The sequence below is a fragment of the Beta vulgaris genome, chromosome 5 (genome assembly GCF_026745355.1).
Source record: "Beta vulgaris subsp. vulgaris cultivar EL10 chromosome 5, EL10.2, whole genome shotgun sequence".
NCBI lineage: Eukaryota > Viridiplantae > Streptophyta > Magnoliopsida > Caryophyllales > Amaranthaceae > Beta > Beta vulgaris.
Genome location: NC_079206.1, coordinates 28,295,782 through 28,367,870, shown reverse-complemented (window position 1 = coordinate 28,367,870; position 72,089 = coordinate 28,295,782). Strand labels below are relative to the sequence as shown.

The following is a 72,089-nucleotide window of genomic DNA, read 5'->3' as shown; positions in this document are numbered from 1 at the left end:
CGAGGAAGGGGGAGATGGGGAGAACCATCTCGCAAGGCAACTACATCGTTGTGTGGTGAAGACGAAACCGTAACACGACCACTAACAACACATTTGTGGGGCTCCAATCAAGAGCTAAGACCATCGGCGACGTGTCAGGCATGGTGGATTGAGAACCCACAAGAGTACGATAAGGAAACTTATGTTCACGAAAAAGAACATGACGACTAGTGAACACGATAACCTTTATAATCCAATGCATATCCAATAAAAACACAGGTTTTAAAGTTAGGTTGTTGTTTGTGATTTTTAGAATTCAGGAACAAAGCGAAGCATTCACAACCAAACTTTTTCAAAAAATGATAGAAAGGGGGGCGATGAAACAATTTTTCAAAAGGAGAAACACCCCCTAGAACCGAGCTGGGAAATCTATTAATGGTGTAGGTGGCAGAGTATGATGCATCAACCCAAAATTCAGCAAGAAAATCAGAATGGATTATCTTAGTACGAGCCATTTCAATAATATGACGATGTTTGTGTTCTGCAACACCGTTCTGTGCTGGAGTATGAGGGCAAGAATTTTGAAAAATCACAGACTGAACAAAAAGCGGTGTCGTATTAATATTTTTTAAGAGTATCACTAGCATAATCAAGATCTCTATAATAGGCAGAAGGTTGTCCGCAAACACAAACAACATGACTAGCATCAGGATGGCCTTCTTTGGCTAAAAGAGTTGCCTCCACCACTGCCTAGATTGCTTCATTATATACAGTGTAATACACTATTGCATAGCCATTTTTACCTTTAACAAAAGCAAAAAGACGTGTGTCCTATCTGTCAATACGTACACTAGAATCCTACAACATTTTACCCTTAATGACTTCCTTGTTATCAATTCCTCCTTCTATGGGATTCAACTCCATACCAAGGTGCACGTTGACATAGATAATACCAGCCTTATATGCACGCTATGCGTGCGAAACCCCTATCAAAATTAATTTAGTTGTCAAATTTCATCTAGTATTATTTATAGAAAAATTATTTACAAAATTTTCCTTATAAAGAAGAACATATCCATAGTCCAACAGTGTAATAATGCATACAATTTAGCAATGTAGTTTATTTCTCCAAAATTTTCACATTCGAATGTGAAGGTCGATTAAAATACATCATTAATTTTTACATGAACGTAATTCTAATATATAGTAATTTATAATCCTTATTAATATGTATGTTGATAACTTCATTTCTATATTTATTTATAAAATCACTCCATCCAGTTTTACTTGTCACTTGGTTAAAAAAACGAACCAACAATAGTCGCATTAAAGAATGAGCAAGAGATAAGTTTGATGTTGAGCAAAATGGTAACAATTTTTTTTTTTGAAATGAAAACGGGTATTAGATGAATTTTTAATTTCCCGCAAAGATTGATTTTTTTTAAAAATGAATTGTGATTCCCGTTGTTTCACTATTTTGATAATGACAAATAATTAACTTTATTTAATTTAGTTTCTTTTCTTTCGTGTGTTATTAGTTTAATTTTTTGTTATTAGATTTAGTCGTTCTTGTTTAAACTTAGTTTATAATCAAGATTTATTCTTTTTAGTTTATTATCTTTTAGATATCACAAATAATATGTTAAATAACTTATGGATAATTGATTAGGAGATTAATCAAAAATTAAGTTGTTAAACTTTATTTGTGTTTGTGACAAACCGTTACCGTTTATATTATGGCTATAAAAATTGTGATATTTTGTGATTCCATAATATTCTGTGAAGTTAGTTTGTGCGCATCTTTTTGGATAGAATCCTTGAAGAAGAGCCGTCAAAAACAAACCTAACAAGCGCCTAATGAGGATGAGTTGAGGTAGTTCCTAGATTTTAGGAACCACAACAACCCACCTACTTATAAGGCGTGGGATAATGGATATGCGTGTGTTAATGGCTGAAGTTGTGAAAACTAACCGCCTAACTCCCAATGGTATTTTGCAACGGCTAGATCATGGAAGGAGTGTGGCTGAAAACAAGCTCCACTATGATCGTGGAGAAGATAATGGGAAGATTGTCATCTACAAATAGATTTGTGTAACAATCTTTTAATGAATGCTTTCAGAATTTTCTGTGTAATATTTTAGTGAAAGTATATTTGGTTTTCCTCTTCTTTCATTATCATTTAGTGTATTATAGATTGGCTTGAGTGAATCTAAATCTGTAATCATTTTGAGAGAAAAAGAGAAAGAGAAAGAGAAGAGAGAAAGAGAAAAGACTTCGAGTAAAGTCAAGAGAGAAAGTCAACTGTTCAGGGGAACAAGTTGACTGGGAACCAGTTCCTAGAGGAACAGAGTAGGTCCGAGTTTAGGTTGTACAAAAGAGAGTCTTTTGGCCTAAAGTTATTAAAGAGAATTGAGTCAAAATCCCTCGTGGTCAAGGTTTTTCTTCCTATTGGGCCTAGGAAGTTTTCCTTGTAAAAATCCGTGTTCTTATTTCTTTCTTTTATGCTTTATCTTTTTCTTACAATCATTCTTTTATTTCCGAAAAAGTTAGAAAATCTCTCCCAACTACAATTCACCCCCCTCTTGTAGTTGCTTAAGTGTTTGTACTCGACTAACAATTGGTATCAAGCCTGGTTCCTCCAAAATCAGTTACACTGAGGAGCTAGTTCCTGGAAATGATGAACACATCGAGAGAATGATTGGAAGAAGGTTACTCAACTCAGCGTTCACCTATGTTTAATGGCAAGTATTATCCATACTGGAAGAATCGTATGGAAATTTTCATTAAGGCTGAAAATTATCAAGTTTGGAGAGTGATAGAATTGGTGACTTCGAAGTCACAGAGAAAAATGAAAAAGGTGAAGACATCCCCAAACCTCTCTCCAAATATGATAAAGATGGCTTCGAAAAATGGAGATGAACAATCTGGCCAAAAAGATTCTCCACTGTGGCCTTGGTCCCCATGAACACAATCGAATCATGGGATGCAAATCAGCCAAGCAAATGTGGGAACTTCTTCAAGTTACTCACGAAGGAACAAACGAAGTAAAAAGATCAAAAATTGACATGTTCATGCACAAATATGAGCTATTTCAAATGAAGCCTAGGAGTCTTCAAGAAATGCTCACAAGGTTCTCCAACATATAATAAATGAGCTTGAATCCTAGGAAGTCATCACTCCAGAGGAACAAGTACAAAAGTCTAGAAGCTACTTAGGATGAAAATGGATGGCAAAGGTCACTCTTTGCTTGAAACAAAAGATTTCACCACATTCAATATCGAGCAACTTTCGGTTCCTTGTTGACTCATGAAATCATCTAGGAACTCATGAAGTTGACTCTAGTAGACCTAAAGCTTTGGCTCTCAAGTCCGATGACAGAGGATTCAGAAACTGATGATGAAGAGGAAGCATTGATCGTGAAAAGATTCAAGAAGTTCTTCAACAAGAATTACAAAGGAAAGAACTTGAAAAAGCCAGGGAAGCTGTCACAAATGTGGAAGTCTTGACCACTTCATAAAGGAATGTCCACTCCGGGAAAATGACAAGGAAAGGAAAATACAAGGAGAAGGGAAAGGAACAACAAAAACCGTTCTCAAAAGTTGATATGAGAAGGGCCATGGTTGCTGCCTGGGAAGAATCGGATTCAGACGAGGAGCAGGAACAACCTGAAGAGGAAACAGCTCATTTGTGTCTCATGGAAAGACAGACGAGGAAGAAGACTTGCCAAACAAAAGGTACGCATTAATGTTATTGAAGAAGAGTTAAAAGAACTTTCAAAGAATCAATTAATAAAACTCTTTTGGAAACTTTGGATGACTACAAGGCCATTTGCGTTAGAGAAGAAAATTTAGAAAAAGCCTTAGAAGTCACTAAAGTACATTCAAATTGGTTGAAAACAGTAATGCAAATATTGAGGAAAGATTCTTTGAAGTTTTGATGAAAACCGACGTATTCGAGAAGCTTTTGAAAATGCAAAAATGAAAATTATTTCTTGAATATGGAATGGCTGAATTGAAACTATTTGTTCCTGAAGGAACCATTCCTCTATAAATACCAGATCCGAGTTCGAAAATTAAAATTCGAACATGAAAAGTTTTAAATGATATCTGGTACTTAAAGGAAAATGGAATCTTCAAGAACAAAACTTCCTGATCCAGTGAGTTGGATACAAAATATAAAAATGAAGGAAGAGTGGGTTAGGTTTCAATCACAAGAAGAAAAACAAAATGAAAAAATATGTTGATCTTCCAAGCAGCCAAGTATGCTCGTACTGTGGGAACAGTGGACACTTAGTGTCTGACTGTTCCTCCAGAGAAGAACATATTGAGATGAACACTCGCTTAATTAAGCAAGTATGGAAAGTTAAAAAGAACTCAAGCCAGACAGAGGAACCCAAGTCAGACTGGGTTCCTACCACTGACTATTGTTTGATACAGGCTAAAGTGAGGGGGAACAACCTGTGGTACCTCGATAGCGGTTGTTCTAAACACATGACGGAGAAAAAAAAATTTTCTCGCTTTCAGCCTATGATGGAGGAACTGTGACTTTGGAGACAATCTTACGGTAAATAGTAAGTAGGTAAGGTAGGAAAGTCTAAGTCACATTCCATAGATAATGTATTTTTGGTCGAGGGTTTGAAACAAATCTACTTAGTATTTCTCAATTTTGTGACAAAGGGAACAAGTGAATTTACTATGATGTTGTGTAGTAAGTAATGTAGGAACAGGTACCAAGATTCTGGAAGGAACTAGGAAAGGGAAACACTTTGTTGTTGACTCAACCTTGTTCCTAGGAACAATTAACTGTTTAAGTGCGTCGACAATGAACCACTTCTTTGGCATAAAAGTGTGGTCACGCAAGTAGACTTGCTCCAGAAGCTAAGTGGTAAGGACTTAGTTGTTGGTCACCAACAATCAAAGTCTCAAATCATGAAGTTTGTGGACCATGTGCAAAAGGAAACAAGTTAGATCCTCGTTCAAACAAAGAAATGGTAAGCACACAAAGTCCCTTGAATTGATTCATATGGACTTATGTGGCCCTGTTCGAATCCAAAGCGATCTGGTAAGAGATATGTACTTGTTATAGTTGATGATTTTTCAAGATACACTTGGGTTATTTTTCTTCATAGCAAAGATGAGACATTTGATGAATTTGTAACTTTGCTAAAAGAACTCAAAGAATAAGTGGTTTTAAAATTAAGCACTTGCGTTCTGATCATGGTAAGGAGTTTGAAAACTCCAAATTTGATGAGTTTTGCAGAAATGAAGGACTTGATCACAACTTCTCAGCTCCTAGGACTCCACAACAAAATGGCGGGTGGAGAGGAAGAATTGCACATTGGAGGACATGGCAAGAACAATGATAATAGCAGCAATCTTCCGAAGAATTTCTGGGCTGAAGCAGTGAACACGACATGCTACATCATCAATAGAGTCATGCTAAGACCCATTGTCCTGAAGACCCCTTATGAGCTACTCAAAGGAAGAAAACCCAATATCTCATACTTTAGAATCTTTGGTTGTAAATGCTTTGTACATAACAATGGTAAAGACAATTTAGGAAAGTTTGATGCTAGAAGTGATGAGGCTGTTTTTATTGGATATGCTTTAAATAGTAAAGCATATAGAGTTTACAACAAAAGAACAATGTGTGTTGAGGAAAGTGTCCATATTATTTTCGATGAAACTAACTCCTGCAGGAACTAAGTCATGAAAATGACTTTGAAATGGACTGACTCGTTCTGAGGAGTCAGTGAACTTGATGAGGAACTAACACCTGCAGGAACCGACAAAAAGCATATTCCTGAAGAAGAGATAGTTGTTCCTGATCCTGTCATACAGGAGGAACAGGCAGCAGAAATTCATCCAAAAAATGAAACGAATGAAGATCCTCAACTGGAGGAGCAGAGACAAGGAGATTTGAACCAAGACCATGGAAACACCTGAAATCCCATCCTTGGATTTAATGTAAGTGATATTGAAAAGGGAACTCAAACGAGATCCCAACTGAAAAATTTTGTGCTTTCCAAGCCTTTTTGTCTATGACAGAACCACGAGATCACAATGATTCCCTTCTGGAGTCTGACTGGATAAATGCCATGCAAGAGGAACTGAATGAGTTCCAGAGGAACAAGGTCTGGCATCTTGAGACCAAGCCTAAAAACCAAAAGGTGATTGGGCTGAAATGGGTCTTCAGGAACAAGCTGGGACGAACATGGAACAGTCATAAGGAACAAAGCCAGACTCGTAGCAAAGGGTATAATCAACAAGAAGGTATTGACTTCGATGAAACCTTTGCTCCTGTAGCTAGAATAGAAGCAATAAGAATTTTGATTGCCTTTGCTGCATTCATGGGTTTTAGGTTGTACCAAATGGACGTCAAATGTGCCTTTTTAAATGGTATTTAATAGAAGACGTCTATGTGGAACAACCTCCTGGATTTGAAAACCCTGATCTTCCAACCATGTCTATAAGCTAGATAAAGCTCTTTATGGGCTTAAGCAAGCTCCTAGATCATGGTATGAAAGACTCTTCAAAATTCTTACTTTCAATGATTTTAACGAGGAAAGTTGATAGAACCCTGTTCCTTAGATCAAAGGAACAACATCTAGTGGTTCAGATTTATGTGGATGATATAATTTTTGGTGCAACTAACGAATCTCTTTGTAAGAATTTGCTGATTAATGCGTAGTGAATTTGAAATGAGCATGATGGGAGAATTAAACTTCTTTCTCGGCTTGCAAATCAAGCAAACTGAAAGAGGAACAATGATCCATCACAAAAATATGTAAGGAGTTATTGAAAAAATATGGACTGGATCAAGCAAAAACAACCATACTCCAATAGGAACAGGAACAAGGTTAGATGAGGACCAAAGTGGTAAGTCCGTAGATAGATCAGAAACTTATAAAGGTATGATTGGTTCCTTACTTTATCTAACTGCTAGTAGGCCTGATATTCCTTTAGTGTTGGTTTATGTGCTAGATTCCAATCAAATCCTAAGGAATCTCATTTGACAGCTGTCAAAAGGATCCTTAGATATTTGAAAGGAAGTGATGATCTTTGTTTGTTCTATCCTCGAAGTGACATCTTTGATCTAGTAGCTATCTGATGCTGACTATGCTGGAGATTGGTGAATCGAAAAGCACCTCAGGTATTGCCCAGTTCCTAGGATCAAGCTTAGTTTCTTGGAGTTCAAAGAAACAGAACACTGTTGCACTTTCAACAGCCGAAGCTGAATACGTGGCAGCTGCTGCATGCTGCTCTCAGGTATTATGGATCAAGCAACAGGTACGTGACTTTGGCATAAAATTTAAGTGTGTTCCTATACTCTGTGGTAATACTAGTGCCATATGCATTTCCAAGGATCCAGTTCATCACTCTAGAGTCAAGCATATTCACATTCGTCATCATTTCCTAAAAGACAATGTAGAAAAGGGATTAGTTAAAGTTGATTTTTGTCCAACTGAAAATCAAATAGCTGACATATTGACTAAACCTCTATCTAGGGACAGGTTTGAAAAGATACGCTTGGAACTAGGAATGATAAGAATTGTTTAAATGTACAAATGATGTTAATTCCCCAAGAATTGTTTCTTACTGAGTATGCCCTGCAACTTTCATGAAATAAATTTCATACACCTAGGGCCAAGTATAAGGACTCACATTTGTCTTTGAATACTACCCTTATTGTCCTTGCACATATTTGGTACATATGTAGTTTGTACATTATGGACATCATATGCAAGAGTATTTTTATTTTTTTTATTTTTCCCTCCAAATTTCCTTGCTTATTTTTCTTTTCACATCTCATTTCCATAAATAAATGCGTTAACATGTATTATTGCCACAATTACACGTTCGGTTAATCTGAGTTAAATGAAGAAACTTCATTAAATTCTTCCAAAACCCAATAAACCGTTTCATTAAACCTAACCCTCTACTTCTCTTTCACACGGTATCATCATTACTTCTATAACCCAACCCATCACATCACTGACCCCTCACAACTTCCAACTCTCTCATCAATTCACCTCTCTCTCTTTCTCTCTCTTATCGCTCATCTTCAACCTCCCTCCAAAACCCCTTTCACCATGTCTTCTCACAGTAAAATACCGATGATCACGAAAATTTTCCCAGAGAGAAAACACCATCCTTTGATGAAATTAGCGCTCAAGAATCATCCAAGACCAAAGGAGATTCCACTGGGTCAAAATCAGAATCCTCTGCTTTCTAAAATACAAAAGGAATGTCAAAATCAAAATCGGCACTCAAAGAAAACTACCGAAAATTATTTTACAACACTCACTCACAAATCACTTAAAAGAAGAAACTTTACAAATCACTCATACAATTGAGAAAATCACGTTATAAAAATAACGCAAATCATACAAATAATCAGAAAACTTTATTAAAACTTAAAATTAACATACAAACTAAAACTAATAACCTAGAACGTCAATACATACAAAAACATTTACAAAAATTCACTTATAAATCACTATTCTCAAGAACCCTTCACAATTAATGGTGGGTCATAATAAAAAATAGAGGTGTATTTATAGTGAAATCAGAATTTAGAAGTTAGACAAGGAAAAAAATTATTTACTTTTTTTATAGTGTTTCCGATATATAATGAAACTTTTACCTATATTTGGACCTATCTTTTTCTATTATATAATAGCGATTAATTATCAATGTAAAAAGGTTTATGTAAAATATTATTCAAGAATTAAAGTACAACATATCTCTATTATATAAGGGAAGGGGGAGCTATGGTGTCCCCGATTGAAGAGACTATGTTACCCCTTTCCCATTCTAAATTACAATTCACTTACAAATCAAAAGGGGTTTCAAACAAATATACCAAAAATATAATTATAACAATCACTCACAAGTCAACTAAAATCATAAAATTGCATAATTTACGTTATGCAAATCACTAAAATGAGAAAACTTTACAAAAACTTAAAAATTCACTTACAAACTGCAATTTATGTAATACTGTACTTAATTAAAAAATCAACTAAAAAAATTTATAATATTAGAAATCATAAATAAATTCAATAAAATTTCTATTTTGTTTATAGAATTTAACTTTGAAAAGTAAAAAAAAAACAAAAAGAATGATGAGAGACTTAAGTGACAAAAACTAAACCAATTAAATTTGCAACTAAAAACAATTATACTTCGTATGTCTAATGTTCAAATTTAGACTCCTATGCCAAAAAAAAAAAATCGAGATTCTGTTTCAAAAAAAATTCAAGCACGCATCGCGTGCAAAAAGTTCTAGTATAAATATATTAAAAGGCGTGCATAAACAAGAAATTGTGCCACGTGACGCTCTTCCTAGGGAATTTTAGTTCATTTAACCATGTACAATAAAAATATTTAGAAATTGTGTAGTATAGGGTTTGATCTCGAGACCTCAATATTTGGATGATCATCTGGAAATTTTTCACTAGCAGCTTTCATGATACTAGCTAGCAGGCCTAACGTGCGACTTAATCATATTGCGAGCGAAAACCTTAGCCGTCGGACTAAGGCCACTCATGTGGGTCGGCCCCCCTCACGGTAATGAATGAACTCATGATTGTGCATGACACTTATCCCTGGATCTGCTTTGATCACCCATCCCGTTCAATCTAGGTCATCCAAAAACATTATATTAACTCTCGCTCTACATCCACATGATTTTCTTTTCGGAGCTACACATTCTGCTAGGCTAATATCCTTGCCTTCACCCTAATATCTTTCACCCTGATTACATCGCATATAAACATACTCTCGACCACTAGACTCGAGTCTATGATTTGACGAAATTATCATAACAAACCTAATTCACGTGCCCTTATGTTAACCCAAGCTTGTACTGCTTTCATTATAAAACATGTGACTATAATCTATATAATCACCCGAAAAATCCGACAAATAAACCTTACTTTTTAATATTACTATTTAGACAATATATAATTACTATTGACATGTAATAATCACTACTAATTATTTAATTTATCACAACTATAAATATTAAATAAATATTCAATAAATATCCATTAACAAAATAACAAATTTTTGCACGACAATTATTTGCTAACAACTAATTACAAAAAAAATTAGTTCCAATAGTACGCAAACATATTTATTTTGAACTTATAATTACACAACCTAATAACAAATGTTCATTAATAAAATTAATAGATTTTCGCAACAACTATGCTAATTAGAAAATTACTACAATTATCAAAATATTTTAAATAAATAATGTACGAACTAATAGACACGGTAACAATTTGTTTTTTGTTTCCTCGGTGGAGGAAATGAAATAGATCTCTATTTCCTCCATGGAGAAAACGAAACATATCTTCGTTTCCTTCATGGAGGAAAAGCGTAAGGAATTTTCGTTTCCTCCACCGAGTAAACAGAGATCTGAAACGGAAACGAAAAAATTGTTACCATGCGTTGGTGGCGGTTTTTTTTTTTAAAACTTACCACATTCCGTTTCAGTGATGCTGGCGTCATTGACGGTTCTTCGCCGGACATTGTGGTGCTCTGGTGGTGCTGTGAGAGTGGTGGTCCACGATAGTGAAATGGTGCTTTGGTAGTGGTGTGTGGTTGGATGAGAGGTGAGACAATAACAAGGAGGATCCACTTGTATGGGGTGAGTAAAGTAGGAGAGAGAAAGGGGATAAGATAAATAAATAAATGAAAAGGGGTTAAAGTAGGAGAGAGAAAGGGAGTAAAATTGAATTAATAATGTAATGGTGAACCATATGATAGGGACATGAGAGGGTAAGAAGCGAAAAAAAATTCCAAATAAGGAATAAAGTAAAAGAGGGAAGATCTTTTGGAAACGCACTTAAACGGAAAGAGGGAAGATCTTTAGGAAACGGAGGGAATATTGTATTGTATTGTATTGTATTGTATTGTATTGTACTGTATTGTATTGTACTGTATTGTATTGTACTGTACTGTATTGTACTGTACTGTATTGTACTGTATTGTATTGTATTGTATTGTATTGTATTGTATTGTATTGTATTGTATTGTATTGTATTGTATTGTATTGTATTGTATTGTATTGTATGTATTGTATTGTATTGTATTGTATTGTATTGTATTGTATTGTATTGTATTGTATTGTATTGTATTGTATTGTATTGTTTTGTATTGTATTGTATTGTATTGTATTGTATTGTATTGTATTGTATTGTATTGTATTGTATTGTATTGTATTGTGTTGTGTTGTATTGTATTGTATTGTATTGTATTGTATTGTATTGTATTGTATTGTATTGTATTGTATTATAGGGAAATTTCCTCACGTACCCCTGAGGTTTGACGTAATTCCCAAATTACCCCTCACATTTGGGGAATTCCTCAGATACCCCTGAGGTTTGGGTTTGGGCTCAAGATACCCTTACTATGGACGGAACCCTAACGCCGTTAGGTTTTCTCCCTCTCTCTCCCTAATTTTCTCTCTCCTCCCATTCCCCCACCCACTGCCAACACCCTTCCCCCAGCCGGCGACCAGCAGCAGGCGACCACCACCCACTCCGGCGCCGACGACCCTACCCCCTCCCTTCGCCGGCCAGAACAGCAGCACCCCCAGCGACCCTACCCATTTCATTCGCCGGCCTAAACAGCAACACCCCTGGCGACCCTTCCCTCTCCATTTCCCCCACCCTCCTCACCCTAGCCCTCCCTTCGCCGGCCAGAACAACAACACCCTGACACGACACCACGCCCTCCTCCTTCCCCCTATCGGAAATGTCCCCCCTTCCCTGTCTCCCACAGTGAGTCGACCCCCTTCCCTTCGCCACCCAGATACGCCGCCCACAAACCCTTAAATCTGCCCTCAAAACCACCCTAGGCTGTCGTTCTGCTGTTCTGGCCGGCGCCAACGCCGAGGGTGAGGGAATCGGGAATAGGGAAGGGAGGGGTAGGTTCGCCGACGCTGGAGTAGGGGAGGGGGGTTTGGCAGTGGGTGGGAGAATGGGAGGAGAGAGAAAATGGGGGAGAGAGAGGGGGGAAAACCTAACGGCGTTAGGGTTCCGTCCATAGTAAGGGTATCTTGAGCCCAAACACAAACTTCAGGGGTATTTGAGGAATTCCCCAAATGTGGGGGGTAATTTGGGAATTACGTCAAACCTCAGGGGTACCTGAGGAAATTTCCCTATATTATATTATATTATATTATATTATATATATTATATTATATTATATTATATTATATTATATATTTATATTATATTATTATATTGTATATATTATTATATTATATTATATGTATTATATTTATTTATATTATATTATATTATATTATATTATATTATATTATATTATATTATATTATATTATATTATATTATATTATATTATATTATTTTATATTATATTATATTATATTATATTATATTATATTATATTATATTATATTATATTATATTATTATATTATATTATATTATATATTTATATTATATTATATTATATTATATTATATTATATTATATTATATTATATTATATTATATTATATTATACTTCCTCCGTTTCTAAATAAGTGCAATATTTGCATAGTGTTTACTATTCACAGTTTAAACTTTAATTAGCTTTGGTGATTTACATTTTAGGAAAAACATAGTCATGTGGGATCTTGTTAGATTCGTCTGAATGTGAATTTTTTTAATATCAACTTTTTATAATTTTTACTTATTGATAATTGAAGATATTAATGGTTAAAATAATGCATTGGCAAACGTGCAAACAAGAAATGTTGCACTTATTTAGAAAAGGAGGAAGTATTATACTCCCTCTGTTTTTTTTTATCTTTCTCATTTGGAATCTTGGCACTATTCATATTTAGAGAGAATCTTCTCAATTGTTTTCAATCTATAAGAAAAAATATAGTCATGTGGGATCTTGTTTGATTTGTCTCAATTAGTACATTATTAATATTCAATCATTATAATTTTTACAAATATATAATGAAAGATATCTAAGTTCAAAGAAGTGCATTGGGAGACGTGCATAGGAAAGTGAGAAGGATAAAAAAAAACAGAGGGAGTATTATATTATATTATATTATATTATATTATATTATATTATATTATATTATATTATATTATATTATATATATATTATATTATATATATTATATTATATTATAATATTATATTATATTATATTATATTATATTATATTATATTATATTATATTATATTAATATATTATATTATATTATATTATATTATATTATATTATATTATATTATATTATATTATATTATATTATATTATATTATATTATATTATATTAGGCCTAACAAGAAGAAACAACCTCGACCATTAGGAATTTTAAAATCAACTTTTTCACTATGATTGGCTAAAACACCTTTGTTACAAAGCTATTATCTCTTAGCCACTCCTTGAGTTCCTCTACAAACTCAAAGTCCCAACAAGAGTTCCCACTAACTGTTGTTCCTCTCGAAGTTCCTTTTTCTTCCTTTGCTTCACTCAAAGCCGTACACTTTACGGGATTTCACTCAAACCGCTTCCCCAAACTCAAACTATAAGAGTTCTTCTCAATTCAAAATACTGATTAATAGAATGATACAAAGTAGTAATGAAACAATGAACTCATATGATAATGAAACTTGGAACTTTGAACTTTGGTTGTACTGACTCAATAAACGTGATACTCAAAGTAATACATTTGTAGATTAATTATCTTTGTCAGACACACTTGGAACTCAATTAAGTGCTTGTCTTAAATAGCAGTAAGCTTAATGAATGTGGTTTAGTTCATTTGTTAGTGGACAAACCATTTTCCTATGACGTTACTCAACTAAAGGAACACGTTCCTTTTGTTACCCATGGTCTCTATGATCTTAGTGAATGTGTGTTATGGAATTATATTGCTTCCTTAATTTTAGCAATCACTTATGCAACAATCCTAAATCTGATACTTAATCAAACATTATTTTGATTAATAAAACCAAAATTAAATCCTTGTAACAAAATAATATCTTTTAAAATATTTTTCTCTAAAAACGGAAAAGGATTCTATTTCCAATAAAGATAAAATCTTTCCTTTAAAAATATTTTTCTTAAAATCAGATTTTTAACAAACAAAAAACAGTTTCCTAAATTTTAGCCTTTAACAATTCAACTGACACATTATAACTGTTGAACCATATAATACTCGTCTAGTTCCGTTAATTTCGTTAGTTTCTTAACAGTGCCAGCTCATCAGTTCCTTATAAAGGAATAGATAAACACTATCTTATAATTTTGTAGGTACTCCTTACCAATGTTTACTCAATTCCTCGTTTTAGACACATGATTCCTATACTAGTTCCACTAACATAGTTCATAGGAAGAGTTCCTTTATTCAAAGGAACAACTCTATAGTTTCAATTCTTACCGTATGATGATCTTTGTTTCTTACATAAGAAAGCTAATTACACCCCTATGTAACTAAGCTCTTCTTCTCTTGGAGTTCCAACTCAAGAACTTCATTCTTCTCTTGGAGTTCCAACTTAAGAACTTCACTTATTATCTTTATAAAGCACCATTATTAATTCATGAACCTTGCACACATAAAACTTATAAACCTTGTTAGTTACTACTTTAATTTGTCATCATCAAAACCATATGGTCTCAACACGCCCTGTGCGCCAGGTGCAGGCTCACGTGTCAGGCGCAGATCTTTGTGTCAGGCACACATTGATGCGCCTGACACGGAAAGCCCAATATGAATTGTACACGTGGTACGCTAATCTTAAAAAATATAGAAAAGAAAAGATGTGTTTCACATAGATAAGTGTGCTAGGCGCAGGACTCTATGTGAGTCACAAATCCACGTGTCAGATGCAAGTCGTGACACAACTCGGTCAATGTGATGGGCGCACGTGGCGTGCTTAGCACACCTCCTGTGTGTAGCTCATTTGCTAGCCTTTTTTCCTTACACGTGTTTTAGAAAATATTTTTTTATCCCTTAAAATCTAAAGATTGAGTTTTGCGGAATAAAAGACTGATTTACATTTATTTGAAAATATATATTGAAAATAATAAATTAATAATTAGGCTTTTAAATGGGCTCAAAATGTTTTATGGGTTTAAAATACAATGTGGTCAATAATAAATTCTCTATCAATAAGTTGTACGAGAGCCTAAACGGAGATGTTACTAAGGTTTCTTAGAGAATAATTCTGTGCAAGAGTTAAACTACACCAAAAGCTATCTTCATTACTTGGATTATGTTGCATGGAAGACTTGCCACCAAATTAAGATTAGTTCAATGAGGTAAATGTGTAGATCAGACCTGTGTTTTTTGCAGTACTAATAGAGAAACTCAAGAGCATCCATTCTTCCAACGCAGCTATAGCGCTACTATGTGCACAGTTTGTCTATGGCTGCTTTGTTCAACAAGGTTTAGCTGCAAAGGAGTGAGATTGAAATGGCTGCAAAATTTAGTAGAAATACTGGAGAGAAGTTTCAATTACACAACATGTTCTTCATAGAGAGTGTGCATCATATATGGCTTTAAAGAAACAGGAATTTTTTTTATAATACTCTCTTCATCGCTCAACAGTTAGTAAAAAATATTATATTTAATGTTGCTAGGGTTCATCAGTCCTTAGTTCATATGCTTCTTATGTAATTTTGGTTTGTCTTGTTGTGGTGTTTATTGTTAACTCCTAGTCTTTGGGGTGTATTACTCTGAGCCTGTTCAGAGTATTTGTTGAAGGTGCTGGTCCTCGAAGCTGTTATCCTCAAACCCTTCCTAAAAGGTGGGGGGACTTGACTCTTGTGGGCTTTTACCTTAGGTGTTAGGATGTATTTTATCCTTCTACTTTTTGGATTTCAATAAGAATTTTGAATTGCCAAAAAAAAAATTTGGATGCCTATATTGTAGAGCTTCCCAAAAGTTTCAATACCTAAGTATTTGAGATGGTTCTTGTATGCAGACAAGACATTGGCAATGGAAATGCGAACTAGCTCATTCTTGGGAGGCTTGGGAACCATGAGCGTGGCCCTTTCTCTCAACTGGTGGAGGTAGGGGTGAATCCTTCCTTATTGTCTTGATTAAGGACTTCCAATTCCCTTAGAAAGGTTTGGATTACATTATTGTGTTCATATTGTTTCATGAACTCTCTAGTGATATCACCCCAAGTTGCAATGTCTAGTGAATAGAACCAACTCTAACAGATTGCTTCTAATGACATCGGGAATACCGCTGGATAAAGTTTTGGGTCCACTTTTTTAATGATCATGGTGGCCCTAAAATTCATCAAGTGGTACTGGGATTGTCAGTAGGTCTGAATTGGGAAAGTAAGTCGTAGAGAACTTTTCAGGCAACTTTGTTGCTCTTGTCCACCTCAAAGTAGGAATCCTTGTCGGTGACCTTGCGAACAACATTTTCCATTTGTTTATTAAGTCCAGTAGATTCACAAGTTTCAACTTGATGCAAGTGAAGAGTGACCACTTCCAAGTGCTTAGTCAGTCGCTCAATCATCCTAGTCAGTTCCACCACCTTTTCGTCACTCATTTTTGTTTCAAGAATGACCCTTGCTTCAGTTACGTTATATCAACATAACAAGGTTTTCTTGCACGACCACGAGCCCTCGAGTATGTCTTCTCAATTCTCCTATTTGACAATGACACATCGACTTAGGACTCTCCAAAAGATGGACATATATTAAGAAAGAAGTGAAATGGAAAAGGGGATGTTTTGAAAATGGCAGAATGACTAACATTATGTCAAAACTAACAATAGTATGGGGCGAATAAGGTTGCGTGTCACACGACTACTCTGCCCATAGTGCGAATTTATGAATTTGTGATGTAGGGATATGGGATAAGTTTATGATTAGGGGTTAATGAATTTGTTATTTTGTGAAAATAACTTTTATGGTGAGGATATGGGATGTATTTTGTGGTGGTAATAAGGATATGAGATATATTTTGTGGTGCGAATAAGATATCAGATTGACTTATGGGGTGTTATATTAATTTGCGGAGATATGGGATAGAGATTTGGCAAAAATAAAAATTACAAATCAAAGATGGATTTACGAAAAAGGATGGAAAATAAGGGGAAATTGTTGAAAAAAAGAAAATAGGGAAAATTGTTGAAAAAAGGAAAAAAGGGGGGGGGGGATTTATGGAATAAGTTTGTTGCGAGGATAGAAACATCCGACTTTCCAAAAAAAGAGATAAATAAAATAAAATAAAAAGGAAGATTATCCTAAGTATGATCGTTCACCTAAATGAGACTCTATAATGATACTAATTCAAAAAAAAAAAAGGAAAATCCTTGATTTTATCTTCCAGAATTAGGTGAAATTCGTTTTAGACAAAAGGACTCTAAGAACGTTCATGACGCTACATGAATGTAGACGGAAAAACAAATACAAAATTGACCATTACGACAACTAAATCGACAAATACATGAGACACATAAGATGCGTGCCTAGCAACAAAGTTGTGCGTGGCCCGCAACCTTTGCGTCAAGTGGCCCGCAGCCTTTGCGTCAAGCGCAACTTATTAGGTTTGGCGCACTGCTCCTCATATTGATATTTGGCGATTTAGGCGAGGCTTTGGTTAATTCTTTATGGTTTTGGAATGCGGAACATACATGACTCATATGAAGGAATTTTGACAGACATAATTGACGTAAACGATTGTCGAATTGGCAATAACATGAGACGTAAAGATTGCGCGCCACACAACAGCATGCGCTTGGTGCATTTGGCGCACTGCCTTCGGGCATGCAATTTGTCAATTTGACGAAGGTTAGGTCAATTTTGATAATCTTTTTAGACGCAATTTTAGGTGCAATACACAACAATGTTTTGACAAACTATAAACATGCAAAAAATCGCAATCACAAACAAATGTCATATGACATGGAAGCAAAAAATCTCAACCTAAAAATCTAGTTTTACGTTTCAACTATGGTTAGGTTTAGTTTAAGGCTGAAAAGGGTCCATGACTAAGAGATTATCCCACGCTTCGTACCTTTAATTAAAAAGGTGGCAACATGTAATATGCACTCCAGTTCTCAAGTCAGGAATAAGAGAACAATGCCATGGTTGGGTGAGTTTTCTTATGAATCACATCCAACACTATCTCTCAAGTGGCTTTTGGAAGTACAAAACACAAACACCCCATGGGTCGCGTCACACATAAACATGCGCTAATGAGGCAAGGAAGATTGTTCTTATAGTGGCTTCAAACAGTAGCCATGTATATGCAAATCAATACGTCATTCTAAAGCATAAAAAGAGAATGAATAATATTTTTCAAGTTTTACCCACTCATTTATAAAAAATAATTTTTTAAAATCCTCCCCCACTGAATTGCCCAAATAGTAGGTGATTTTTATTTGCCTACGTTGTATGACCGCGTATTTGACTACTGCATTGTTCAGGTTTTACTTAAAAACGTTTTCGAAGTCGCCAACAAGTCTTTATAGGAAATCATAAACCTAATTTGATATTTTGAAACTTAGAGACATCTTAGCGAATTATCCAATGAAGATTTCTCCGTCATAGCTTCATTCACTAGTGGAAAAAAGCTCAACCGCTCTGGTCAAAATAGGTCTTAGCGATCCGATTTTTGGTCTGGAGCGGTTGACAAAAGTCAACAGCTCTGGTCGAAAACCAGATCAAATTCCCCATTATTTAATCCGGGTTTCATGAAAATCGGATCAGTTAATGGGGTATCTGGTCCAGTTTCACCCAAAACCCGAAGGCCCCTCAGATATTAAAAAAAATTGCATTTTTTAATTCTTAATCGATACAAAAACAATAGTATATATCAATACTGATTTTATTACGCTTAATTGACAACATTCCAAATTTCAACATTCAAAGCTAACAATTAACAGCAAAACTTAATGAAATAACATTAAAAAACAGAATATACAAAATTACAAAATATAATTACCAACAAAATTACAAAAAAAAAAAAAAACATCAAAGAAATGAAATTCAGGAGATTACAAAAAATAAAAATATTACAATTACAAACTAAAAATAATACCTATAAGCGAAAATCAACAAAAAAATTGTCAAACTGAAACTCAAAAGAATTCATAATAAAATAAAAGTATAAACGAAATTACACGAAATAAAAATTTAAAGGAAAATATAAATAAATAATATCAAGAAGAAAATCATAACATTATTTTAATCAAACCCAAATCTGAAGAGGCGAGTTTTTTAAAACGAACAAACCCTAAAAAAACCAAGTACATCGAACGTCGTCATCACCACAAGAAACAGAAGAAGCATGTGGGGCAAAGTGGTTGGAAGTTTGTGGGTGTAGATGTGGATCTTAAAAACTCCAGATCTACAACAACCAACACAATGAAACCAGATTTCCCTACACAAAAAACCACCTCCCATTTTCATCTTCCTTCCTAGATGAAGTCCTCGAACATGTCCTCTCCTTCATTGAGTCACACTCAGACCTCAACCTAGTCTAACTCGTTTGCAAAACTAGGTATGAGACTGAAAGATGGTGTCGTCGTGGGATCTTCACCAGAAATTACTACGCCGTGAGCCCTCCGAATGTGATCAGGCGATTCAGAGACCTTCGATCGGTTACTATAAAAGGAAAGCCTCATTTTGCTGACTCTGATCTTGTTCCTGATATTGAGGGGCCATGCTTTGCCATGATCGCTGATTTTTCTACCATGTTCCTGCTTTAATGGAGCTTAAGATGAAGAGGATGGTTGTTACTGATGAAGCTCTTGAATTGATTTCTAAAAAATGGAGGAATTTTAAGGTTTTGGTTTTGAGTTCTTATGATGGGTTCATCGATCTAGCAAAAATTCCGACCACTTCGCCCAACCTGCATTTTCACGTTTTCGATTGAGAGGATAAACGAATATGGATCTTTGTTTTCACGTTTTTAATTGAGGGTTATCCTTTGGATTCGGGGATTTTTTAGGTGATGGAAGTGTGAGGGGGCTGATGAGAGAGGGAAGAGGAGATGGGGGTAGATGAGAGAAGGAAGAAAAGAGGGGGCAGATGAGGGAGGTGAGATGAGAGGGTGGTTTAGGGTTTGGGAGAGGAGAGGCTGATGAAAGAGGTGAGATGAGGGGGGATTTAGGGTTTGGGAGACTGAGGGTCGTTTTATATGAGATGCGGACATGCAGTAGAGGGTTTTAAAATTTGGGCCTTGTAAACTGCTCCGGTTAAAGGAGAACTGGATCAGTTTTAAACTAATTCGGTTCTCCTCCAAACCAAATAGGTTAATGGCCCAAAACTTTTGCGTTCCAAAAATTTGAATTTACTAATCCGTTTTTGTGAGAACAAGATCAGTTAGCTTGTGACACTTGAGGTTTTTTGCACTAGTGATAAATGCTCATGAACCAAAAATTGAGTTCGGAGGTAAGGGTACGAACACGGTCATGGACCATGTTCACTCATTGCTGGCATTTACTAGATATCGTTTCATATCAATGTTTATGCAAAAGAACAAATCGATAATATTTTCAAACACCCTAAAAATATTAGTCTGAGTTGGTTGATTAAACACATAAAAAGACTACTTTTTTAGTGGCATGTTCTTAAGCAATCAAAATTACTGCGTTTCGAATAGATTGTCCAGATTATCTGATTAATATTAGAACATTTCTTAGGTCTTGATTAGCAATGATAACATGTCGATGATGAAAGTATAAGCATAACAATCATGAAAACATGTAAAGAAAACATAAGGAAGGAGTAGATTAGAATGTACAAAAGAAATATATTTTTTTATTTAAGATCTACACTATGAAAAGATCGTTAGTAACTTCACTAGAATAAATTAGAAAGAAATATTTAAGTACCCTCAGGAATATATCGATATAACATGGGTCTGAGGGAATCAACCTTTGGGAGGAGCAATCGTAAAGCCTTTCAACGAAAACTTAGAAGATTAATCAAAGCAAAAGTATGTGTGTTTTATGTTTGAGTAGAAACATATGAAAGTGTAAGAGTATTTTCACCTTGAAGGATCGTAGGTATTCGGTGTATGAAAAGTGTTTCTAGATCCAGAAATCCTTAGCATATTTATAGAGAAATATTAAAAAAAGATAAGAAATAAAACTTCACATAGCCGCTCACGGCTTTGCGTGACGCGCAATGGCACATGTCAGACGTATATTGGTTCATCCAACGCATTCCAGCCAATGCGATAAGCGCACGACTTGCGCCAGACGCGACATTAATCTGGCTAGCCTTTTTTGTTCAATGCGGTTTGCTACTATTCTTTTCTATCTTTATTAAATAATATCTTTAAATCTAGGAATCAACTATTTACGAGATAAAATCTTATTTCTTTATTATATCCTTGAAAATATTTACTTATTTTTGAAAATATTAAAATAATAAATAAATATAATTAATTATCATGAATAATTAATTGGGCGTTTCAAAGGATTTTGCTCAAAATATTTAATTTGTGGGTTCAAAATACAATTAATTATCAAGAATAATCAACTGAGCTTTAAAATAGGGATTTTGGATCTACAATGCAAATAAATAGGCTTTATGCTTTAAAAACAGTTTTGGGCCTGACTCTCCGAACTGCTCTCCCGTTGGGTCGGACCAATTAAGACCGCAATATGTTTCATCATTTGGTTGTTAAATGGAGAGACACATTTATTTGTCTGCAAATATAAATATAATATGTAAAATATACAATAAAAAGAGTAATAGAGATTAGAATATACAAGAACGCGTTAATTCCTTTAATGATCTACATCATGAAAAGTAAATTGTTAGTACATAAATAATTATATTGGAATTGATCCTCATGAATTATCCCTTCATTGCCCAAGTCTTGTGTTATATTCTACAGGAGGAGCAATCTTGAAGCTCTAAATGTGAAATTCAAAGGTTAGATGAGTTTGAGTGTGTATGAATATGCAGTTGTATGTGTTAATAATGTATTCTACCAGTTCATAAAGTCTCCCCAACCTTCGAACAAAATAGAGTTATTTATAGGCAATGGAAACCGAACACGACGCAAACCAGATAAGCTGAAGTTGTGCGTCTAGTGCAGAGATCATGTAATAAGCGCATAGCCACACGCTAGGCGCATAGCCTGCACAAGTTATTCACTAGCCACATGGCATGTGCGTCTCGTGCACTAGCTTTGCGTTTTTAAAAATTGCTTACAACATCGTTTCTGCGTGTGCGCAATTGATTGCGTCAGATGCAATGCGAATTGATGCGGGTTTTTCATCGCTTTTTAAGATTCTTTTTTGTCTTTGATGAAATCTCATCTTTTGAAATCCAAAATCAGCTATATTTATGAATAAAAAACAGATTTTTGAATTATCCTTTAAAAATTAATGATCGGAAATAATTAATAATAATATATTAAAAATATAATTAGTATTAGAAATAATTAGTTAGGCGTTTGAAATTTGGATTGTATAAATAGATTTTATATTTTCGAAACGCTTTTGGGATTAGCTTGTTTGATTGCTCGTCTTTGGACCAGACCAACTAGGACGATGTTATGTTTCATCATTGAGTACTCGATAAGGAAACACGATTGTGTGTGTACACCTTGGTGCTTAACGGTATGACCGAGTTGCTAAAACCATTATAAATGATTAGAAGGTCTTCAGTTGGATGCCCTCCAAATTGGTTCTACTCGATCATATGGATTAAGTTTGTGGTGATCTCAAAGTCTGTTTCAGCTATAGTAGGCATAGCAGGGCCAATAGGAAAGCCATCAAGGGAAGTTACCCCGTAAGATTTCAATGACTTAGGCATGCTTAATTTTGAAGGGCCTTCCTTGGATTTTCCATCTTTTGTTGCTTTTTTGAGTTGCATGATGGTTTTTGCAAGATTAGCATCAGTTGGAACTGAAGAACTTGTTCTTTTGGGCCTAGGCATAAAAGTAACAAAGAAGCAGTAAGATCGCCTCAATTGGAACTTGAAGTTCCAATGAGAACGTAGAAGTAGTTTAAATAATTAAACAAAAGTTATGGAAACTAGCCGTCTCCCAGGCAATGACGGCAAAAATTTGATGACTTCAAAAGTAATACTGCAAGTGCACGGTGTCTGTTGTGAATAGAGACTTAGGAAATACAGTCGACCGACATGGAGAGGATTTCTATAAATTGATGTTCAACTAACTATTTCAGGAAAAAGATTGTTATATGAATGATAACTAAGATAAAATAAACTAGATCAAATATGGATGTAAATCAAATAATTAAAAATCGTGGACATTCGTTCGGTCCACCATACTTATACAAATTCAATCAATACAATACATTTCAACAATACTTGGATTAAGGGATGAGTAATTAGAGTCTTTTTCTAATTCTACGATCGGGTCTTAACACTCTTAGATCAACAACATATGCAACACAGTCACTAACATAATCAAATCTACCAATTGTAATAAGCCTCTAATGAGTACGATCTTCCAATTCTCACTCTTGTTATCTACTTGCTCTGTTATTTATTAGTTTATCTGTTTCTTTTGCACATAATTTCTGGAGAAATAATGTTGTGGGACGTAGAAAGAAACAGAATAGATTAATTTATATCAAAGTTGAATATGTGTGTCATGAAAACTTAGTGGTCCCATTCCAAAAATAGAAACTAAAGAAATGGGTAAACTAATAAGAAACATCCAAAAAAAGAACACGGGGAAACTAATAAAGACCAGAGGGAGTAAATAATACTCCCTCTGTTTTTTTTATCATTCTCACTTAGAATCTTGACACTATTCATACTTAAAGAGAATCTTCTCAATTATTTTCAATTTTAAAGAAAAAAATATAGTAATGTGGGGTCTTGTTTGATTCGTCTCAATAAGTAAATTATTAATATTCAATCGTTATAATTTTTACTAATATATAATGAAATTTAATTTAAGCATTTGGAAGATGTGTACAGGAAAGTGAGAAAGATAAAAAAACAGAGGGAGTAACTCATGATATTACACAATTACATGGAAATAAATAATAGTAATAAATCAATTGGAATTACTCTAATCTTGATCCAAATATTGAAGAACTTTAAATCATAAACAAAAAGGTAAAAATACAATGATCATAATCAAACTAAAGGAATTCATAAAATTAAACTAAGTAAGAAATAATATCGAATAAACAAAAGAACAACGGAAGGAGAAATCAACTACCTTTTATAATCTTCAAAGTCAAAAGTGCATGAAAGGCTAGAGAGCAAATTAAAGTATTTTACCTAATAAACGAGTACTCAATCCCCCCCCCCCCAATCGAGTTTACTAAATAAACTATATATATTGTTTAATAAAAATACGAGAAAACAATAAAATATGATGTTGCGAGATTTTTCCTCATTCTTCACAGAGTCTTTTGCCTAGTCAACCGAGTGAGTTTCGCTCCACTGGGCAGTTTTCGTTCCACCATGTAGTTTCATTTTAGCCCCGCCCGGTTTTTTTGGCCCACCAAGCGGTGACATTTTCTCTATTCCGACTTCAATTTTTATGTCCGGAGAAGTTGTTTTACTTTTTTGGACTGTCTGTGGGCGTTAAGTAATCATTGGACTTGCCTTATATAGCTAGATTGAGGCCTTGCATGCCTAATTTGCACAATAATGACAAGAACTAAAACAAGTCCAACCGAATCAAATCGCACAAATAATAGCTCAAGACATTACTTAATTGCTAAAGTAATGGGGCTAAACACTCGATATACAATACACACATCGATACCGAAGCCTTATAGGATAATTAATTGAAAACGGATGGAGTACTTTTATCATAAATGTTGCCCTAAGAATTTTATCCTTTGTCTCCTAGTGGACAACCATACCGCTAAAGCCACGTGGCAACTTTATCATGATATAAACCACTTTTTGATGTTAGGAATTTTGATTCTTCACTCATAATGCTCCTCTCCTTTGTTTTTTCAATACATACTTATAATACATTGCATCTCAAGTGTAACATGTTACACCATAACTTATGTGTAATAAAATCTCACATTCGAGAACTAATAAAATTATTTCATGTCATTATTAGTGTGTTCCATATCATTTTGGAGTTGTTTCATGTTCATTTTTGAATTTCTTTCATGTCATTTATAAACAACTTTTATATCATCGTTGGTATATTTTATGTCATTAATACTGATTTCTATGTCATTTTTCAGCAAATTTGTATTATTTTCCCCAATTTCATTATTATTTTTCAACTTTTTATATACCTTATCATTACACAAACTGATATTATTAATTACAAAAATTATATCATCATTATTCACTTTTATGTCATTTTTGTAGCAAACTTGTATCATTTTCCCTTATTTCAACTCGCCACCGCCATCTCCGGCGAATTTTCAATCGAAACTCTCTTCTCTCCAACATCCCGGCCACTTTCTCTTCTCTCTCCTATTTCTTTTCTGCACGCATGTATTCACCATTTTTGACATCATTAGAAGTAGAGAGGAGAGAGAAAGGAGAAGTCTTGAAACAAAAACCTAATTCTCGTCTTGCTTCATCGATTGTTTCAGTTGATTTTCGCACTTCAAACGAACGAACCAAATTTGTCGATCATTCAAATTTTCGATTTTGAATCTCCAATCTCGAATTCTAGGCATCTGGCTACTCAAAGTTTATACCTTATTTTGCAATTGTAATGGCAACAGAGGATGTGAAAAAATATCTGAAAATTTCATGAACAAATCTCGAAAAATAATGTTGAAATTCAATCAACAAAAAAGGACGATTTATAGAACGTACACAATCTGTAGAAGATGACGATTTGTCAATGAAGGTAAAGTGATTGTTGTGGTGCAACAGAAGGAGATTAGGAATTTGAGGCTGGTTTTATGGAGAGAGAAATTCGAGATGGAAGTAGAGAGAGAAATTTGAGTTGGAGAGATGAAAATGATGGTGATGCATGTGCCATTGAAATTGCAGGTTAATTTATTGTGAATTTCACACGTATGAATATTTTTTTTTTTTGACATCAAGATAGCGTACAAAGCTAAACAAACAAAAGCAATCTAATCAAAGCTAAACTGAACTTGTCGGCAAAACGTGGCGATATCGTGTGCCTGACTGACTTGAGACCGAGGAACCTTCATGATACAACACCAATTGAGAACCTCTGTGATGGTGCGAATGTCCTTCAATGTATGAGATATCGCAATGTCCCCTGTCCTTGGAGAGGCTAGGAGCCTTACCAGTAATTCGAAATCCGTGAGCATGAGAATGTTTGAGAAATTTGATGTGCGAGCCCACCTAGTCACTTGAAGACAAGCCATTGCCTCGGCTTGTAAGGCAGAAGAAGTATAGAGAAACTTCCCTTGTTGATGAAGTCGACAACGTTGCTGGTAAACCACAAAAGCAGCCCCACCTGATCCGTCTCCTGCCTTCCACGAGCCGTCTATCCGAATAATAATGTCCAGTCTACCCGTCGTTATTCTCCCTAAGTGTGCAGTAACAAAACCTGGTGGTTGACCGTAGTTAGGGGAAGGAGGCGGAGGTGGAGTGTGAACCTCCCCTTCGATAAATCGTGCATGCTGAAGAGCCCCTTCCCGAACCTTATCATCCAGAAGTTGCAAAGTAGCCCGAACCTGTCGGAAGACTTGGTTATTTCGCGTATTCCAAATAGCCCACAAGGTGTTAATAAACGCTGGCAATCTTATGCCCCCATAACCATCTTCTTTACGGAATTTCCCTATCCAAAGTTCTAGCCATGAAGCTAAGGATAAATCCGGGAAATCTAATGGAGGCACATTCAAATTACTACGCTCCCACGCTTCTAAAGCGAGCGGACAGCGTCTGAAAATATGTTGGTCGTCTTCATTATCATGTAGACACATGTAGCATTGGTTCAGAATAGGAATTCCCCGATAATGCAGATTGGATGCCGTGGCTAAGCAATTGTGCCACATTTTCCAAACAAACATTTTCCATTTTGGCATGATGTTCAGACTCCAGAATTGACGAAAAAACGTCGGTTGCGGTGGACCTGTCATGCTATGAATTTCATGTGATTGTTGCTGTACAATGTAACTGTAACCTGATTTTGTAGACTAGGAACCTGATCTTGTGAAAGGCCAATACATCTGATTGTGAACCTCATTCAATAGAGGCAGTTCAATACTCTTTATGAGACGAGCGTCGCGAGGGACAAATAGCTCATTTATCAGTCGCGAGTTCCAACCTTGTTGATTGGGTAAAATAAGGTCGTTGACAAAGGTGGTCGCGGCTCTGCCCAATGAAACACCGTCTCTAAAGGTGGGAATCCGCCCTTGTACCCATGGTTGGTTCCCAGCTCGAATGGAGACTGTTGAACCCTAGTTTTGATGATGACAAAGAAACAAAGATGCAAACTAAGTAGTGAACTAATGAGTTATTTAAGTGTATGATTTTTAAGGTATCAATGAAAGGAACTAGGAGAATACGAAGTCAAGGAAGAAGTCAAGAGAGGATTTCAAAGGCTAAGTAAAGAAGTTTCTATAAGTTGATACTGGAGCAAGCATTGGATCAAGAAGATAATAAGCTAGGCTTTTATTTTCTAGTTCCAATGTAAAGGAACAAAGTAAGAATGGTAAGGAACAGTGGCAGTTTATTTGAGAATGAGAGTTTGTTCCTTTTAAGGAACAAACTAAGTGGCACTAAACGAATTTGTTAAAGGAACTTGTTTATAAAGGAACTAGACTTAGGCGTGCGTAAATTAACGGTACAATAATGAATTGAGTAAGTCATGCCTAAATTATAGGAAATTAGTTTAACTTAATGAAAAATCAGTTTTAAATAGAAAATCTTTTTAAGAAAATATTTGTTTTTTCGAAAAAATAGAAAATAATTATCCGGTTTTTAGAAAAGTTTATTTAAAAGATAATATTTTCTTAAAGATTAAAATTCATTTTAATAATAAAACTGTTTGTATTTAAACTGATTTTCGGATAAAGCTCAAGGAACTCCTAATCTTTAGGATTGTGGCTAAAATATATCCACGTTCAATGAGATCATGGGATCATGGGACATGATGAAACGTGTTCCTTAGGGGAAGGAACATCATGGGTTAATGGATTAACATGAACTCGATTTTAACTCCCACGTTCTTTGTGATTGTCACTATAAATATTGAAGTCTAATAAGTTCCAAATGTGTCTGACTAAGTAATTAAGTGAGTTTAACTAATTAAGTGTCAGTGCCTTCATTCTCTCATAATAGCCATTTGTTCTTTGCTTTCTTACTCTAATTCCACTAAGCTTATTTCGATCAATTGTATTTTGGTTTTTGGGGTAAGGGAACTTTGAGTGAAGTTCTGTAAGAGAGAAGGCTTTGTGTAAGCTTGTATGAGTGAGAAAACTTCGAGTGAAGTTGAGAGGAACTACTGTTAAGGGAACAGTGGCTCAGGAACTTGAGTTTAGGAACTCAAGGTGTGGCTCGAGTTAGAATTAGGTTGTAACAAAGTTGTTTGGCCTAATTAGTGAAAGAGTTGAGTTTAAAATCCCTAGTGGTCGAGGTTGTTTCTTCTTGTTGGGCCCAAGAAGTTTTTCCTCGTAAAAATCCCTTGTGTTCCTCTAGCTTGTTTATTCGTTTAAGTTTTAATTTCCGCAAAAAGTTACGTTTATTTCTACACCTACAATTCACCCCCCTCTTGTAGTGTTCCTAGGGAAATAACAATTGGTATCAGAGCTAGAACTCACGTAAGATAGGAAACCCTATTGAGAAAAAGATCCAAGGAACAATGAATACCACCGAGAAACTTGAAGAAGGTTATTCCACTCAAAGGCCTCCTATGTTCAATGGGAAGTACTACAACTATTGGAAGAACCGCATGGAGATATTCATCAAAGCTGAAAACTATCAGGTATGGAGAGTCATTGAAGTTGGTGATTTCGAAGTCACAACTACAAATGACAAAAATGAGGTAACTCTAAAACCCCTCTCTGATTATGACAAATCTGATTTTGAAAAAATGGAAGTAAATGCCATGGCTATTAAACTGTTGCATTGTGGACTTGGACCCCATGAACATAATAGGATCATGGGATGCAAATCCGCAAAGCAAATATGGGATTTACTAGAAGTAACCCATGAAGGAACTAATGAAGTTAAAAGATCAAAATTGATTTACTTATGAATCAATATGAACTGTTCTGCATGAAATCTAAGGAAAGCATCCGAGACATGTTTACTCGTTTTACTAACATTATTAATGAGTTGGCTTCTCTTGGAAAGTTTATTTCATCTGAGGAACAGGTTCGAAAGGTTCTTAGGAGTCTTCCTAAGGACAGATGGATGGCAAAGTCACTGCTCTTCAAGAAACAAAAGACTTCACTAAGTTCAACTTAGAACAGCTGGCAGGGTCACTTATGACTCATGAGCTTCACCTTGATACTGATATGGTGAAAGCTCCAAATCAAAATCAATTGCTCTCAAAGCAGATGATGAAGATGATTCGGATTCAGAAGAAGAAGAAGAACCCTCATGGTTCGAAAATTTCGAAAGATGTATAGGAACATGAAGAATGGAAACTTCAAAGGTAAAACTAAGAAATTTTCTAACAAAGCTGCTTGTCATAAATGTGGTAGTACAGATCACTTCATCAAGGAATGTCCTCTTTGGGAAAATGACAAAACCAAAGAAAGGAACAAGGAACGCTTTGCTGAAAGGAACAAAGAATCAAAGACACCTTTCTCTAAGGCAAATGTGCGCAAAGCTATGATAGCTGCTTGGGGAGATTCAGAGACGGAAGAAGAAGAGGAACAACAAACTGAAGAAACAGCAAACCTTTGCCTCATGGCAAACAACGACGAAAAAGAAGATGAAGAAAAAGTTGAGGTAAGTCAACATGGTCTTGAGTCAGACTTAGATTGTAAAACTAGGCCTGAAATATATGATCTTCTTTATGATGCAATTCTTGAATGTAGAGATGAACGTGAAAAACGTAAACAAACGGAACAAGCCTAAAGGTCTGCAAGGAACACATAGAATGGCTTAAGAAAATGAGAACAGACGTTGAAACAAGATTCTTTGATTCATTTGATAAAAACGTAAAAATCAAAGAAATTATGAAAGTTTGAAAAATGAAAATTATCTAATTAATTTAGAGATTTCACACTTGAAGGAGTTTGTCCCTGTTCTGAGTTCCTTTGATATAAGATCAACTCGTTGAAAGGATACAGATCTGAGATTGAAAATTTGAATAAAGAAAAAATTATTTAAAGGAACAGATCTGTAATCTTAAAAAGGAACTGGTTGTCGCAAGGAACAGAGGCAAAATCATGAAAGTTCCTAAGTGGATTGAGAAACCACAGACCAAGAGGAAGGAAGGTCTTGGTTTTGAAAACTACAAGAAAAGGAACAAGACAAAGAAATATGTTGATCTACCTAGTGATAAATTTTGTATGTATTGTGGAAGGTAGGTCATTACATAAATCAATGTCAACTAAAATCTGAGATGATTGGAAAAATGTGAAAAAAAAAAAATGGGTTGTCAAAACAAATCCTAGTCAAGAACAGGAACCCACGAAAGATGGGGTTCCTACAACTAACACTAGTTGATTTTTGCAGGTTGGAGTGAGGGGGAACAACACATGGTATCTCGATAGTGGTTGTTCCAAGCACATGACAGGAGACAAAACTAAGTTTCTCTCACTCACAACCTATGAAGGTGGAAGTGTAACATTTGATGAATAAGAAAGGTAACATAGTTGCCATGGGTAAGGTTGGTAAGTCACCACTACACTCCATTGAAAATGTATTTTTAGTTGAAGGTCTAAAACATAATTATTAAGCATTTCTCAATTCTGTGACAAGGGAAATACTGTAAAATTTGATAAAGAAAAATGCTTGATCATCAACATTAAAACTAAGAAGGTTATCTTGGAAGGAACAAGGAAAGGGAACACATACATTGTGGATCTGGACCTTGTTCCTCAAATCAATTTAACTTGTCTTAGTGTTATTGAAGATGATTCATTCTTTGGCACAAGCGTCTAGGACATGCTAGCTTTTCATTACTTGAGAAACTTAGATCAAAAGATCTTGTTTTAGGATTACCATCCATAAAATTTCATATTGATCAAGTTTGTGATGCATGTGCACGAGGTAAGCAAGTAAGATCCTCTTTCAAATCTAAAACGATTGTAAGTACCACTAAACCATTAGAATTAATTCATATGGACTTATGTGGACCCATGAGAATTCAAAGCAGAAGTGGAAAGAGGTATGTACTGTTAGTAGATGACTACTCTAGGTACTTGGGTTATTTTTCTCACTAGTAAAGATGAAACTTATGATGAGTTCCTTGTCTTTGCTAAAAGAGTTCAAAACTTGAGTGGTCATAAAATAATGCACATTAGATCAGATCATGGCAAAGAATTCGAGAATTATAAATTTGATGACTTAAGCAGAGATAATGGCCTAGATCATAATTTTTCTGCCCCTAGAACACCACAACAAAATGGTGTTGTAGAAAGGAAAAATAGAACTTTGGAGGAAATGTCTAGAACCATGTTAATTGCTAGTGAGCTTCCAAGGAACTTTTGGGCTGAAGCTGTTAATACTGCTTGTCACATAATTAATCGTGCCATGATGAGACCTATCATTAATAAAACTCCTTATGAACTTTATTTTGGAAAGAAACCAAATATCACCTATTTTAGAACATTTGGCTGCAAATGTTATGTGCATAATAATGGAAAAGATAATCTTGGAAAATTTGATGCAAGGAGTGATGAAGCAATATTTTTAGGATACTCTTCACATAGTAAAGCTTATAGAGTATATAACAAGAGAACTATGTGTGTTGAAGAAAGCATTCACGTAATCTTTGATGAATCTGACAAATACAATCCAAGCATACAGGTTGATGACTATGAGATTGGATTGGTACAGCCAAGTAAGAAAAATGCAGATTCACAAGAAGAAGAAGAAGTGAAAGAGGAAAGGAACGAGGAATTTGGAAAAATAACATCAATAGTTCCTGTTCCTCAAGGAGGAGAAGATGTTCTGTTCCTCAAAATGAAGGAACAGAGTCCACCGAGGCTAACAGAGAACAACTGATCAGAGTTCCTCATCTACTCAAGGAACTCATGAGGAACAACATGTTCCTATAAGAGAGTTTCAACCAAAACCTTGGAGACAACAAAAGTCACATCCAATGGAACTATAATCAGCGACATATCCAAAGGTACGCAAACTAGATCTCAGTTAAGGAACTTTTGTGCTTTCATGCGTTCCTATCAATGATGGAACCAAGAAATCATGAAGAAGCCTTAACTGACTCTGATTGGATTATGCTATGCAAGCTGAATTAAATGAGTTTGAAAGAAACAAGGTATGGCATTAGCCCTCATCTAAACAACAAAAAGTAATTGGCTTAAAGTGGGTGTTTAGAAACAAACTAGATGAATATGGAACCATTGTCAGAACAAAGCTAGACTTGTAGTAAAAGGTTATAATCAACAAGAAGGAATAGATTATGAAGAAACCTTTGCTCCTGTAGCTAGATTAGAAGCCATTAGAATTTTAATTGCATTTGCTGCTTACATGGGATTTAAACTATATCAAATGGATTTTAAGTGTGCATTTCTAAATGGCTATCTAAATGAAGATGTATATGTTGAACAACCCCCAGGCTTTGAAAATAATAATCTCCCAAATCATGTCTACAAGCTTGATAAAGCTCTTTATGGGTTAAAACAAGCACCTAGATCATGGTATGAGAGATTATCAAAGTTCCTTTTAGAAAACAATTTTAAAAGAGGAAAGGTTGATAAAACCTTGTTCCTAAAATCTAAAGGAACTGCATTTTGCTTGTTCAAATATATGTTGATGACATCATATTCGGAGCTACTAATGAAACATTATGCAAAGAATTCTAAGTCTCATGAGTAATGAATTTGAAATGAGTATGATGGTGAGTTAAATTTCTTTCTTGGACTACAAATCAAACAAACTGAAAAGGGAATAATTGTTCACCAACAAAAATACATAAAGGAACTATTAAAGAAATATGGCCTCGAAAAATCAAAGATAAATCACACTCCTATGGGAACTTCAACTAGATTAGATGAAGACTTCATAGGAACAAGTGTTGATCAAACAAAATATAGAGGAATGATTGGTTCACTTTTGTATCTAACCGCTAGTCGTCCAGACATAGCTTTCAGTGTTGGTTTGTGTGCTAGATTTCAAGCAAATCCAAAAGAGTCTCACCTTACAACTGTGAAGAGAATTCTTAGATATCTTAAAGGAACAGATGATCTTGGATTCTACTATCCAAGAAGTGATACATTTGAGCTAAAAGGATATGCAGATGCATATTATGCTGGAGATCTTGTAAATAGGAAAAGCACCTCAGGTATGGCACAATTCCTTAGTCATAGTTTAGTTTCTTGGAGTACCAAGAAACAAAACACAGTTGCTTTATCCATTGCTGAAGCAGAATATGTAGCTGCTGCTGCATGTTGCTCTCAAATGCTTTGGATAAAACAACAACTTAGTGACTATGGAATAAACTTTATTGTTTCCTATTTATTGTGATAATACTAGTGCAATTAGTATTTCTAAAGATCCAGTGCATCATTCTAGAGTTAAACATATACATATCAGACATCATTTTGAGAGAAAATGTTGAAAAAGTTTGATTAAACTTGAGTTTTGTCAAACTGAGAATCAGATTGCTGATATACTAACTAAGCCTTTGCAAAGAGATAGATATGAAAAATTAAGGCTTGAGTTAGGGTTAATAAAAATTAAGTGATTGTTCCTATGTCATTCCCCATGCTTGAATCAATTTGAGTGACTTTGTGTGCTAAAAATAATTGTGTTTAATTGCCTAAGACCATTGCAAATTGGAATGTTACAAAACATAAACATGAATTCAAAGGAATTAAACAACTCACAAATGTCACATAATACTCCCCTTACTGTTCCTAAGGTAAAGAAACATGCATGATATGAAGGACATTGATATGTAGCACTAGCTGTTCCTATAGCACAAGTTCCTTATATTTATTTTTCTTCCAAAAATTAAAACTCATAAAAATCCGAAAAATTCGAAAAATCCCAAAATAAAAGGAATCAGATTTAATTAAATCTTGATTCTCATTTATTCTCTTTTCGTTTTCTTTTTTTATTTTCTTTTTATTTGTTTTATTTTTCCCGCATGTCAAAGACACTGTTACATGCAAACTCCCTCCTTAATTCAATAGAAATCGTGTTCCTCCAACCTTTCATCTTCACCATAGCCGAAAATTCTTCACACCTCTTCACACTCCATAAAAACCTCAACTCTTCCTCAAATCATGGCAAGAACCTCACGCAACTCTCCTTTTCCAACATCCAAAAATTCCAACTCCTCAAAAATGGAAAATTCTCCTTCTCCTACCAAAACCCTAGAAATCGACCAAAATCAAGAAACCCCCATGAATGAACAACAATTAGAATCTCCAAGAAGGAGCATGCGTAGAAGAAAATTAATTGGGGAAGATGATGAAGAAGAAACCCCGGAACAAACACAGGGGGAAGAAGAAGAAGTTACGTCTGTTCCTTCCAAAGAAATTGTTTCTTCCTCTTCCAAGAAACGGGTTGAAAGAAGCGAATCTAGGTATATATTGGGTTTCTGTGTAGATCTAGAATGGGCAAATAAAGTAGAATTTCATGAATTAACAACCATTCTAAAGGAACAGGGCATGAATTCTTATTTGAATTCGCCTTTAACAATGCACTTGTTCCTTTAGCAATGGATGAATTTTGTGCGAACTTTACAAATGTTGATGGACTATGCACAACTGAGGTTAGGGGAAAGAAAATTAAGTTTAATCAAGCCACATTGGGAAAAGTTTGGGAAGTTCCTTGCAAAGGAACCGATTTATATTTTAAACGGAAAGGAACTGTTTCTTTTCCAAATTTTCCTCAGGACAAAATTGTGGAATATTTTGGAGGAACTGCTGGCCAAAACAATATAAATCATAACCTACTCTCTCCTCTTCACAAAATTTTGTTCAACCTAGTATGGAGAGCACCATTCCTCGCACTGAAAAGAGGAATGAAGTGGGTCTCTTAGATATGTGTTACATGTTTTATTTGGACCATCACATTCAAATCAACTTCCCTTCTCTCTTTATCCAACATCTTACCCACTGTATTGAAAATCATTGTGTCATTGGGTATGGAGCATTGATAACCTCTCTCCTTCATCACTTTGAAGTGAGACTCACTGGATGGCCTACTTTAGGAGTCAAGCAAGGGAACATCTTGAATGAGAAGACTCTTAATGGACTTGATCTTTCTATCCAAGAAGGAGTACTCATTCAAGGGAGAATAGCTTCTAGTTCCTCAAGCAAAAGGAAAATGTCTAAGGTTGAAATAGAGGAATAAGATGATGATGTTATCTTGGAGGAACAAGTTCCTAAGCCGGAGGAACCGAAATCAAAGAGGCGCAAACACATAGTCAAAAAGCCTACCCCTCCTGTTCCTAAAAGAGTGAGGAAGAGCTATCGTTTTAAAATTGCTCATTTTGTTTATGTTTCGTCCAACAAGGACTCCCCTTTAGTCCTTTCTGATGCGGAGGAACAGGAACCCTCTACTCTCAAGGAACCCACTCCACCTACATCACCAAAGCTTTATGTTCCTTTCACAAAACTAACCTCCATCTCTCCCTCATCCTTCTCTGTTCCTTCCAGTTTTGAGCAGATTAAGGATGATATCACAGGACCTAACCCTTTTGCTTCCACCTCCACAACTCTTTCACCAACACCACCATTTCTTCCTCCCATTTACAACCCTTCTCCATCTGTTTCCACTCCCGAAACTGATGAGCCTTCCATTCACCCTCCTCCAGTTCCTCCACAAAATCTTCCTTCTGCCTCTGGTTCCAAGGGTAAGGAACAAGTTGCTCCGAATGACTGTAGCTGGGTTAATGATGTTTGTCTTCCTGCACAACATATGATTAAATTCTATAATCACCTACACTGGACTTTGGATGCTAAAACTGACAACATGCTAAGTCTAATGAAGATTCTAAGTGATACGGTGATTGCGCAACAAAAGAAGATGGATACTATGGCCCTAGCTTTGGAGGAGTTGAAGGAACGAGTTGGACAAAATCATAGGGAGGTAATGAAGAAGCTGGAGGATGTGGTTGAAGAAGAGATTGTAGAGGAACACCATTCCCCTTCCCTTTCTTAGTTTGTAGTTCCTGTTTCTTTTTCAAGGAACAAGACTTTTGTTTAATCCTTTTCTTTTCCTTTCTTTGTTTTATTTTGAAACAAGTGTTATATATAAACAATGACTTTTGCTATTATGTCTGTGTTTGTGATTACTTATGCATAATTTCTTCCTTGGAATGGCTAGTATTATGTGATTGATGTTTGAGCAAGTTTACTCTTTGAAATTCTAACTTAACCACCAATGGTGCTTGCATATGGTCTTAAGGTGTTAAACCAATACATCAATACACGCAGAGTCTATTCTTTTTGAGGATGACAAAGGGGGAAAGGATTTAAGGAACAAACTCATAAAAAATAAAAAATCTGAAAATCTGAAAAATTAAAAACATTAAACATTAGGAACTCAAGGTGTGGCTCGAGTTAGAATTAGGTTGTAACAAAGTTGTTTGGCCTAATTAGTGAAAGAGTTGAGTTTAAAATCCCTAGTGGTCGAGGTTGTTTCTTCTTGTTGGGCCCAAGAAGTTTTTCCTCGTAAAAATCCCTTGTGTACCTCTAGCTTGTTTATTCGTTTAAGTTTAAATTTCCGCAAAAAGTTACGTTTATTTCTACACCTACAATTCACCCCCCCTCTTGTAGTGTTCCTAGGGAAATAACAGAGACTCCATTACCAACCTTCCAGACACAAGCGTCCTGAAGCGTGCGACTGGCTATAAGAAGCCCCCATCTACCCCATGAAATATTATTCAGTGTTGGGCGAATCCAAGTAGTGGACGGACTGGTAGAATGGAATACTTTTGAAATCAATAATTGTGGGTTCTGGACAATGCGCCACACCTTTTTCATCAGTAAAGCTTTATTAAAAGCCCCCACATGACGAATACCAAGCCCTCTTTGTCCTTTTGGCTAGTGAAGGATCTTTTGTGCTCTCCAATGAATGCCTATCTGCGAATTGTTTTTCCAGAAGAACTGAGCAATCATGGCATTCAATTTATTGATAATAGTTGCAGGAATTGGGAAAACAGAGAGCTGGTTCATAATGGTAGCCACAAGAATAGAGTTTATGATAATAAGCTTCGACGATTGCGACAGAAAGCTATAATTCCAACTAGTTATCTTGCTCGATATGATATCCAGCAAAGGGGTAAAGTGTTGAACTTTTGACCCTTGAATGTCAATAGAAGATCCCAGATATATCCCTAGCGAAGATTTGTCTTCCATTTGGAGAATGCTTTTGAAGCGATGACGCTGCTCAAGGGAAATGTTCGGACTAAACTTCACAAAAGACTTTTGAAGATTTATGGCCTGGCCAGAAACATTGCAGAACCTAGTGACCATCGAGCTCACATTTTGGCATGCATCCTCCGACGCTCGAAAGAAAAATAGAGCATCGTCGGCAAAGAAAAGATGCGAAATCGTAGGCCCTTGTTGACCAATCTTAATTCCTCGAAACAAACTAATATTCGTAGCCAGTGTAGTCATACGAGATAAAATCTCCATACAGAATAAGAATAGGTACGGCGATAACGGATCTCCCTGCCGTAACCCACATGAAGGCTTAAACGATTGAGTGGCCGAACCATTAATAAGAATCCGATATGAGACCGTTGAAATACATTGTTCAATTAACCGAAGCCAATGTGCTGGAAACTCATACGCTTGCATAACCTTTAAAATGAACAACCAACTAACTCTATCATATGCTTTATTCATATCCAATTTCAACGCGGCTAGATGACGAGTCCCCGATCTCTGTTTATTAATAATGTGTGTTAACTCATGAGATATCAGAATATTATCGTCCATATGACGGCCGGGAACAAATGCATTTTGATAGTCCGCTATCAAGCTAGGTAAGAGGTGCTTCATCGTGTGAACCATACATTTTGCAATGCATTTATAAACGACGTTACAAAGACCGATGGGTCTAAATTGACTAACCTCCTCCGGTGGGGTAGCCTTTGGAATCAAAACCAATAATGTTTTGTTCCATTCTTTCAAGAGGAAGCCCGAAGTGAAAAATCTTTGGATCGCTTGAGTTACGGAATGTCCAATTATATCCTAGTGCAATTTGAAGAATTCGGCTGGCATACCATCTAACCCAGGCGATTTGTCATTTGCCATTTCGAACATCGCAGTACGAATTTCTAGGCTGGTAATGGGAGCCAAGAGAGCCTGAGAATCCGGTCCCGAAAGTTGGGGAAGGTGTAGTTCACGGAGAACAAGATCAATAGCCGTCCCATGTTGAGTGTTAGAAAGAGGGGATGCATCCACAACCCTATATATATCCTTAAAATATGACTGAATCATAAGACTTATTACGTGCGGATTATCACTCCACTCTCCTGCCGAATCTCGCAACATGTAAACAAAATTTTGTTGCTTCTTCTGTCGTAGCCTATTAAACAAATTTTTTGATGGAATGTCCCCAAGTTGAAGGTGACGATCTTTTATGCGTTGTTGCCAATAATGCATGGCTAACGATGCTTCATCTAATAATACTCTGTGACGGTGGACCAACGCATTTCCATGAGTTATATTCTGGACTTGGTTACCTTGCGTTCGAAGTTCATTAAAAAATTTCCTCCAATTAACACCCCAGAATAGCCGCTTATCCAAACACCACGTTTTCAGACGAGTACGGAGCATATCCATTTTCCTCACGATACTATACATAGCCGACCCCTCCACATGGATCAACCAGATTTCGTGGATAATGGTTATAACATCAGGGTGTTGAAGACACCAACTTTCAAGTTGGTAAGGACGATTTGGTTTTACCAAGCTGGGCGACGTTTGGAGCATGATGGGCGCATGATCAGAGTTAATGATAGGGAAGTTATGGAGAACAGTCGAAGGGAATTCATCGAGCCATTCCCTACTCGCGTAAGCTCTATCTAATCTCTCCATTATAAGTGTTGAATCTAACCTGTACATAATAAATTATTGTGTAACAATTATACATAAGATTTTGTGTTTATAATAAGAAAGTAATTCTATTACCCCAAATGTATCCTTACAATTTAATCTTTGGTCTCTGTGGAAGGTGGACAACCATACACCATATCTAAGTGGCGATTTTACATGGTTGCTAAATACAACCTTACTTTACTAATACAACTCTACAAAATACCTAAATTACCCTTTAGCCTTAAAACCCATTTCACCCATTCTCTCTAACTGCTCCTCTCTTCATGACTCCCCTCTCTCTCTCATTCCTTCTTCCTCCTTCAACGTCCTCTCGAAGTTTTTCTGATTCAATAGCAATTACCCAATTCTCCATCATATGGGGCGATTTCCCCATTCTCTCTCTAACTACTCCTCTCTCCATCTTCCCTCTTCAGATTTTGAACAAAGTGGGGCTGATTCAAGAACAAAGTGGGGCTGATTCAAGAACAAAGTACCCAATTCTCTATCTTTTGGGGTGATTTGCATGAGTGATTGTGTTATTGGATTGCGAATTTGCGAATTGGGTCTTGATTTTTAACCAAATTTCACGACTTTGGAGCAAATCGGTTAGTTTTCCGGTTTTTTTTTTTTTTTTGAAAAAATCTGGCTGGTTGGCGCAAATTGATGCGTTCTTCTGATTTTTTGATTGCTGCGTTTTTCTGATTTTCTTATTGCTGTATTTTTGTTAAATTTCTGGCATTTTGATAGTGTTTCGTTGGAGCAAATTGTGGCGTTTTTCTGATTTTATTATTGCTGTATTTTTGTTAGTTCTCCGGTTAAATTACTGCTTCATGTGAATTGAACAAAATCAATGATACTGTTTCATATAACTGGGATGAAATGGTTTATCATGTTTCATATAACTGGGATGAAATGGTTTATCCTATTTCATATAACTGGGATGAAATGGTTTATCCTGTTTCATATAACTGGGATGAAATGGTTTATCCTATTTCATATAACTGGGATGAAATGGTTTATCCTATTTCATATAACTTGGATGAAATGGTTTATCCTATTTCATATAACTTGGACAGGGCCGGCCCAATACCGGTACACCCGGTTCTGTGGAACAGGGCCTCACAAATTTGGGGCCCAATTTTGGTTGACTAATGAAAGGAGAAAAGGAAAAAAAAAATTTATAGCTGTACAATCTACACGCATGCAGCAAGTTTCAAGAAGAGAAAGATTACTTTCCATCTTCTTCATTCTTCTGATCTTCTCCACCGTTCTCTCTCCTCTTCAATCTTCATAAATCAAAATCCCTAAAATATCGCTGAAATTATTCTAACTTCCCAAATTATAATTAAAATACACTCTTTATTCAGAAAAATATCTCATTTCCATAATTTTAGCCAAAAAATTCTGAATTTCATTACTCCTTCCATCAAGAACACCACCTAAAATGGAGATATCTAACGGGAAGAATTTTTTTTGCTATATATTTGCGATTCATATTCAAACCCACTCAACTCATATCCAAGAATTCAATTTCTTTTATCCTCAAAAAAAAAAATCGAACAAAGTCGCGAATTTGATAGTGGGAGTTCGTCAGTTCGAAGGTGAAAAATCAAGAATTTGTGGGCTAATTTATTATCAAAGTATTCACTTTTAAGGTAAATTAACTTATTTATGCCATTTTCGATTTCATGATTTGTGTGTTTTGTTTGCAATTCTGATTTCTGCTTACATTATGTAATTCTATAATGCGTAGGACCTCAATTCTGTAGACTGTAATTCAATTCTGCCACATTTGATTTAGCGATTCTGAATTTTTATAATTTAAAATTAAAGTTTATAATATGTACTTCTTAATGTTCTTATAATTTTAATTTTCTGCAATTTCCGATTTCATGATTTGTGTGCTTTGTTTGCAATTCTGATTTCTGCGTACATTATATAACTTTCTGGTTCATTATATACTTCTATAATGCTAGAAGGATGGCTTTGTTTAGATAAAAGATCCTACTATAATTTTTTTTTTTAGTTTTGGTTTATTTATCAAATTGTAAGGAACGATTTATGATAAATAATAATAAAAAAATTATAATTTCTTCATTATAATTTTTTTTGAAGGGCCCCATTTTGATAAATAACACAGGGCCTCCACATTCCATGAGACGGCCCTGAACTTGGATCCTATTATTCTGTTTAGAGGTCCAGCAAGTTTTTGCTGTTGTAACTTACAAAATTGTTTTCTTACTATCCCCATCACTGCTACTGTTGTTATTGCTTAGCTACTAATATGAAACCTTTTTTTTAATTATTGAATGGTTTAGCTGCTGTTATTTGCACTTTGACTTTTGGGGTGAACCAAATGCATCTATTGTTATTCGCTAATTGTTTAGCTACTGTGATTTTGCTGAACCAAATGTTATTTGCACTTGAACTTTTGGGATGAACCAAATGATATGGTGTTGTTTATTGTGACAGTATTTTCTAATATATAAAAACAAATGTTAATGTTAGTGTTGGATTTGTCTCAACTTATATTCTCAACATATTAACTTTTGATGATCTTTGCTAAAACACATGAGGTATATGACTATCAGCTAGATAAAATGTAGTGAAAGTAAAAAATGTCAAAGATGTTACAACTAAAGAAACAGAGGATGTCTATTACTACCAAATCTATACAACGGAAATAGTTTTCTAGCTAAATAAAACGTAAAATCTTGTCATTTGCAATACCCCTCATAATGACATGAAATTTTGAAAATGTAACTCACAGCAGCATCAATCGGTTCCTTAGATCTCTTCTTTGCTGCATGCTTGTAACTCACAGCAGCATCAATAAGTTTATAAATGCTCGACTTTTGACTGTCAAAATTTTTACTTGGTAAGGGAGAGGGGGGGTGGGGGGTGGGCATGATTTGCGGGATCTTATTGGCGTGACAGGTTTTTGTACTTTTTGACTTTCAATTATAGTTGGCCATCACACAATGACTCATTAATTAATGATGTGTCGTAGTTTACTTTAAAGTTATTTATGATCAAGTTATGTATGCAGATGATGGATAAAAATAAAAAGAATACTCGCTTAGACGGTAGGACAGTGACAGTTTCTGCCAGGGCTACTCGTGCGGCTAGGAGATCATCCCAGGATCCTAATTCGGGTGTTGGCGGTTTGAATGAGGAGCATGTTGTCGAGCCAGAGCAATCTCAAGAAGACAACGGCAAACGTAAATGGTTAAAACGTCCTCGCACTTTTGATTGGAAGTTGACTGCACCAGCACCAGGATGGCCACTTTCTACAGATTTGCTACGAGGTTATCGAGGCCATGTAGCGTGTTACATTTGGGAGAAAAATGTGAGTTCTTATGTGTACTAGATTTGTTTGTTATCACAATTTCATCAGATTTGCATCGAAAAAAGCAATTAATAATATATCAATATGGTAGTATTTTAATTGATTTGTGGTCACTTTCTCAGATTGAACGTGGTTGTTTGGTTATTCAGTCACGAACACATGCGATTGATCTCTTTCGATTTGAGCCTCGTGATGCATGGTATCTATTAGTGAAAAGTACTGGGTTGGGTCATTTGAGGGAATGCATGTTTCCTCATCATAATGCACCATTAATATCAGCTTTTGTTGAGAGATGGCACCCTGAAACTAATAGTTTTCATTTACCCTTTGGAGAGATGACAATTACATTGCATGATGTATCTTTGATTTTGGGTCTTCCTATTAACGGCCTTGCTATTAACCACCCAATGCAACAAAAGGAATCACGGAATTCACTATTTTCTTTTATTGGTAAATTGCTTAATATAGATACAAAAGAAATAGAGTTTGAACATGCACATGGTGGAATTAAGTTGTCAAAAATTAGAGAGACTTTGATGGATCCAAAAAATGAGTATGGTGCGGATGATCTAGCTAGAGGCTTTTTAGTTACATTACTAGGGTCCACTTTATTTATTGACAAAATTGTAGATCGAGCATCCACACTATTATTTCCTCTAGTACGCGACCTTGTTAGTGTTAAGTCGTACTCGTGGGCTTCGGCAGCTCTTGCTTATCTTTATCGGGAACTTGGCAAAGCTACAAGAGCAGAGACTAAGCAACTAGCAGGATCATCTACTCTTCTTGAGATAATTTATTTCTTACATTTAAATATTGTTTGACTTATATTCTCAATTTCATTTTTGTGTTCTTTTATTTTAAGGTTTGGATATATGAGCACTTTCCAATGTTTCGACCCATGACGAATTCTAACTATGTGCCCGGTGAGCACCCTCGCGCTATGAAATGGGATGCTCAGACTCCGACACCGAAATTACTTTCTACACTACAACAACACCGATGGAGGTTAGATGGCATGACAGCTCAAGAGGTATATATTTATATTTTTGTTTGATTAGTTTTTTTTGTTGTAGTTCTGTTTATATAATATTAATAATATAATGTTAAATACAGGTTATATGGGTGCCTTATGGTATCAATGTAGTACACAATTTACCATTATCATTGTATCATGGGTGCATTCGTTACGCTTCCATAATTGAACCGTATATGCCAGACCGTGTTCTACGACAATTTGGATATGTACAGACTCGCCCTATGTGTCCAATTACACCAAACAAGGAGAGCAAGCCGGCCCATTTTTACTCCATTGAATATCCGGAATCTATGATGTGCTTTTGGGATGATCCTTCTTCCCATTGTTTAAGTATGCACCGTCTAGGTGAGGATGCTTCTAATCCATGGGATTGCTCTTCCGACTACATGCAATGGTTTTTACAATGTTCACATCCAAAGTTGCAAAATCCTGAACATGCCCCTAATGGATATATGCCAAGACAACACCAACTTACTGCCGAAGCGGTAAAATCTACTAAGTTTTATTAAGTTATCATTTTCCATTATCTTGTTTCATGATAATTTTTTAATACTTTTTTTTTTTACAGCGACTCCACTTGATTGCTCACTATCTACGTCCAGTATATCCTGAAGTACGATCAAAATTGAGTTTGGAGGACCAATTTCACCATATTGACCAAGCTATTGACGTTCTGCAGGAGTTTGAAAAATTACATTCGTCACAATGATGATCAGATGAAAATGCATGAGTTTGGAGGACCAATTTCACCATATTGAAAATGCATGAGATTGTGCACCTTTTGTTATCAAGCAAGCGTATAGCCTTATGTGATACTCGACCTTTCAATAACATAAATAGATGTAGCACTGTCACATGAGGATCTCTGTTCTGGGACCTTTGGAAAGAGGCTTTTATTTCACGTTTTTGAGCCTCCAAAATGAATGAATAATTGGCCATATTGATCCAAACTTCCTGTCGAAGCCTAACCACGATTTCAGGCTGCATGAGCACTTTCAACCCTGTAATATAATTAAAAATAATAACGATAACACATATTAAAACATTACCTATAAAATATGCATTTACTTAATTGAATTATATTTAATTAATTCAAAATTTTATTTACATGTTGGTCGTTCTTGTGCCCAAATGTAGGATGTTCATTGTAAAAGTATTGACAAATCTATCATAATATGGATCCAACCAGTAGATTTCACATAATCTAACACAGCTGGCATAGACTTAAAGGCTTCATTCATTTCTTTTAATCGTTGTTCATCGATGCAACACTTGTGCATCCACTAACTTATACCTCTAGAACGAAATGCTTTGACAATATCTTCATTTTTAGTCAACTTGCCCACATAGTTGTCCACATTTTTCCCAATATGTCTTGTACATAAAAGATGAGTCGAGTTAGGAAATATTGTCTAACCGCGTTGATAAGAGCAATTCCCTGTCAGTTACAATCACACCCGGCAGCTTCTCTGGATCAAATAACTGTTTCACACATCCATGACCATTGGTAATTTATTTCCTTTTCGTTTCTCAACCAAGCAAAGGCGACAGCAAAATTTTTTCCATTGGAACTATACCAACTATCTCCAAAAAAGGCATTTTGTATCTGTTTGTCTTATATGACAATCAATGACTAAAACATAAGGAACAAGAACAATAGCACAAACATCAGGATGAGCAAAAACTATGTCACTAACCATATTTGTTCCCATTCTTCACGATGCCATTGTAGATAGTTATTATCAACAATCACCTTCATTAGTGTTGCATCACAGACCTACCACACATTGCCTCAGTTTTCAACTTCTGACGGCATTAAATATGTTTCACTGTAGTCAAAGTCTCTTCATCCACCTACTAAGAACTTTCATGATTTGACTAGGCGGTACATGAGATTAGTTAATTCTTCTACCAAATTGAGCTCATCTTTACTTAACATGCCAATAATTGCACGTCCTCATTGAAATCAGGAAGTCATGATTGGCTTTCCATTAATGACATAGACATTCAACCACACCAACACACTCAATCGCTTGAAGTCGAAAAGGACACAATCTCTTTTTTGTACGGTAAATTTCTCCACATCTACACGTTCTCTAGACTTATGCAGTCTATATCTCCCGCTTCTTTCACAAGTGAGGGTAGCTTTTGCATTCCCAAGCCTTCCCTTCACCATATTGTGATCGAGCGATGATTATCACCATATTATGCAGCCTACCTACTTCAGTAACCCAATCACGCAATGCTTTTCGAGTGGGAAATATAGTTGTAGTGGTGAAAAAGTCACTATAATCAGGTGTATTTTCATCAACCTCTTCAACATGGACATCATCCTGACAATTTATGAAAACCACAAAATACATGTTATCATAAATTTGATAAACATCATCAATCATAAATTATACAATGGCACGAAATAAAATTAGCAGATTTCATGCAATGTGCACGAAACAGAACATACAATTTCGTGCAAGCTGCACGAAACGGATTCAACTGTTTCGTGCAGATTGCACGAAACAGAATCATCTGTTTCGTGCAGATTGCACGAAACCGAATCATCCGTTTCGTGTAGATTGCACGAAACGGAATCATCAGTTTCGTGTTGTCTACACGAAACAGACTAATCATGGATTAAGAATTTGCGAAAAATTCTTCACAACTTGAATCATAATTTGCGAAAAAAAATTCACAACTTTAATCATAATTACGAAAAAAAATTACAACTTACATCAGATTGAAACTCGATTGGGTCAAAATTATCGTCCATTGAATATCAAATTAAAATTTTTAGATCTTCAATGAAGTTTTTTATATCTAACAGTTAGAGAGATGGAGAGAATATTTTTTAGAGAGATAAAGGATTTTTAGAAAGAATATGATAATAAGGGTTTTTTGGGGTTTTTTTAAGGCTGCGTTAGTAAAGTGAGGCTGCGTTTAGCAACCCCCCGATTTTATCATGACATATAAACCACTTTCGTGCGCAAATAAATAGTAGCTATAAGCCTACAATACAAAGGCTTTCTGAGTCAACAGTTAGAATCCTACAACTTGATCTCGTTAATTGCTTTCAAAAAAATAGTTTCAATACCCGTCTGAACATCACCCCTTAAGACAAGGAATACTAACTCTATAATCCACACTGTATTAGCCTATTAAGGTAACTGAAATGATAATGTATCTATTCTTTGGAGAAATAAAGGTAGAATGATACTTATCCTCAAAACGAAAACTATATACACTACCGTTGGGACAAAAAAACTCATGTGAATGACATGTCACCGAAGCAACCTTTCAACTAGCAAAGTCTTCAGATAGTTTGATCCAAGTTAATCTTCACCTATTTCATATTAATTTAGATTAGTTGGCATCATCCCAGCAAAGCTGAATCAACGTTCCCTGAAAAGGGTGAAATTTTCATTGGAGGTGTCACGTTAGGTAGGGTACTTGAATTTATCCAGCCTTTGTACAAAGCATCACATTATCAATTAAATTGTCTTGCATTTCTAGTAATCCAACATATGGTCTAGATTTTACAAATCTAACTATATCCATCACATTCACCAATCACGATCCTGTTATACAAAGCCAACTAAAACTAAGGAACCAAACTTCACTTGAATGTTGCACTGCGATTCCCACTGGCTGGAAATGCTTGACGCCTTTTACCTTGTGGAAGCAGCTCTTCGTCATTCTTGCTCCTATCAGTAACAACTTTTTTCTTCCCGAAACGATTATTATCATTGTCACCACTTTTCGATTCTTTCTGTGCAACTCCCTGAAAATTCACTTCTTTCCTTGCGGCTTCATAATCAAACGGCTTAAACTGCAAGCTACAAGTTTCTTCGGAGTCCTTTTTTTGTTTGCTTGCTTGGTCCTGATTCCCAGGCTGCAAGCATTTCTGGAAGCTGGATGATAATTCTGAAAGAGAAATTGGTTCATTACCCTCATCGTCATCTTCATCCTCATCTAATACCACTACCTCTGGTTCAGAAGCAACTTGATGATTATTTGTGTTCAGATGAATTTGATTTTGAGCTAATCTATCATCAGCTGATTCTTCGTCATTGGAATCACTGTCCAAGAATATGACATCATCTAATTTAGCGTTAGACGCTGATGCCACAGGGAATTCTTCAGTGGCCTCAGAAATTCTATTTGGCTGTTCAGGTGCCTGGATCAACTGCTGATCTCCATTCAGCAATATTATATCTTCAGACTTGCTCAAATCCGGGTCAGAAGATTCCCCAATGAGCTGGGCGTTAGAGGTTCTATTTAGTTCAGGAGCTTCTTTAGGAGCTTGCTTCAAGTCTTGTTCTCTATGTGAAAATGAGTAGAATGGAAGATTCACAGAAGACTTAATCTGCTCCAGCTTGTCCTCGTCCTACAAACATGGAAGAAAGTATGCTCAAGATGAGAAACGACGTCACCACAGTAGAAGAATAAGTATTAGATAGATCGTCGAGAACACATGCAAATACATTCAAATGGCAATTGTAATGGCCCAAGTGGACCAAATTATTATGCAACAAAGTAAACTGACTGGGACCCAAGCAAACAAAGTTTTTGCAAGCACAATGCAGCTTCACATCAACCAGTTCATGGCGTAGAACGAGATTGAGTGGAAACAGTCAGATAGGGTATGGTTAACAGAACAAAACAGATAGGGGTATATCATACCAGGCACACTCTTCATCGTACTGCAATATCGCTAGAATCATTCATATAGCATACCTTTCTATGATCTGTTTTCTTTTTGACGGAAGAACTTCCCAAAAGTGCCCCAAAAGCACGACCTGGTTTCTTCAGCAGCTGGACAGTAGTTTCAGCAACCTGAAATAAAAGTAACTATGTAAATTTACTTACATGCAAGGAGGAATAAATTAAGTAAGCAACTCCACACAACCTTCCCAGACAAGGCACTATCATTCTTCTGACTGGAAAAGAGCAGATGTTCTCTCTGGGACTCAGGAATGGTGCTACCATTAGCTTCTTTAGACATATTCCCATTCTGATGAACATCCTTCACCAAAATTCCACATCTATTCTTCCTTGGTGTAAAAGCTTTATCTGTTACTTTCAGAGTTTCATTTATGGATTGCACATGAGCTGGTGCATGTTCATGCTGGCTACCATCAGAACCTTCACCGTTATTGTCACTAGCAGTCTGAGCACAAGACATATCAGTCCCTGCATTATTTAGTTCAAGTGCCTGAAATGACAAAAATGGCATCACGGAATATGATAAAAAGACTTCAGAGGCACTGAAATTTTTAGGACAAACCAAATGGCTTCTCCATATAGCTGCACCATGTATGTAAAAAGACAATATGGTGCCTAAGCAGATAATATGTATCAAAAGCTCACCAGAAACATCAAGCTTTCTAAATTAATTATTACTGCCAAGACCATTCAAAAAAGTGATAGATATGTCCTATAATTAGTACAGATCAACACTCACAAGCCACTACCGAAAATATAAAAAGAAACTATTAAGGATAAATGTCTCATCTACTGAAAAAGCAAAATTTCTACCACCATTAACAGAAAAGCTAATAAGTAATTGTTACACATGCTTAAGAAATTCAAATGAACTTCAAAGGGTTGCACCTAAACTAAAAGAGAATATACCTACAGAGCTACAACTGTGCAAGGCTTATAAGCATAGTGCACTTGTAATATAACTATTTTTTCTACGTGTCCTAAGTTCAGATCAATAGGTTCAACATTGAGAGCGATAAACTGCTACATTTAGTTCCAAAATGCTGCAGCTGAGCAGAAAGATATAATTCTCAATAGATGTGCACTGCCCAAATAATTTCAGTAAATGTCTCACCATCTGAATTTGAGCTTCTTTTAGTTGCTGAGCTACTGCTTCAAAAGATGAAGAGTTCTGAACAGAATGCCTGATGATGTTGACCACAGAACCAAGATTTCGGTCCACATATGGGTGCTTGGACTTAACGAAATGTCGTAATTTGTTGGTAGTCAGCGGCATCTGCTTGGCTTTTCCATTAACAAATCAAGTTAAACTAAGTACCTATAATTTTCAAGTAAAACACATACATCAAGGCAAGCTTTCAACAGCCTCGTCATACCTATTTCCAGGAGTATTTTATTTGGCAATATATAACCAGTGCTTTCATCCTCTGCACGGGCAATAGCATCCCTCCACTCATAGAGACCCTATACAGAGAAATCAAGTAGAGGACAGTATGAGGCAGCTACACGCTTTTGTCAAATGTTAATGCAGCATATATACCAGAAGCTATTAATTTGAGAAGCTATTAAAAAAAAACTAAAATTCCAAGGAAATTGAATAAAAAGGTTCCTTAATAAATGGTTCTAAGCATTTTTTTTATTATTATTATAGGACACTACCTCATACTACCTGTGGTGAATCGGATTCATTTGTGCACAAGCCATTCATCTTATGAGTCGAATAACGGAATATATAGGACAATGAAGAAGGATATGCATATGATATTTATTGACCTAGAAAAGGCTTATCATGAAGTCCTCAAAGACGACATGTGGTGGGCAATATCAAGAAGGGCATACCTTGTAAACATATCGCCTTAGTTAAGGACATGTATTGGGACGTGAAAACAAATGTCAAGACATGAGGTAACAAAATATTTCTTTATTATGATAAAAATGCATCAGCAATCTGAGTCCTTGCTTCTTCGCGGTTGTGATAAATGAAATGACACAGCCTATCCAGAATGATATATTCTGGTGTATGTTGTTTGTAAATAGTATCTTATTGGATGAGACTAGAATGGAGTTAATGCTACATTGGAACGATGGACCCCAAACATATGTATCAGATTTTTGCTTTGATTTTTCACGTTCCAACGCGACCTAGATCATGAACGCCTCAAGTTTTGAGACGCACAACCCAGTTTGCAATCTGTGGGGGAGCCTTGCGATCAGGGAAACAGGAGTTTAAGCTAACAGGCTACAAAAAATTGAAAAATGATGTTCCTGTTTACAGGACATTAAGTGAGTGAGAATTACATGTACTAGACCTTCAAGTTTGGTGCCACAGGGAACCATTTCTTTGCTGATTCAATTGGTTTTGATGGGCATTCAGTACAATGCATGATAAAGGCCTTTCAAAAATTATATTACATACTCATATAGCCATACATTTCACATCGTGAAGCAAAGCAATGAACTACTTCACAATTAAATTGGCCAAGAAATGACATCAAATCACTAGCTGTGAAACAGCCCCAGCCTATATATACACTACAAGTCACACTTATACTTACAGCGACTATGGATAGCTGCTGAGCATTTAGGTTAGCTGCCTGCACACTGTTCATGAACATATACAACAATTAGGCCAGCCAAAATCAGACTTGTACTGCAAAAAGCTAGGGTTAGACCAGCAAGACCTGATAACATATCATGTACTTAAGTTCAAACAAGAAGATACTAACCCATATATGTGAAGATATGAAGTATCTGTTAACAACTCCTTCTCATAAAGTTGCTTGCATATATCATAACTGCGTTGGTAAACCTGCTCCATTATGTTAATAGCACATTAGAGAAAAGATATAATAGAGGGTATTTGGGAGTGTTGAATATTGGTGAAAAGTAGTCAGTTAGTTTCATAGGGAGTGTCATTCCTTTCGAAAGAGTTGCTAGGTTGTAAATCGGTGACTTATTCATCAATTCAATCATATCATCGCTTGTTCTTACATAATCATCTTTCTCAATCCCATAATCTCTCTATTCTGCCATTCATCTACTGTTTTGGTCTGTCATCCATGTTAATTGATAGCAGAAAAGCACTGACCAACACAGCTGGAGACTAGAAAGATACAACTCCCTCCTAAAAGCTTGAATGTAACAATCTACCAAAAAGAAGAGAATTTGAGAAAAGACCACTCCCCGTTCAACTTCAAACTGGAAGATCGTGGAGTACATACATGACAACCCTTCCATCCTATTAAGTACAGCACTTTCGAGTAACTGGGGAGAACATGCATGTATTGCTTCATCAACTAGACTAATTGCTCATTGTTACAGTACCTAAACGTTACCCGGAAGCAGATTCAACCATAATCAGGGGCAAGTAAAATGAATTAAAATGATCCCCACTTTATGGAAAGTTCATGGGATGGAGAGAGGAAAAAAGTTTTCCCAATCTGTATTACAGGAACTATTGACTTAGAGATGTCATTGCAGGTTGGAAGCTGCAGGTCATTCAGAGCACTCAACACAAAAGATATAGTAGAGACTGATCACCAACTTTCAAACAATTTCTAAAACTAAAAAGAACATAATAGCAACATACTGCTACATCTCCAAAATTGGCATACCTCATGTACAAGCATTTTGGAGTTATCAGAATCTGTAGACTCCGAAAGCAGCCTAATTCTCATTAGGTCAAATATGTATAGTAGATAGTGGGTGTCTTCTCTAGCATACCTATAACAAATGATTAATTAAGAAATACATAAAAATCAGTAAGACCGAAAGATAGCTCACTAATCAAGATCAAAACTGTGATAGTGAAGCAATTAAACAGCTGCATGTCATCTTCATTTACGCATACATATGATGCTACCTAAATTCAAAGAAAGTAAGATGTTTGCTAGCTAATATGGGGCCCACATAGTGCTACCTGAGTTCAGCAAAAAAAACACGCAGCATTACACCCCTGATATGAGTTTCAGAAAGACTGAAAACATGCTTAGCAACAATAAGGAGATTTTCTTTTATGCCTAAAAGATGCTAAATGTTTGCTGCTGTGAGAAACTTCCACAAATAAGATTACCAAACTACTTAGAAAGTTCTGTAACCAACAAATCATAGGTATGTACGGATTAACTCCTGTACCCTTCTGTTGCTTAGCACAAACCTATTTAATTCGCATAGATTTTTACTCCATTCACAGATTTTAACTCCATTCATAGAATTGATCTTCGGTTTGCCTTGCCTTCTTCTAAAATATACATAATTCCAAACTCTCTACTTCCTTGCATCTCTGATCAATGCTTCATGAGCCAAAACCAACGTAGCTGGTTCTCCCCTAATTTACACCACTCCTTCGAATAATTTGATTCCAAATGCTATCCCTTAAAGTATTCAGACACACCGATCTTAGCATACACCTTAGTTTAAAAAGGCGTGAGGCGCACCGAGGCGCAAGGCGAAGGCGCAAGGCGAAGGTACAAGACGAAGGCGCAAGACGCATGTATCTCGTAGGCGAGGTGCATCTTTGGTGCCCATAAACTTAAAAATAAAAAATAAAAAAAAACATTATAATAGTTAAAACAACATAAATATTGTATTAAAGACCCATAAAAGGATATAAGAAAACATAATTATCGTTAAAATATCGCACCAATAAACTGTTTAAGATTCTCAATCAACAAGGCACAATTCAAATGATTCCTAGAAAAAAGAGCTACAATTCATATGATATTCCAAAAACTAATTAATGTAGGAACAATATATAACAGAGTAATGGGGAAGAGAGCCTAATACAGCCACTGGTTCACTGCCTCTACAATAAATAAAGTGAGAGAGAAGAAAGAAAGAGGTTGAAAAAAAAAAGAAAAAAGAGACAGAAGAGACGAAATTAAGAAAGAAAAAGAGACTTTCTTTAAAAAAAAAAAAAAAAGGGACGAAATAAATAAAAAGAAAGACAGAAGAGAAGGACAGAAGAAACGAAATAGGAAGAAGAAGAAATCAAATAAAGGAGAAAGAAGAAGACAGAATGAAAGAAAAAGGAAGAAAGAAGACAGAAAGAAGAAGATAACTTTACCAGCGACAGCCAACCACCGGCAAGGTGACGAGATGACCTAAAAACAACCGCCGACCACTGGCAACAGACGACCGCCGGCGAGAAGCAGCAGCCAATGCAGATGCATGTTCTAGGTTTCCAGTTTGACAGAGGAAAGGCAGAGGTTGACGCTATTTCTAGGGTTTTCTGTTTGAAAACCTAAAAGCGTGTTTTTTCTATATAAAAAAAAAAGTGGTCTCCACGCGCACCTTAGCCCAAAAGGCGCACGCATCTTGCGCCTCATGCCTCTTGAAATTGCGCAAAAAGCGCGCCCCTCTGTGCGCCTATCGCTGCTCACCTCGGCCCAGGCGTCGCCTTGCGCCTCGGCGCGCTTTTTAAAACTAAGGCGTACGCATATATGATAAATGCTCAACATTTCAACCTTTATAATAACATTGGTTCAGCAACCCTAAAGAATTTTTCCATCAACCTTAGAGGTACACTTTAGTAAGCACAAAATCCCAATTCCTGCTCTCCCTCACCATTTGAGCCACCCAGAGTCGATCCTCACCTCCGTTTGCCTATCGTTGCTCACCTCGCCCCAGGCGTCGCCTTGCGCCTCGGCATGCTTTTTAAAACTAAGGCGTACGCATATATGATAAATGCTTAACATTTCAACCTCTATAATAACATTGGTTTAGCAACCCTAAAGAATTTTTTCCATCAACCTCAGAGGTACACTTTAGTAAGCACAAAATCCCATACTTACATCATGTGAGTCATATCTTGGTCCATGTCTCAACTCCTATGAAAAACCATCCCTAGGTACTTTAAACACTCACTAGGAAATCATCCTTAGCATCTAGTGTCAGTAGACGTTACATCTTCATTTGGCCTCCTCTCTGTACAAATTGGCACGTATACGTAGTTATACTCTGACTTAGTACCAGATAAGGTATACTGCAACCTTAGTTTTGAAAAATAGCAAGGAGTGCCTGGAGTGCAAGGCTGGAAGAAAACGCTTTAGGATTCAGGCCCAACAACCTACAACAGTAACACCAAGGCACATGATTCATGCTGCCTTTGACGAGGCATGCCTCATCCCCCGTGAGTTACATTTGGCTAGCATGCATAGATTAAAATTTTGTTAAATTAACTTACCTAGGCTTTGTGAATCAGTTTCAAGCTAAAACCCTATTTAATTAAATGAATCTAATCAATAAAAACCCTAATTCAAAAGCCCCTAATCGTGAAAACCCTAAGTTGCGATTTTGTAGCAATAGATGGCAGCCAGCTCGCTATCTAAGTCTCGAAAGAGTCAGCCCCATAACTGTTAATAACCTTGCAACATATCTTATGAGAATGGTCCGAACCTTTATTCTTTAATAGACAGGGACAATGGTCCAATCATAAAAGATATTATATCATTAAAATGAGCCTGAAAAAGCAATCCAACTAAAAACAAATAAGTTTAAGTCCATTTTATTCTGATTAAAGAAAAAAAGGAAAAAAAAAGGAAAAAAAAAGGAAAAACAAAAACCACAGACAGATATATAGCTTATATTGCACTTCAAGATCTCAAACTTTCTAGATTTGACTACAATTGTAAGAAGACTTTGACATTAGTTAAAATTTGGTGCCTACAAGCAACACAAATAAATGTCTTCCACAACTTCAATGAAGCAAATGGGGCATGACACTAAAAGAAAAATGAGGCATCAGCCTAAACAGATTGTTCAAAACAACTTCAGCTCCATGGAGTCTAAACTGTGATTCTCTCAGAATTTAAAGAGCAAGTTGGACATGATACATGTACCTTAGCATCTCATGAGGAAGTGGACGCAACCTCCAATCAGCATTTTGGTATCTGCATGAGGTTTAAAAAACAATTGAATCCATGTCAACCGTCAAATTGAGAATTGTGCATATCAAACAGAGGGTAAATAGTACAAGGTAAATTACTGTTTATTTGCAGTCACACCACAGAAATGTTGGAGGAGATGTTCCAGGCTATATCTCTCCATTTGTAACACTCGTGAAGCCTAAAATTGAGTCGAAAGCATGTGGTATTAGACTATAGGACCAGAATAGCATGATGAAGGTAACAATCTTTCCCATGCATTTTGCACCACAAAGCACTTTTATACTACAGATATAGCATTTAAAGCAGGTCCGCAGAGCAGGTAAGAATCAGAGAGCAGCAAATAAGGTTGAATATTTGTCATTTTTATCCATTTTTGCAGAGGGACATCAAGACATGAGTACATACTTCTTACGATTCTTCAAGATGAAACATTTGCTTTTTTAATCCACTCTCACCAAAATGGGAAATGTTGCATCTAAAAACACAGGCAGTATTTGATATTGCACATTTGTCTAAGAAAATTGTGTTCTTGTTCACACCGTGTTCATCAAGAAACCAACATCTCAACAACCCCCCCCCCCCAAAAAAAAAAAAAAAAAAAAAAAAAAGAACAATCCAGTCCTGATTTAGATTTCAGGAAAAACGTTTAAGATATCACTCAAAAGTCAAAAGAGACAAGTATTGTGTAAAAAGGACACAGGCCCAAGGTCCAACAAGTAGTAAAACTCTTAGTTTTAAATGGCACAAGGAGCAAGGCATGAGATGAAGTCACCCACATCTCGTAAGCAAGGCGCACATTTTTTATATTTTTTTTAAACATAATATGTTTGATGTACAGTCATTAATGAGTTTCTAATTTAAGATCTAAAAATAGAGTTTCATTAAATAAATGGAAAAAATAAGAAATTTTAAATTATACATAGGCCCACAAGGCCATAACCCTCTGTTAATTGTATTTGCAGCATGAAAGGACTGGGTGAGTGTTCGCAGAGAGAAGGAAGAATGACTGGGTAAATTATACATAATAGATCGAAAAGGGAGGGAAGGGATGAAGAAGGAAGAATGAAAGGACAATATAAAGAGACGATGGAGAAAGTGAGAACAATATCGAAGAAAGAGAGGCTAGTAGGCATATTTCGAAGAGAGAGAAAACTGAAACTAACCTAAATAGTTCTGACCGGAGATGGCTACCGGGGCAGACAATGCCGACGGTCACCGAAGAAGTCTCAACGGGAACTTCTGTTATCAAGAACCACCAATTTACGGAATTCCTTCCCAATCCCCGAGTTAGGGTTCCCTATAATTAGGGATTTCTATTTGGGGTTGAAATGAAGTGAATTCATTGCAATAAATTTGAGGGCTTCTGCTCGAATTTGCATGATAAAGATTACAAAGTGTTAGTATGAAAAAAAGGTCTTTTTTTATCATATAAACTAAGATCTCCGCTCTCTCGCCTCATCCCCTAAAGCGCGAGCCTCTATGCACCTCTTGTATTGCACAGCGACTAGCTTGCTAAAGGCGTTCAGGGCTTCAAGCTCATTCCTCCACTCGCCTGGTGGCTAGGCGTGCCAAACTAAGGTAAATCTATTCTTAGAATAGTTCGCTGCACTATCACTGATATACCAGAATAAAAGCAGGAACAAGAAGACAATCAGAAATTCAAAATGATGGATGATACAGTTCCTAGAAGTTGGCAAAGAAAAGAGAGAACTATATATATTGTGCGAACAATAAATAAACCTAATTAATCAAAAAAATCTTTTGATAAATTGACAAGATTACTTACAAAAGTTAACCAATCAAAGCGTAGGATAGTATGTTGGTTAGCCCCATATTTATACATGAGAAACATCCTCTTACAATTATCTCAATCACTTTTTTTATATTACTGTATTTTAAATTTGACAGGTAACAAGTAATATCTATAGGAAACATCAAATCACACGAGCACACAGTGACAGTAGACAATGGCTCTGTTTGGCAAATAGAGTTTAGAGTTAGCTGTTAGAGTTTAGAGTTTGTTGTTAGAGTTTTAACTTTTTGTTCAACAGATTTGACCGCTGATTTGACAACTTTTTTTTTATAAATGCGTTTGGTAAAAATTAACTGATTGCTAAAAGCTTATTGTCATTTGTTTATGAGAAATGACTAATATAGACATTTTAATACATATGTGTAGTATTATTATTAAAGGCAAAAAAAAAGTCATTGAACATATTCTTACCTAATCCTCTAAAGAAAAAGCTCCTAATATGAGCTTTCTCATTTTGAGAATTTTTATTCCAAAACTCTCTCTAAAACTCTCTTTTACCAAACACCCCTTTTAGAGTTTTTGACTAATCAAAACTCTAAAAGTAATCCAAAACTCTAATTGCCAAACACCCCCAATATGATATAAACCACATAATGCATCGACAGTACTTACCACATTGACATAAAAGGCTACACATCTAAAATTCTAAATTATACAATCCCCTCACCTGACCTAGAAAAGGAGAGGGGAAGACCAAAAAGCTCCCCAATTTTACACCAACATAACCAATCAACAATGACCTTGATAAGTATTACCTCCTCCGTAATAAAATAACTACAACAATTGTGGAGGATACGAACGCCTAGGGAGTTTTTCTTAATAGAGTAATATGGGTATGGTTAGAGTATTAGGGGTATGATTAGGCTTGTGAGGCGAGAGAAATTCACTGACCACCATACCAACCACCACTGCCACGACCAGACCACCTTCACCATGCCACCGCAACCACCACCACCTTCACCAATGCCACCACCAGACCACCTTACCACTGCCACATTGACCACCACAACAACCGCAATAACCAATAAAAACAACCAAGAAAATCAAACCACAACAATCGAACTGAAGCAAATCGTGAAACAAAAACCACTTCAAAATTGAACCCAAACAAATCGAAACCCTACAAGAAACCCCAACCCCCACAAACCCAATCATATCGCAGCCACCACAATTCGAACCCAAGCAAATCGCAGCCGCCACAATTAGCCCATCACAACCTTCGAAACCCTAACGAAAACCCCCAACCCCCATCAAATCGAAATCGACCCCTAATCCAAAATTCGAAATCAAAAATCAATCCAAACCCTCACGAAATCGAAAATCGACCCCCAACCCTCACGATTAGAAAATCGACCCTCAACCCACGAAATACGTGATTCTGACGATTCATCGTGAGATTTTGTGGTGGTTAGGGTTTTGGTGGTGGTGTTTACGGTTTCATGGTGGTGGTGGTTAGGGTTCAACATGGTGGATGATTTTGGGTTGAATATGGTGATGGGTTGTGATAGATGAATTTAGGTTAAATTTTGAGTAATTGGGTGAGGTGTTGGTGGAAATTATTAACTTTAATTAATTTGTGGTTAAACTATAATGATAATTTGGGATGTTCTAATTAGATTGTTATGTAATTAAGTAATGGCGAAAAAAAATTACCTAAAATGGAAAGTTTTAAATTGTTACAATTTTTTTGGTACGGCCCAAACTGGAAATTGTTACGTTTTTTCTTTACGAAGTAATAAAATTCCAATTACAAATGATAATTAAATACCTTCCAAAGCACCTACTAAGTCCATAAGTCATAGATAATATTTCTATTCCGGTAAAGGTAACCCAAATAAAACTATCAAAACCTACCACCTATGAAGCACGGGTACTTCCCCGGAGTGCCGTTTCCCGTACCGGGGACGGATACGGGACGGGTACGGGACGGATACGCCGGAAAAACGTCCCCTTGACGACTCTTGAGTGGTGGGGACGTCGGATTCAGTTGGGGACGGCTAGGGTGGTTGATGGGGACGTTTTGGAGACGTACCCATTCTGCCATGGCCGGATTTCTTGAAGCTTTTGGCCGGAAAGTCGTGGTTTGTCAAGAACCAGTAGCCGTGCGTTGAGTTTGAAGGAGAAGGGAAGAGAGAGAGGAGAGAGGAAAAATATCACGTGATATCATTATAAAAAAACTTGTTGGCTGCCAGCTATATTTCACCTTTACCTTTTTTTTTTTACCGATTCTTTTTTTCTTTTTGAATAAATAATGAATTTCCCTTTTTTCCTCCTTTGGCACGTGGTATAGTGAATCCCCCCTTTTTTTTGACCGGTTCTTCACTTCTTCTTTTCAAATTTTTTAGTTTATGGCTTTATGCCAGCTTTTATTATACACTACAATAAAAAGATAAATGTTAAAAAAAGTAGAGTAATATTTTTCTAGATATACTTTGACAGTTTGACTCATTAAAAATAAACTATTTTTCTCCAGATTTAATTTTTATTTTATTTTTTGCCGAATCCATGCCGTACCCGTTTTTTGAAAATTTGATTTTGCCGTTTTCCGTCCCCGTACCCGTACTCGTATCCGTCCCCATATCCGTTTCCGTGCTACCTAGCCTACCACAATAAGCTCACAATATAGAGAGAGGGCATCTTCTTTCTTCCACTCTCAAAAACCACCAGCAACATAAACCACAACTCTAATTGCTCAACCAACCAAAACAAACAAAAAATAGAAATACATATTGCAACTCTGTTATACTAAATAAGCAAAAAGATGTAAATTTGAAACATATGCCCGAGTAGTAATAGATAGGAGGAAAGGATACACAAATCACACAATGGGAATTAAGTTTAAAACAAAAAAAAAAGAGGCATCTTTGAAGATATGCTTAAGTGCCTACATCACAATATATATCAGCAGCATACCTGTCCAGTATCAAATAAATTGCATACATAGATGCCGAAGTCTCTCTGAAGCCATGCAATATCCCTGTCTGCTCCATGCATGACCTAACATTTCAATGTATCCAACATGATATAGCTTAGAATAAAAAGGTTAGAACACCCAAAAGAGAGATGAATGCAAAAATATAAACCTTTTTCTTAGTAGGGTCCTTGAAGATTTCCCTCAGATATGGGCCAACATGAATTCTCAGTTTCAAAGTATCGACAACAAAATCTTCAGTTCTAGTAGATATTTGCATCAAGCAAGTCAACCCTTGAAAAGACCGGTACTGATTGTGTTCCAAATCGACCTAAAGAACAACTCTGTTAAACATAATAAAATTCGAGTATATGCCATTTGGCAAAAGAACATTATGGTCAATAACACAAGAATGCATAAATAACCACATAAAAATAAAACTGCCAAGCTATCTTATAATAAGCACAGAAAAAGGTATCATCACTATCATGTCACATACACAACAAATAGCAATCAGAAAGCACCGTAGATACTACCAGAATTGTCTGCCTTAATCCTTTTATCACCTCATTTAGGCCATGTTCTTTTGGACATATAGTTCAGTTCAGGTTTTTCAAAATCGAAATCAGTTGCTTAATACTCCATAAGAGGATGGAAATGAATGTGCAGAAGAACTAGTATATTGATAAACTACTTTTCTCCAAAATCAAAAGAGCGGTTGGGTTTCGTGCGATTTCTAAAGGCCTTCCGCTTCATGAAAGATTCGCTCGTTTGGGCCTCATAAAAAGAGCTCACGGGTTTCTATGTTATTTGCATCGAGATAAAGGTGCCGGGTTCAGGTGCAAGAAGCATTTAAATATTTAATACAATTATATATTTGGTGAAAAAAAAAAAACTTCATTGACTCAGATCCATACGAGCCAAGTTCTTGAAGCGTGGAATTTGCTTCTTGTCACTATGTACTCAGGTCATCTTCTTGAAGCATATTTCTAAAGCAAAAAGTGTTTAGAGCACAACCTTTACAAGTTTACATAAAAGGTTGGTGGAATGGATTCTGAAGTAAAAAACTTTACTTTATATAAGTTAGGTTGACTTACTTAGATAGCAATCTAACTAATGTCCTTACTTTGTCTTTTTCAGCATCACCTTTTGTGATAGGGCTAAGTTGGAAAAAACCCGAAGACTTACTTAGTAACTTTGGCCCAACACCATTGCCAAATCGCAATCTACGAAAACTACTAGTTCCCAGGTCCTATTTATTTTCTTTCCACTATCAATTAATGACCAGATTTTGAAGAAAGGAATATATCGAAGCATGCCAAGGGTATATTAGTAATACATACAGGTGCTTGAAGTTCTACATTGTTCAAAGCTCAAATCACTCGTTTCCCCCACCCAGGTATATTTTTGGGGCATCGAACAAAAGTATGTATCTTGTTATCTCAGCTTCGGCAATTGAACAGTAACTCTAAACACTAGTGCCACTTCCCTTGCAATTCAAGGTACCATCGAAGCCATGAAAGAAGCATTTAGGGTCAATAAAGAAACAGCAGTTCATACTGTAGTGAACAATACCTTAATCCAGAAGAAAATGGTCCAGTGCAGCAAGACCGGTGAGGGTTTCAACCCCTTCTATACTTGAACCAATTCCCGCTCCAGATGCAGAGGACCCAGTGGAGCCTAATGGTACGTCTACTAATGGTGGAGCAGCAAAGAGACTTGACTCGAATACCCATGTGACTACATGGTCATCAATTGGCTGATAAACCCCTTGAAGGCATCTCTCAGGTTTGTTCAACCTATCTTGAAAGAAGGTAAACGTGTTGCTAAAGTAAATCTGAGGTTGATAAATTGTCTGATGTGTGGTCTACTGCAGTACTTTTGCATGTGGTTGGTCAATCTTAATCAACTGGAGCTCTGACTAGGTATATTGATCAAGAATGGAATCATGTCTTTAAACCTAGAATTTTCCTTCACGAGAATGGCTATTTCATTGGTAAATTTGCTAATATTGATGATAGACATGAAATATCGTATTCTAGACATCATGATTAATAGTAGACCAATTGCGATTATTGCTTGGACCCCTAATTTTTGATTTTCAAGATGAAATCCTTATTGTTGCACTACAATCTACCTTTGAACTATTCGGGGACAGAGTCATTGAATAAAATTGGAAGCATGATTGGTGTTGATGGGTGTACCCACCCAACAAAGATGAATTTCATTTGCCAGGATGTTGATTGATGTGGATGTAACTAAGAAACCTCCTGAGTTTGTGAGCATTGAAGATACACAACGTAGGATTATTGAGGAGAAAGTTCATTTTTAAGTGGGCACCTTCCTACTAGAAAGCTCGAACTCGGCCACCACCCCCACCTCATCGGTGTCGACACAAAGTCCGAGTCGGACACTTTTAGGGTTTCCAAGTCTTGGCCTCAAAAATTTTGTGGCTAGCGATGCTTTTGCAGGGAGAGAAGAGGAAGACAAGTGCATGACTTTGGTTTTTTGGGAACTGTCAATACTTTAATACTTTAATGGTTGAAATTGTCAATGCTTTAATACTTTTTTCTCTTTCTTTGCGGTCAATACTTTAACGATTCAAGCTTGTCATACATCATTGTTCTGTGATTTGTATGATATATCGCGTATTTATTACCTTATGCTTTTTTCAAGAAATTAAATACTACAAAATAATTATAGAAAACTTAAAAATATATTTTGGATACTAATAAATTCGATATTTTTCATTGGCTGTCGTGTCTCTTAGTCCGTATTCAAAATTTGGACACTTAACAATTGGGTTTGTGAGTCCTTGAGTTTAGAATTTTCCATGTCCAACCTTCGGATCCATACCCGAGTCCGACACCCATACCCAAGTTCGAGCATCCTAGCCTTCCTATTTTAGGGCATGTTTGTGCTAAACGAAAGAGTTCCAGGGTGTCTCAGAGTGTAGGAAGTCCTAAGGCTGTGCAAAAATGGGTGCCTAAGATTGATGCGGTGAAAACTCTGTTTAAGCCTAAGGATATGCACCCTACCATCCGGAAGGTGGTAATGATGCAAGGACAGCACAATTGAAGAGGGTCGAGTTGTTGTTGCTAGCTACGATGTGCAACATGACTTACCAGCAACCATAACTAGCATATAGGTCAGAAAGGTAGACAATGAAGTTCGTAGGGGCCTTAGAGTAGTGAAATACATGGTGGATGATGTTGGGACAAGCAATGTCTCTCCTTGCTCATAATACTATGCACTTGAAACCTAAGGGGGTTGGATAACCCTATTAAAATAGGAGAAATAAAGAAGTTAATGGGGAAGAATAAAGTGTCCTTAATTGCTTTTCTTGATACTAGAGTTAAAATTCATAATACGGATAAAATTATGAAACAATTAGGTGCTCATTTGAAGCGGGAAGCAAGTTATGAGCATTCTGATAAAGGAAGAATTTGGATAACCTCAAACCCAATAGTGAGAGATTGCTTTACAGGCGGTGAAGAAAACTTCTCAAACTCATTCGGTGTAATGTGGATAATAAGATCTTTGGGGATCATTAGTGTTCACTATGGTCTATGAGTCTATGGTCTTCATGTAGTGGATGATAGGAGGCCTTTGTGGCAAGATTTAATAATCTTGGACTTAAGCATTCGGTCTCCTTGGTGTGTAATGGGTTACTATAATGTTGTTGTTGAAAAAGAGATAGAGTTTAAGGCAATTTAGAGACTACTCATGAAACCCAAGATTTCTCTAAGTTACTTGATCATTCTGATTGATCTTGGTGAGTACAAGTCTTGTGGTCACTTTTACTCATGGTCAAATAAAACTTTCGGAGATGCTAGGATCTCTAGATAGAAAGGTGTATGGTCAACTCTCCTTGGCTCATCAAATATCCTATACTAGCTGTGGAATACATGAATTCAGACCACTTTTCTCTCTCTTCTCCCTTTGCAAAAGAATCTGTAGCCACAAAAATTTTCAGGCCAAGTTTTGGAAACCCTAAAGTGGCCAGTCCACTTTCTCCCAAGATCCGACCCGGATTTCGTATCAGCACCCGCATCATGTCGTATCGACACCGGTGCGGCGGGGGTGGTGCCGAGTGTGAGCTTCCGAGTCCAAAAGTACTAAATCACTTAAGAATCTGCTATAAAGCAAAAGTCCATAATTCTTTGGCTTAAAAAAGGGGATGAGGACACTCATTTCTTCTTCCTTCCATTCAATGAAGTAGCGGTATTTGCATAATAGCATAGATGTTTTCTATTGTGAGACATAAGAGAAGTTAACTAAGGTGGGTGATATTCAGAGAGAAGTTGTTGGCTTCTACAAGGAATTGTTAGGGTCCTCAGTTGCTTCCTTCCTAGAGTTGATATATCTCTGCTCACAATGGTGCCCAAGTTTCTGTTGGCGCAAACTGTAACTACTACAGAATTTGATGAAGCTCTATTCTCTATTGATGACTCTTAAAGTCCTAGGTTTGATGGAATTAACGGTCTTTTCTTCAAAAAAAAAAAAAAAAAAAAACATGGCACATTCTAAAACATGATGTCTACGCTGCTATTAGGCATTTCCATTTCTTTGATACTGGTGAGTGATGTTATTTGTACGGTCACTTTAGCACCAAAGGTCTCCAACCCCTCTTAAGTTAAGGATTTTAGGCCTATTGCTTGTTGTACAGTTTTACGAAAGATCATTAAAATCTTGACAAGCAAAATGCAATGAATGATGGGGGAAGTTGTTGATCATCACGTTATGGTTTCATGCCTAGAAGAAGTATCTCTAATATTATCCTCCTTGCCACTGAGCTCATTTAAGGCTATACGCCTATACCACAAAGAATGTCTCTCCTAGGTGTATGCTGAAGGTGGACTTTCAAAAAAGCTTATGATTCATTTAAGTGGTCCTTCGAAGTGTAATGAGTGAAATTAGCTTTCTACTAAATTTGTGAGTTGGGTTATAACTTGTATCTCAATTGTTTCCTTTTCTATTTTGGTTAATGGTTTACCTTGCAAACCTTTTAAAGCAAAGAAGGGGCATAGGCAAACCTCTTACAATGGAATATCTTTCTAGGTGTTTGGGCAAGTTAAAGACCATCCGTAACTTTAATTTCACACCAAATGTGAAAGGTTAAGCATCATCCATTTGATGTTTGGAGAGACTTGTTGATGTTTGCTAGAGCTAATCAAAGCTCCCCTGAAGTGCTTTTTTATGCTTTTAGCCAACCCTCTGGAGCTTCTGGGCAAGAAGCTAATCTTGACAAGAGCAACATCTACATTGCTAGGGTTAAGGAGCATGAAAAAGTGTGCTATTAAAAGGTATGTTACTGCAGATTGTTGGCATTCCTTTAAGGAACTTTCCCCTACTTGAGTGTGCCACTTACTAGTAAGGAAGTTGTGTCACAATGAATGCAAGACTCTCATTGACAAGAATGTGGCAAGAGTATGGAGCTATCAAGAAGCTCTCTTATGCAGCAAGACTTCAACTTGTGAATTATGTCTCAAATCGAGCTCGAGCCTTCGAGAGAAGCTCACGAGTTTGAGCTGAACCTCACTTATAGGACTCATTGAGCTCATGAGCCGACCCGAGCCAAACTAAACGATAAACAAGCCGAGCCCAATACAGTTCGGGCTTTGCTCATGCGATAAGCACCCCTAGCTGTACCTTTCCCTTTTTTTGATTTTCAATAAATACTTTGAATTGCCAGTAAAAAAAAAAAAAAGAACTTTGGATAGTATATTTAGTGGAAAAAGTAAAAAAGTCACCCATAATTGTCCATGTAAATTATTTAGCAAAGTTGTTAACTCTCTGTTATAACAAATATATATAAAAAAAATAAACAAAAATTCAAACAATTGTATACCCAAGGGAGTCAATGTGGAATTTGGCTTAATCTTTAGTACCCAAATTGGATATTTTCCTGCTGTTTTAACTTTTACATAATGTTTTTGTGTTTCCTCATTATAAGCAGATGGTGATTTCCTGAACCTGCTCGCATTTCCATTTCCATAATACAACTTATGACGATCAGAGAGGAAAAAGCCCAATAATGGTCGTGGAAGAATAAGATCTCTTCAATCAAGAGATAGGGCCATCAAACACTTATTAGAGATTGAGATTTGGCCGTAGAAATATCAAATTGTATCAGAACATATACCCATAAGACAAACTGCAAAATTTATCACCATCTCTCTTGTGCAGGAGCAGTCTCTAATTGTTGCATTAAAGTCAGGGGAGGATCTACTTACCCCTAAAAAAAAATTTGAAAAAAAATCGCTGGGAGAAAAAGAACAAGAAGCTGGGTTATAGACAACATCCAGCAGTGTATACATGATGAAACCTTCTTGCTGCAGTGGTAGGTACACTTTACTGACGACACGGAAGTCTCAGGTTCGAGTACTTCTTTAACATTTCGTTGTTTCTATTAATCTACTTCTGTTCATTCTGTAACATTTTGTTGTTTTTATTAATCTACTTCTGTTCATTCTCTTTGTTCTTCTTTCCTTTTTCTTTAATTTCCCCTGTGCCCTAATCTTTTGCACTTACACTTGTAAATTAAAACAATGTAATACTTCATATTATAACAAACTTTATTCTAATTATAGTTGGCTTTCATTATATTATAAATACATCACACTCCTCTAATTTCGAAAAAAAAGGTTCAACTTTTTATAAATCACATATATTATAAAGAGAATCTTCTTGAATTTTTTAAATAAAGTATCCATGTATTTTTTTCATTTTCTACGCTATATTTTGAATATTTTTATCTTTTGAAATTGTAGCTTTAATTTTTTTTTAGGGTACGTAGGTTTTATTGGAAGAACGCTTTCATAATGTAATTTTAAAGCATATAGTATTATGAACCATATAATGATATAGTGTCATATTTTTAAAAGGGTTATAAGTGTAGTTTAACGTGACTTATGTTCTAGTATTACGAACCACCATTTGGTTAACAATTTATGCTACCCCTGATTGGAAATCCTGGCTCTGCCACTGATTAGACTACCACATCCTCTAAGCTATCATATACGTAACTTGGAAAATCCCAACAGATCCTTAATAGAAACATTCATAAAATAGCTAGATATAGATTTGTGACTTACAGCAAATTCAGTAACACTTCGCAGTTTAGCAGCTAACTCCTTTAAATCCTTGACTTCTTCGACCATTTTGAATGGAGTAGACTCCAGTGGAGGCGGCTTCACTGGCTCAAGACTCTCAATGTTACAATCCACAAAATCGCAAACAGATAGTTTTTCCTGCAAAAAACATAAATAAAAGATGATGATTGGCTACCATTTATCAATCTTTTTTGTCATTAGTAATAAAGAATTTTATGAATAGGGACACCAAGGTGATTCTAACCTATACAGAAAAAAAAGTGCTACAACTAAAATATAGCAAGTTCTGAATCTATAAACTAAATGCCATTAGTCAAAGGCTTTCTTTTAGGCTAAAAACGGATAAACAGAAACAAACTGAAGAAAGACATGAGCGAATGGTGACAACTGATTCGGTAAGCTACGTGTCCGGTGCACGGAGAACTGCCTTCGGTCCCCAAACTGACTTACTCGTGGCAACCTTCCGGCCGCCCAACAACCTATAACGCTAGTCACTACTCCCACTCAAGCCAAAAGCAGCTTCAAGTTGCTCGGAAGTTCTAAGTTATATAAGGGGTTTATAGTGAGCAAAAACACTTCATACCAAATTGCCAATGCAAGGGGGTGATGACACATGCATTCCAGCATTTGAACTTCTAAAGAGTGGGTTTCATACGACTTCTCATAACATGTGTTAAGCATAGAGCTCCAAACTTTAGTACTCAGATCATTTAGTTGCAAGTCACCTCAGAAGTTTACTTGCTTCATCCTTTTCTTCTTCAACTCGCCATTTTGCTGGGGCAAAGTAGGCTCGAGGAGGTACAAATGTAAATTTACATCCACTCGTTCAAACTCGAATCTAATAACAAATACTCACTCCGCCCTGCAATAGTATGAACACTTTCCTATTCTGTGTGTCCCAAATTAGTTTAAACACTTCTATTTTTGGTATGGTCCTAATATTATTATATAAATTTTCTACACCCTTGAGCCCACAGTGCATTTATATCAATAAAAAAAATATACCCAACTTGTTCTCTCCTTCCATAAAAACATACCCCACCAGTTTCTATAACGTCGACTTTTAAATTAAATAACATTTGATAACCACAATACAATTTATTACCTTAAACTACGTGTCCATGTTCAAATCTTTGTGGGACGCAGGGAGTATACTGGAACATCAATTCTACACTATTCTATTCCCACAAACAAAAATATACAAACTAGAAAAGGATGCTATTTATTTATTTATATTAAAAAATTGTATTAGGATTGATACTGGGACCTTTAAATAGGATCTTATGAAGTCAAAAACGGCTACTCTCTTCACTAGACAAAAATCAAGCCCTTAACTATGTTATCTAGACATGGGTATGAGTGTCTCATACCAGGATCAAAATTTCGGACATAGGACCTATCTTAGACTACACATGAAATACAGGGGAATACATTCATGAAACAAATTCCTCATTTCTAGAAGTGTTTTGCAAGTTGTTTCTTATAACAAATACAGAGCTATTTCCGATTAAAATTCTTGTCTCAGGACATTTTTTAGCACAAATCACATAAGCATATCATTGCTTTCCCTCTGTTTTTATAACTTTACACCGGAGCTATGCTCATCAAGATACCTTAAACCTCATGTTCCAAGATGAACTCTTGTTCTTGATTTAGCAAGCATGTACGCTTTTTATCTCCTTCTTGATCTAGGTTTCCCATCAACATGCTATGCTCATTCTTAGTTACTTTCACCATGTTGGCACAAACATATTTTCTTTGTTAATGCAGGATGGTCAGGAGTAAAAACAATTTGCTTCTCCTTTGCTAGAGGTACAAGGAGCACCTCTTGAGTTGTTGAAACAGCATCCTGTGGCTTTTATTACCAAATGACAGTTGTTCTTTTAGGGAAACAACTTAATCAAACAACATGACAAAAAAGATTAACTAGTAGTTTTTGTTTCCTATAGCAATTGATAACTAAACATAAAAACAATCAACTGTCTCCTTTTTATTCCTTACCATTACACCAAACGATGGAGAGACAAACAAACGTGACCATACTTTCAAGTTTATGCATTAAATATTCCTCCATTCAATCCATTTTCTCCCACAACATTAAGAATAGAACTAGGACTATCATAGACTATGTAGCACGGGTACTTCTTTTAGGTCACATACTCGTACCCGCGCCCGTTCCCCATACGTATCCTCTATGGGTACGCGTACCCATTCCTAAAATTTCAAAATCTTGTCGTTTTCCGTCCCCGAATCCATACCCGTTCCCGTATCCGTCTCTCTGCAACCTAGATCATAGATAAACGTCCGAAACTATACAATATTATAACATTTAGAAGGTAAGCACTTAAATGAAGAATGCAGGGAGAGTATCTGGATGCAAGAAACAAAAAGAAGGGCCTGACTCACCAATGGGTGAATGAACCTCAAGTCATCATCACTCTTCTCCAGCCAAACATGCTGAAACGGTTGATTCGAGTTATTAACTAATATGTTGTGCTCCTCCTGCGGCCTCCTAATCGTGGCGATATGAAATGGCACCTTCTGCTTCGGTCCTTCTGTCTTCCTATCTCTCTCCACCACTCTAACAGCAGGTGAAGCCACAGTTTCCTCTTTCTCTCTCATCCCACCAACACCAAGACCCTTTTTCTTCTTCCCACAAACTAACTGAAACCCATTATCATCAACCATAGGTGTAGCCTTAGCCGCTTCTTCTTCCGCCTTTCGCAACCTCGAAAACTCGTCTACTGACACATCAAACTTCTCAATAACTTCATCATTCACATTCACAAGCCAATCATACGCTTCATCATCCACATCCTCAGGAAACTCAATCGCTCTCCCACCCCATAACTGCTTCGCCGAATTAATCTGTTGCAGCATCAACTGCGACTTGGCACCAATTTCATCAATCGGAACTTTAAACTCCTCGAAATTGTAATAGAAATGGAAGTCCTTCTCCGAGGGCAAAACCCTAGATGAAACTGAAAGTTCCGAAATCGATGAAGATATTGAGCCGTTCGATAAAGCTCTTAAAGCCTCGGATTTCTGACTCAGTTCATCAGTCTCAGACTGCAAAGGATCAATGTCCATGTTCATCGAATTGAGTATTTAGGTATTTCAGAACTACAAAAAGATTCAGAGAGTTTTAATTCGCCATGAAAGAGAAAGAATTGAGGTTTAGGGTTAGGGTTTTAGCGTCGACGAGCGGGAGAATGCAGAACAAAGAAAAGATGGAGCAGAAGAGTGAGAAAACGGGAACTGTATTCGATACACTTCCGACAAGGCGTAAAATGGGATAGTTAAATATTTTCTTCGTTTCACAGGTCACACCGTCAGAGTGTGTTTTTTCAAAGTTTAGGTTCGTTCGTTATTTTTTTTTATTTGTTTTTTGTTGTTTTAAGTTTTCACAAAAATATACATAAAAGTGAATATTAACTTCTGAATGGATGGTTCTATTTGTCATAAAATAAATGAATTAAACTGATTATAATTAAACTGAACTAATTGCAACTGACTGCAATTAAATTGATCTCAATTATACTGAATTGAATTAAATTATAATTAATACTAATTATAATAATTTAGCTATCATTAATTAACAAGTATAAATTAATAAATAAATAATAGTAATTATGATAATAATATAATATAATCTCTATTATATAAGGGAAGTGGAGAGCAATGGTGTCCTCTTTTGAAATGCCTATTTTACCCCCTTCCCTTTCTAAATTACAAAAGGAATGTCAAAATCAAAATCGGCACTCAAAGAAAAGTACCGAAAATTAATTTACAACACTCACTTACAAATCACTTAAAAGAAGAAAGTTTAGAAATCACTCATACAATTGACAAAATCACGTTATAAAAATCATGCAAATCACTCAAATAATCAGGAAACCTTATTAAAACTTAAAATTAACATACAAACTAAAACTAATAACCTAGAACGTCAATACAAACAAAAACATTTACAAAAATGTACTTACAAATCACTATTCTCAAGAACCATTCACAATTAATGGTGGGTCATGATAAAAAAATAGATGTGTATTTGTAGTGAAATAAGAATTTAGAAGTTAGACAAGGAAAAAAAATTATTTACTTTTTTATAGTGTTTCCTATATATAATGAAACTTTTACATATATTTGGACCTATCTTTTTCTATTATATAATAGAGATTAGTTATCAAGGTAAAAAGGTTTATGTAAAATATCATTCAAGAATTAAAGTACAACATATCTCTATTATATAAGGGAAGGGGGAGCTATGGTGTCCCCGAATGAATTGACAATGTTACCCCCTTCCCATTCTAAATTACAAATTCACTTACAAATCAAAGGGGGCTTCAAACAAAAATACCAAAAATATAATTATAACAATCACTCACAAGTCAACTAAAATCATAAAATTGCATAATTTACGTTATGCAAATCACTAAAATAAGGAAACTTTACAAAAACTTAAAAATTCACTTACAAACTACAACCTATGAAAAATTTGACTTGAAATCAAAGTGTCCACTTTCTTTACAGTTTATGAAGTACTGTACTTAATTCAAAAATCAACTAAAAAATTATAATATTAGAAATCATAAATAAATTCAAAAAAATTCTATTTTGTTCATAGAATGTAACTTTGAAAAGTAAAAAATAAAAAAGAATGGTGAGAGACTTAAGTGACAGAAACTAAACCAATCAAAATTTGCAACTAAAAACAATTATACTTCCTAAGTCTAATGTTAAAATTTTGACTCTTATGCCGAAGAAAATTGAGTTTCTGTTTCGAAAGAAATTCAAGCACGCATCGCGTGCAAAAAATTCTAGTATAATATATATAATGTCACACCGTCACAGTGTGTTTTTGCAAAGTTTAGGTTCGTTCGTTATTTTTTTTTTTTTTGTTGTTTTGAGTTTTCACAAAAAATATACGTGAAAGTGGAGATTAACTTTTGAATGGTCGGTTCTATTTGTCATAAAACAAATGAATTAAACTAATTGCAACTAAACTGAACTAATTACAACTCACTGAAACTAAATTGATCTCAACTAAATAGAATTGAATTAAATTATAACTAATACTAATTATAATAATTTAGCTATCATTAATTAACAAGTATAAATTAATAAATAAATAATAGTAATTACAATATTAATATAATTGTAATAGTCCTGTTTTTAAGAATTTTTATTTAAAAGCTCATTATATTTATTAAGTTAA

At 35.9% G+C, this 72,089-nt stretch overlaps 3 protein-coding genes across 3 annotated transcripts; 2 read left to right on the top strand and 1 right to left on the bottom strand.

Annotated features, from left to right (window-relative positions):
* Positions 1–39,920: 39,920 nt before the first annotated feature.
* LOC130591380 (protein MAIN-LIKE 1-like) lies at positions 39,921–43,211 on the top strand. Its single transcript, XM_057394677.1, has 3 exons — positions 39,921–40,133; positions 42,091–42,390; positions 42,513–43,211. Exons 1-3 carry the CDS (start codon positions 39,921–39,923, stop codon positions 43,209–43,211), a joined length of 1,212 nt encoding a protein of 403 aa, XP_057250660.1.
* A 77-nt stretch (positions 43,212–43,288) lies between these two features.
* LOC130591379 (serine/threonine-protein phosphatase 7 long form homolog) lies at positions 43,289–43,950 on the top strand. Its single transcript, XM_057394676.1, has 2 exons — positions 43,289–43,420; positions 43,504–43,950. Exons 1-2 carry the CDS (start codon positions 43,289–43,291, stop codon positions 43,933–43,935), a joined length of 564 nt encoding a protein of 187 aa, XP_057250659.1. The 3' UTR covers positions 43,936–43,950.
* Positions 43,951–46,904: 2,954 nt separating this feature from the next.
* Positions 46,905–70,163, bottom strand: LOC104893392 (hypothetical protein). The gene is made up of 14 exons (XM_010679494.4): positions 69,278–70,163; positions 66,854–67,009; positions 59,929–60,087; positions 59,759–59,842; positions 55,131–55,210; positions 54,985–55,035; positions 51,760–51,868; positions 50,872–50,954; positions 50,701–50,746; positions 49,522–49,609; positions 49,260–49,429; positions 48,330–48,635; positions 48,158–48,256; positions 46,905–47,807 (listed from the first exon to the last, which is right to left on the bottom strand). The coding sequence occupies exons 1-14, from the start codon at positions 69,965–69,967 to the stop codon at positions 47,037–47,039; spliced, it is 2,892 nt and encodes a 963-aa protein (XP_010677796.1). The 5' UTR covers positions 69,968–70,163; the 3' UTR covers positions 46,905–47,036.
* Between the last annotated feature and the right edge of the window lie 1,926 nt (positions 70,164–72,089).

Coding starts and splice junctions, on each gene's coding strand:
- LOC130591379 (XM_057394676.1), top strand. CDS start 43,289: ATGACGAATTCTAACTATGTGCCCGGTGAGCACCCTCGCGCTATGAAA. Junction 43,421..43,503: donor ATGGCATGACAGCTCAAGAG/GTATATATTTAT, acceptor TGTTAAATACAG/GTTATATGGGTGCCTTATGG.
- LOC104893392 (XM_010679494.4), bottom strand. CDS start 69,967: ATGAACATGGACATTGATCCTTTGCAGTCTGAGACTGATGAACTGAGT. Junction 49,610..50,700: donor AGCAGCTATCCATAGTCGCT/GTAAGTATAAGT, acceptor TTCTCTGTATAG/GGTCTCTATGAGTGGAGGGA. Junction 49,430..49,521: donor TAAAATACTCCTGGAAATAG/GTATGACGAGGC, acceptor TTAATGGAAAAG/CCAAGCAGATGCCGCTGACT.
- LOC130591380 (XM_057394677.1), top strand. CDS start 39,921: ATGGTTTATCATGTTTCATATAACTGGGATGAAATGGTTTATCCTATT. Junction 40,134..42,090: donor ACAGGGCCGGCCCAATACCG/GTACACCCGGTT, acceptor TTATGTATGCAG/ATGATGGATAAAAATAAAAA. Junction 42,391..42,512: donor GTTACATTTGGGAGAAAAAT/GTGAGTTCTTAT, acceptor TCACTTTCTCAG/ATTGAACGTGGTTGTTTGGT.